Below are 72,089 nucleotides of genomic sequence, written 5' to 3'. Positions count from 1 at the left end.
AGCCTATAACACAAGTAAGTTGTGGGTCTCTCATGTGAGAGGTATTGGGTTTAAGTCTAGTCAAGCTTAACACACAATAATAATTAATATTAAAAAAAATTCTAGGCTTTCACCTATTACCTATATTTAAAAAAAGATTCAATTAGCTAAAAATTGAAGAATTTGAGCTTGAATGCATCCACATTATAAAAGATCACTAAAGAGGAGAAAAAATGTCTTAAGATATTGCTTCTTTGTATACCCATGACTAGAAGGGTGGGCATTAAGAGGATTGAGATTAAAATCTTTTCCCAAAGTAATCCTTGGAATGAGGAGAAAGACCTTCTATTAATGCTTCATATCTACTAGGAGTATTAAATGAAGCCAAGGTTATATTGACAAAAGAATTTATAATGTCTTCCACTTTCTCTAAAATGTCCCTAAGCGGAGGGTATGTGTTAGAAAAGGAATAAACATCAAAATTTCCATGAAGGTATTGTAGACACCTAAAAACCTTTAGAAAATAAAGTATTTTTATTTTCTGAAAAAGTCCTGATGACATCATCATTAATTAATTAATTAATTAATTTTTATGCCATTAAATCCCTTTATCTTAATTAAAAATACTTAATTAAGGAATCCCTCCCAAAAATGTTTAAATCTTATTTAAACATTATTTCCTTATTTATTAATTATTTAATTAATAAATTGACCAAAAAACCCAAAATAAATAAAAAATTTATTTTTTGCCCAAAACTTGGCCAATTTCCTTAAGACCACTAACCTCTTCCAAAATCTTCTAATCCTTCTTTAATTTTAATTAAAGGCTAATCCCATCATTTCCTACCCCTAATCCCAACTCAAAATATTTAATTAAGATTAAATATTAATCCTCATGTTTATTAAAAAAGTTTTAATAAATATCTCCTCAACCCAAACCCTTGAAATAAATAAAACTTTATTTATTTCCTAAAAATCTAATTTATCCTCATCCTAAGAAATTCTAGACTCTTCTAGAAAGTCTTCATCCTCATCCTAGGAAATTCTAGACTATTCTAGAAAGTCTTTATCCTCATCCAAAGTCTAGACTCTTCTAGAAGATGTCTTTAAACCTAATCCTAATCCCCTCCTAACCTTGTCACATTCCCAAAACATGGGTTAAGAATTACTAACCCAAGCCAAAGTTAACAAATATCTCCTCCTTCACCCACCCTCATTAAATGCCATCCACTTGCCTATCCCTAAGCTAATCCTAAACCATCCTAATCCATCCTCTAATCATTTGTAGAAGCCTAAGCAAGCTTAAAACCCTCCTAATCAAGTCCAAGTCGAAATTGCTCTCATCACCCTCAAAATATCTCAACCATAAAACTTTATGAAGCCCACTAGGCCATAAATGACTCTTCCAAGCCCTTTTATTGCTCTTACAAGTCATTATGAGGGTCTTTATGAAGATTTTATCCCTTGAGCCTCCTTTGTTGACTCATCCTTCCCCTTTCCTCCATCCTCTCACCATGTGACATGTGTCACTCCTTGATAGGCTGTAAGGAAGCACAATCCATGTGCTCTCCTCTCATGCAATCTGAGCCCTACATGAGCTTTTTCCCATCCTTGCATCTTAGCCCTCAATCCCTCAAGCCTCTTGCCTATAAATTGGATCCTTCCCCTTTGCAAAATAACACAACCCATGAAGTAAAGTCATAATGCCATTTTGAGAAGCCATTTTACATCAAAACCATACACTCACACCCAAATTCCAACTCCATTTGAAGCCCTTTTTGAAGCATAAGCTTGAGCATACATCCTATCTATTTAGACAAAGCTACTCAACAAGAGAGCTTCTCATTGAGAGAGCCCATTAATGGCTCATATTCTCAATTGAGAGTTCATCTTAGTCTATCTTGAAATTTATGAATTTTGTTTAGTTTGTAGAAGCTTTATTTAAATTTGGTTTCTATTAGCATACTAACATTGCTCATATACATTTTGGCACGCCTGGTGGGACCCCGCATGGGTCATCTTCATTAGCTTTTTTAGTCAAGTTTTGTATGTCATTTGTTGATTTTGGCTAATTTTGCTTGTTTTTGTGATTGGTAGGATTGTATAAATTGGTTTTGTAGGTCCACATGAGCATGAAGAAGACAAAGGAACTCATAGTATATCTCATAGTGTTTGCAGATTTTTCAAGCTTATAGGTGGACAAAGAACTTGGAATTCTTCTTCCTCTTCTTGTCTATATTCTTCTTATTCCATCTACTTTTTCTTCTTCTTCTTGTGGGAGATCTTGGCCATTTTTTTTTAAGGAAGCAAAATCATACACACTTCTTTTTAGTGCTTAAAATAAACCCCCAAATCATACTTAAATCCATTAAAAACTAAAAATTTTTCAAAAAAAAAAAATCTTTTAACAAGTGAAACTAAACCAATCCAATCATTTGCATCCTTGCAACATCAAGGTTTTAGATGCATTCATGCAAAGTTAGGAACACTTCATTTTTGGAAATTTAAAAAGAACTTCAAGTTTCCATTTCAAAAGGTTCAAAATCAACACTAAGTGCACACTAAAATCTAAATCAAACTCAAAGCATCAATCAAGGATAAAATGAACCTCATTTGCAAATATTTTAAAGTTCTTTTAAAAATCTCATGAAAACTAAGAGTCCTAAATGGTTGCCAAAATTGTCCTAAAAAGCTTTGTTATTTGTTCCAAACAAATGTCTTGTTGCAAAATCTTGAATGTTTCTTAGGTTTTTCATGCATCAAAACAATCTAGGAATATCATTTTTGGGGCTTAAAATATGAAAACTATAACACAAAATCTTGAATGAAAACCAAAGTCCAAAGAGTCATTTTCACTTTTGAGTCCAAAACAATCTTGAATGATCTAAGGTTAAAACAAAGCAATTCAAAGTTCTTAAAACAACACACAAAATCTCAATCTTGAATGCTCAAAGGAAAAAACTTGAATGTTTAACCACTTGTCTTTGAATGCATGTTGCTAAAATCACTCTTGAATGCCATGGATTAAAATCAAATTTTCCTTGAATGCATGATTAAAACAAAAAATCCAATCTTGAATGCCAAGGATCAATTAACCATTGCAATATCAAACACTTCATTTGGAGCTTCTAAAAATTGAACAAAACAAATCTCTTTTCCACATGCAATCTAGGTAAAGTTTGATTTTTGGACATTTAAGAAACTTTGTTAAGTTAAAATAGAAATTTGCAAAAATCAATTTGATTAGTTCCTTGGACTCACCTCTTTTCTAATCACCCATCAAATATTAACCATTGGTTGCAATCTCAGCGCCATTTATGGGGATGGGTCTACTTGAAAAAGGTGTTAAATGTTCCACAATCTAACTCACTCACTTGGTCTTTGAATGTTTGCTTTAACTTTATCAAAATTCTTAAATGATCAAAACTCTAGATTAAATCGATCACACTTCAAGTTTGGGCACTAAAATTGAAAGACAACTGACATGGAGAGCCTCTGGGCGTGCGCTTGAAATCGAATCTCACACACTTTTGTTTTGGGCTTAAAACAAACTCACACTCAATCTTGAATGCCTTAAAGAAAATTAATCGATACTTGACGTGGAGGGCCTCTGGGTGCGCGAGTTTGCTTTTGTTGACCCTAACTCTTCTTATTGTTTGCATTCTTTGATCGATTTACTTTTGTTGGCGCTTCAAGTTGGAATTGAACATTGTCTCTTAAACATGAGTGCTTGCAAAGTCTAGATTAGCACACATAAGAGTCAGTTGGTAAAAGAACAAGCGTGTTTTTTAGCCCAAGGTCATCCAAGTCTTCTCTCCCCTTGTTGTATTTCGAGGCCATCTTGGGTGCATAAGATTAGGATCCAAAACCTTGTTTCTTTTTAGGAGGCCTGCTTGGGGATTTCATCACCCCTTGGATGACCTCAATTCCAGCGTTCTGGCAGAGTATAAGAATCGGGAGGTGAATCGAAAGACACCTCCCTTGGGATCAAGATTTTGTCACTCGGGAAAAGCCTCAAGGAACTTTATACCCTTGAGAAGTGAAAGAGGAGAAGTGGGTTACCGCTCCTCTCAGCTGTGTGACATCTTTTTGGTCTCATCTACAGATTTGGGCCTCACGTACCTTGGGTATATCGAGGACTCCTTAGCTAAACCAACTATCAACCTTGTAGACAACCATCTAGGATGTTAATGTGTTTGAGGTGACTGATCAAAACATTTGTAGAACATACACACTCCTTGGCGCAAGTATCACTTTCTAAGAATCAAAAACTTCTATCTGGTTGTTTCTATCTATTGCTTGATCTTTTATTTGTTGAATGAATGTTTTCCAAACTTGGTCAATCCTAGCTTAGGGAATACTTAGCGTAGTCACTGCCTATTCCAGAAGTTGAACGAGTTGAAGCAAAACAACCAAGATCTCTCAAAGCCAAGCAGATTTAGGAATTGATGTCAGAGCAACCCAAACCCAAACAGAAGTTCCACAAAGTTAAACTCAAACCATCTCTAGCATACCAAGAACTTTCAGCCAAGAGAAAAGAAATAACACCAAGCCCACGAATTGCCAAACTCCACAAAGCAGAGGACAAAGCTACCGACGAAGCACTTCAAGAGGCCTGGTTAGAGCACAACATCAAATTTAGCCAACATCCAGGAGTTAATCTTGCTTATGCCTTACCAACTAGGCATGATTTCTATGATTAGACACCCTTGTTTCTCCACATCTTCTTGGATAAGCTTCACTTTAGAGTCATCTTTGTAGAAAAAATAGCCATCTTAGGTTATCCCCTTAAGCATTATTAGCTCATCCATCTCATTTAGAATCAAACCATCTAGCCAACAATCAAAACCTCACATCCAAGCCTTCAAAATTGTTGTCACTTTTGCCAAAAGTTTGCCAGTCCTAAAATCTTCCAAATCCATCAATCTCACCAAGGTTATCCCTTTGACAGAGCTTTTTCTAGGGTAATCTAGCTTTGTCACTTGTTATCCCTCATCACCTTGAGCTAAAGGTTAGGATCCACAAGTGGTAAATCTCATGTTCTTCCTAAAGGATCATTGGTCTATCCTTAAGTTGACACAATCACCAACAAGCTTGCACATAGGAAAGCAGACCTTTCGTGCTTTAGAAACATATCTTTGAAGTTAGAATCTCCAACCCAATCCTCCTTCAGTTTTGTCATATAGCTTTGCCTTAACCTAGGAAATCATTTGCATAGAGAAGCCTTCCCCCTTTTGCATCCATTAGCATTATTGCATCTCATCCCTAGGAGTATTTTTCATGCCACTCGTCACTCGCTTAGCCAAGAAGAAAGAAACAATGGAGCCCTATCATTTGGATCGAACAGCCTCACCCCCCTTGAGAACTCAACCATCCTTCAGCCCAAAGAAAGCTATGCCATCATCTACTGACATTGAAGCTTTCATGAACCAACCAGGAAATGCAGTATTGGTAAATGCCATTATAGACAAGAACAAAGAGACAATCATGGCTAATTTTCGAAGGGACAATGTAGGAACCTTTGACTTTGGAAGACCCCCTCCATTATCAGATCCATCTCACCCATTGTTTGGGCAGCTACCACCACCCATAGGCTCTTATTATCCAAATTATCCTCAATATATGCCAAAAGAAGAGCCTCTAGCCAATCCATATGATCCAACAGACCCAAACATACCATCATCCACCCAAGTTGAAATCTCCATGCTGCAAGCCAACCCAGCCACCACCACTCCATCCTTGGTTCATACCTCTCCTCTCTAAACCCCCTTTACCCAAAACACCTCACCATTCACCCCCTTCACTATTGCTGTTGCTGCTCCCCAACCTAGCCTTGCAAATCCACCCATCTCCCAAATCAGTGCTAGCATCTTTCGCCAACCTCAGCAATATACAACAGGGATGCCACCCATGGGGCCAAGTAATCAACCTTTCATTACCCCCAGCTTGTTCACCACAGCCCAAAGCACAATCCCATCATTTCCATTAGGTCTTGGGAGCTCAATGCCATTAGCCACAAATCTACAAGCTACTACCCTCACTCCACAAAGCTATCAAATCCCACAAGCTACTACCAATTTTCTACCAAGTTCCCAAGTGACCCCAGCTCCTGCCACCACTCTACCAAGCTTCCAAATCCAACCACAAAGCTATCAAACCCCATCAGTTCCATTCCCAAGCTTTCAATTCCCACCACCTCCACCACCAACTAATCCATTACCTCCAATTACCAACTACTTTTCAATGCCACTTCTAGGAGGTAATCCACCACCCCAACCAACCAACAATTATTTGTAGATACCATCCCAAATGGGGGCACAACCCACATATATTGGTCAAACCCCACAAGCCCCCTGATCCTTTTCCCAAGCCTCACAACCATCTTATACTTGACCTCCACAAAGCAATCCATTTATCCCATAGCCAACTTATGTTCCTCAATCCCAACCTCAAATCCCATATCAACAGCAAGCCTCACAGCACATGCAGCAATATGTGCCACCTCCCCCTCAGCAATCTGTCATCCACCATGCAGCTGCCCAAATAATGTACAATCCCTATCAGCAAATCCCTCACAGCCATCCATATTCAGTGGCCCCATCCAAAACATACCTACCTCAAGGCACTCCTACATTGGGGGCACCCCAGCCATCACCTATCAATTCAGAATGGGAGCAAATGAAGATAGCTCTGAAAGCCATCCAAGAAGGGAATGATCCGAAGACATTCAAGTTTGAGAATGTGTGTCCTTACCCATTTGACAGAGCCATTACCATGACACCATTTCCCAAACACTTTGAGGTACCCAAATTTGACAAATTCAGATGAAAAGGAGACCTTGTCACACATATCAAAGAATTTTACATGCACTGCCAGGATGTAGCATACAATGATGTCTTCCTCTTGCACCTTTTTCCCAAAAGCTTGGCTGGACCAGCTCTTGAATGGTTTTATAGAATCCCCTATGGCACAATTAAAAACTTTGCTCAATTATCTGAGGCATTTGTAGCCCAATATGCCCATCTTGTTGAAACAAAGCTATCAATAGTTGACCTTGTCCACACTAAGCAAAAAGGTGGAGAAAGCCTTGCTGAATACTTGTAAAGATGGCAAACCCTTACCACCCGCATATCCTGCACCTTGCCAGAGCGTCATGTGGTGAAAATGTTTATTGATAATGCCCATCCTAGCTTGGCTCACCACATGACCATGAACTGTTTGCAGACCTACAAAGATATCAAAGAGAAAGGAATGATCCTTGAGCAAGGACTCATTAAAGATGGTGTGGTCAAGATTTACAAGGAAGCCAACCAAAATCAATCACATTCCAATGACAAGTCTAGGTATTGGAACAAAAACAAGCACATTGCAACAGATGGCATCACTGACACCAGACATGTGAATATTGTTGGTCCTTCTCAAAACCTGTCCAACCCACCATATCAACCAAACAATCAACAAGCTATCAATTACCAACAGCATAATCACCAAAGCTATCAAAACCACAATCCAAGACCCAACTTTCAAGGGTCTAGCAATCAAGCTAATGCCATCAATGTAGCTGCAGGACAAAAGCCTAGATTCCAACCTACACGTAGAAACTATACACCCCTTGGTGAGCCATTGGATGTCATTTTTGAGAAATTAGTCAAGGAAAACCTCATCAAATTTCCTCCTACCCAGCAAATTGACCCAAGCCAATCCAAAGCTGCATGGTACAAAGATAATGAGTACTGCAAATTTCATAGGGTAAAAGGTCACACTACCCTCAGATGCATGAAACTGAAAGACTATGTGCAGGACCTCATTGATTGGAAGGAAATCACTGTTGGTGCCCAAACCTCTCCCAATGCAGGCTTACCGATCTATCAAAATGCTTATCCTCCACACCACAACCAAAATCCTGGAAAAGCACCTATCCAAACCAACAACAACAACACCAACAACCGTAAGCCAAACCAACAACATGGGAAGAACAATGACCACACTTCATCCTATATAGACTATGGTAGCCTTATAGGTTGTATATCCAAGAAAGAGCCTTCTGTCAATGTTATCAATATCCAAGGACCAAACAATGAGTGTGCAGTCACCACTCAAAGAGCACAATTTAACATCGCAGGCCCACCCGTTCCACCAGCACCATCAGCTCCATCAAAAAGCCAGTACAATATCTTGGAACACCTTGGGAACATGCCAGCCCAAATCTCAATTTTAGACCTTCTTCGCACTAGTCCTGTGTACAAGAACATCCTTGACAGTGCTCTCATAGAATCCCATGTCCCTTCAGATATCAATGCTACTAATTTTTGTAATCTTGTTGGACACCTATCCTCCTCATGTGCCCTATCTTTCAAGCCCACTGACATACCTGTGGTCGAGCCAGATCACACCCTTCCGCTTTGCATAGCCATCATGGTATCCAAATTTTCTGTGAAAAGAGTAATGATAGATAATGGATCAGCCTTGAATATTTGCACCCTAAAATTCATAAAACAAGCTGGGTATACTGAGGCAGATATCATCAGTGAGGTTATCACCATCAAAGCTTATGACAACTTGGAAAGAACCACAGAAGGAACTATTTGAGCTTGAATGCATCCACATTATAAAAGATCACTAAAGAGGAGAAAAAATGTCTTAAGATATTGCTTCTTTGTATACCCATGACTAGAAGGGTGGGCATTAAGAGGATTGAGATTAAAATCTTTTCCCAAAGTAATCCTTGGAATGAGGAGTATGACCTTCTATTAATGCTTCATATCTACTAGGAGTATTAAATGAAGCCAAGGTTATATTGAAAAAAGAATTTATAATGTCTTCCACTTTCTCTAAAATGTCCCTAAGAGGAGGGTATGTGCTAGAAAAGGAATAAACATCAAAATTTCCATGAAGGTATTGTAGACACCTAAAAACCTTTAGAAAATAAAGTATTTTTATTTTCTGAAAAAGTCCTGATGACATCATCATTAATTAATTAATTTTTATGCCATTAAATACCTTTATCTTAATTAAAAATATTTAATTAAGGAATCCCTCCCAAAAATGTTTAAAAATATGAAGTTGTGTGAAAAATATTGAAGACTTTGAGACCTGCTTACAAATAGACAACACAGATGATTGAACAAGTCATTCCCTACACATATAATTTAACAAGAGAGATTTTTTTTGGGAGATTACAAATAACTAAAATGTGGACAAAACAAAGTGGAGAATTTCCTAGAGTGGATATTACCTTCTGTGTACAAAGAGACAAACCTATGTTGACAAGAAGTGCTAGTACAAGTAGAGATTATGCTAGTAGTAGCTGAACAAGAGATGAAAATGAAAAAAAGATAAGTGAAGGACTTTCCATGCTATTGAAAAGATAATATAAAGGTAAAAAAATTCTTGTGTTGGACATGTAAATAATTTGGTCATTATTCCTCAAAATGTCCTAAAAGAGAAAAGAAGTTTAAGAAAAAGCCTTACAAGTCAAGAGTACCTAAGGATTACTTTTTTATGTTAATGATGATGGTGATTTTGATTTCAAAATGGTAGCCTTTTTGAATGATAGTATAATAAGGAAGATTATGAAATTGGATTTTTTGCTATTAAAGAAGAGAGCCCTGAAAAAGATGAAACAAGAAAATAAATAAGAGAAGAAAATCATTAATATCACAAGTTTAAAAAAGAAGTTTGATTGGATTATAGATAGTGGTTGTTCCCATTATATGACATGAGATATAAATAAATTTGTGGGATTCAATAGTTGTGATGGTCGATTAGTTAGAGTTGGAAATAATACAACATCTTACATAAAAGGGGAAGGCTCTATTACACTAGATGAAAAGACTAACACCAATGATGTTTACTTTTTAGATGGTTTGAAACATAATATTTTGAGTGTTGGAAAAATTGTTGATAAGGAATATCAATTTTAGCTTATAGAGAAGACTTGCATTATCAAGGATTAGAATGATGCATTGATTGGTACTAGTATAAGAACAAGAGGCAATGCATTTTGATTGAATCCTACTAAAATGACATGTTTAGTTGCTAAGGTGGATGACAATTTGTTCCGCCATAAGAGATTTTGTCATGTCAATTTTGATAACATTGTGAAGGTTAGTAATAAATTTATAGTTAGATATTTGTCTAAGATTCTGAAACCTACTAACATGATGTGTAAGAAATGTGTGATGGAGAAATAGAAGAAAGTTTATTTTTGAGAAAAATGTATACTGCTTTAATGAAATTGGAGATTGTGCACAAAGACTTAAGTGGAACTACAAAGACTAGAACATTATATGCTGAAAGGTATTTTATGATTCTTGTTGATGATTTCACTAGAATGACATAGGTCACATTTCTTAGAGAAAAATATGAATCTTTTGAGAAATTAAAGATATTTAAGGGTAGAGTTGAGAATGAATCTAGTTTGAAGATCATATGCTTGAGATCTAATAGAGGAGGAGAATTTATTTCAAATGAGTTTAATATTTTTTGTGAAGATAATGGTATAAAGAGACAACTTTCAGCCCCTATAACACCTAATCAAAATGGGATAGCAAAAAGGAGAAACAAATCAGTGATTGAAGCAAAAAAGAAATGGTGTTGGAAAACATTGTATGACATATCTTTTGGAGAGAAGTAGTAAACACAAAAGTATATACTATGAATAGAGTGCAAATCATAAAAGGCACCCCCTATGAGATTTGTTTGGACATTTACCTATTATAAAGTACTTTTGAATCTTTTGAAGAAAATTCTAAATTAAGAGAGATGATGATATTAGAAAGTTTGATTCTAGAAGTGATGAAGGAATTTTTTTTGGACATTCATTGAAAAGAAAAGAATATAAATATTTTAATAAGATATCAATGGATATTGTTGAGAGTGAAAATGTAAGTAAAAAAATTAGAATTTAGGAAATGATACTTGATTATAATTCCGATGAAGAAACTAACCCAAGAACTAACATGTAGAATTTTGAGTAGGAATTGTTTTATGAAACTCAAATTGATTTTCAAACTAAAATACAAAGAGAAGAATCAAGAACATGAATTAGAGTTGAGACAATGAAACCTAACAAGAATGTGGCAAAGAATCACCTTGATGAATATATCATTGAAAGAAAAGACAAAGGAGTTATGACAAGAAACAAGGTACATGATGAACTATGTTTAATTTCTCAAGGTGATCCTAAGAATGGCGATGAAGCTTGTAAAGATGATTATTGGATAAAAGATATGAAAGAAGAATTATATAAGATTAGAAAGAACAAGACTTGGGAATTGGTTCCTAGACCTAAAGATAAGAATGTTATTAGAACTAAATGGGTGTTTAGAAACAAGATGAATGTACAAAGTGAAGTTGTAAGAAACAAAGCAAGATTGGTATGTAAAGGTTATTTACATTGAGAAGGAATTAATTTTGAAGAAAATTTTGCACATATTCCTCTTGGCTAATTTTTCCCTCCCACAAAATGAAGATATTTGAATTTGAACTAAGTAACATTCATACATTTTAAATATTCAAATATATTAGGGCACAAAAATAAATCTTTCAAGACCTTAGGTTATATATTTTCCTAAGTTTTTTGTGTTCTTTAATATTCCTTATGGGGCCATGTTTTATCCACCATTAGATGAATTATAATCAAGTGGTTGTTGCTTTGTCGCTGATGGAAGTTGCACAAAAGATAACCATGGTGAGGTAGCGACATATCAACACATGGTGTGGTAGGGCTAGAGGAAAGCATAAGGTTTCTACATGATGTGAATGGCCTCCTGATCTTATGATAGAAGTTGATCATAAGATTGCAAGGGAAAGTAATGAAGGTTCTGATATCATGATACCAACAGTTCAATGTAACATCATAGCATTGTATGGTCATAGCACCAAGGCAGGATTGTAAGATTATGAAATAGAAAGGATACCTACCTGATGGTACAAAGTGATGGTCATTGAGAGATTTTAAATGTAAATTTTGATGCTTTTGAGGCTACAATAAGGAAAGATAATCACTGTCATGTGGCCATAAATTAATAATAGCCACTAGGGTAATTGCTAAAGTTACAAGATGGTCTATTAACTATGATTATAAGATCATAGGGGTTACAAGGGGTGCTTGCAACCATAAGATAAGACAAGTACCATAAAATCATAAAGGTTGTAATTCCAATTGGTGATGCTACAACCTTATGATCTGGCATAGGATTATGAAGCTAATTCTAGGAGCTATCGATGTTATGATATTCAACTATCATAGCATCGTAGAATTGTATGGTCACAAGTGATGATAAGAAGGGTTGTGATCTTATGATATGTGATAATCGCAAGATTGTAGAGGTTAGCACTTGAAGACTCCATGATGTGGTAAAAAGATAAAAAACCATTGGTCCACATGGCTCATCTTGGTTGCATGACTCAATTGACCTACTAACTTTGCTTATTTGTTGGGCTAACCAAGGGAGAAGTAATGGCTTTCCTACACAATTTGATCTTATTAATCAATCCCAACCACCTAAACTTATGCTCGTGCTAGAAAGATGTGAAAGACATGTTTCTTGTCACTTGGTTATCTTTTTGAGGTAATTTTGTATTAATGGTACCATTTCATGTCAAGATCAGGGTTCTTTCGGTCAAGGTTAATGATTTCCATGACTCTGAAGGCATACCAAATCTGATCTATCACCCAAATTTCATCCAATCATCCTTTGATAATCTTAAATACATGAATGGAATTGTGAAGTAATTAGGAGTTATTCTTGAACTATACAAGAAAGTTTTTTTATTTTCTCAAGGGTTCTCTCTTTTCTAATTTTTAGAGCTCCTTTGTAATTTTGCCTATGCTCAATAGAGATCTTCTCTATTGTATCCATTCTTTGTCAGCCAAGTGTGTGCACACTCCTATGGCCTCACTTGCTAAATGTATTTGACAATTGAAATATCATATGATCATGTTCATACTTGGGTGACTAATTAGATCAAGTGAATCCATCGTATTCATTCTCTGATGGTGTTATCTTTGGCTTATTTATGATATAGAGATTGAAAAGGTGTAGATAATGGTATCCTTTGAGAAATGTATTAAGTTATAGTGCATTCATTGGAAAAGAAGCAAACCCACACTCTATTTGGTGCATCACCCTCTAGGTTAGATTAGGTAGTTTTTCTTATATGCATTCTTTCTCACATTTTCCTCTCAAGAATCAGTTAGGTGCATCTTGATAGTAAAGGAAGTCAACCTTCTCTAGAGACTCATCTCAAGTTGCAAAGTCCCACACTTTTGAGATTATTTCAATGTTACATGAGGTTTTCTAAGAAGTATTCCCTTAGGCCATGGTGTAAGCTTTTATGTCAATAGTTTTTTGGCATGCCTAGTGGGACTCTCATATCAGTAGATTTTAAGTCCACTAGTGTCAAAAGGGAAGAATTTCAAGTTGATGCTGAGAAGATAGTGTTGCTCTTAGTATTCTAGGCTTTCAAAAGTATTTTTCCACATAGTACTTGACAACTCAACATCATTCACATCTAGTTTCCAAACCAAATTTTCTATGATTCATGCCCAAAGATGAAACAAGGGCATCTTCTAGAGGTAATTTCCAATACCAAGAGCTTTCATTTTACAATCCTAGAAGAAAGAAGACTAGATTTTCTCTATCACCAGTTAGGGGTACAGAAAAAATCCATACACTTGCAAGATCTATCTCCACTTCTCCTATTGTTAGATCTCAACCTAGAGTACCATCTGCTCATATTAATAGGTCACTTGCTTACATGGATAGACCTCATGCTTTTGCCACCTTTAATTGTGGAAGTCCCCTATTACTAGCTCAAAGACATAATATTCCAGTGTTAGCTCTTAAAAGTATACCTAATTTCACTAGTGAAACCTCCATCTCTCCTATAAAATACATTCAAGAAGTCTTAAATGTTTGTAACATTCATGGTATATCTGAGGATGATGTTGTAGTTAAGCTTCTAGCCTCATCTTTAAAAGGGAAGGCACTTCAATGGTATAGCAAATTTTCTCATAACTCTATAATAGATTGGGATGGGTTAAGAGTAGCCCTATGCAAGCATTTTGAAGATAAAAATGGTTATCTTTCACTTTTAGATCAATTAACCACTATAAAGAGGGCACCCTATGAATACATGACTGACTTCAACTATAGATTCCAAAAAACATGGGATAGAATACTATCTTTAGTGAAGCCTACCCTGGGTAATGCCTTCTTACATTATCTAAGAGCCTTAGATAGTGATATTGCCACTACAATCCAAACTATGGGAGGGGATACTCTACCACGTGCTTATGAGATTGCCATAAGGGTAGGGAATATTTTGATCTAGGGAGGTAAGATAGCTCCAATACCTCCTATGCCTTTCTTCCTTGATATGCCAAATCATCAAAACAATAATATTCCCTATTCCCACATCTTCCACATCACAACCCCTTCTTCTAGCCCATCAAGCTTCCACATCATCTAGTGAGCTTGTAGAGTTGAAGATCTTAATTCAAGATATTGGACAAAAGTTGCAAATTCAAGATAAGAAGTTAGAGGATAGTTTCTCTATGATTCATAAGGTGAGCAATAAAGTGGTGACTTTGGAGAGACAAAAAGCTCAAGTAAATAAGGCTCCTCAACTACAATATTGAGCCCCTATGAATAGTAGGCCTCCAAACTAGAGTCAAAATTATGTCCCCTATAATCAAAATAGATCTAATGGTCATGATTCTATTGCCAATACAAATAAGGACAAAACCTTGGTTCCCCAAAAATTTTTTTCTCAAGAGCAAGATTTTTGCCCTTCTTGCAACTATGCGTATGCTCGTTGCATTTGCCAAAAGGTAGAATCTTATTTGGCATTGACTACCCAAGAGCCTATGATAGGGAAACCATATAGTAGTAGTCAACCTACTAATGTTTCTTATTTAAAATAGAAAAATGATCATTCTTTTATGAACCATCAACCAGGGGAACATTTTCATGCTAGTCATGATGGTATAACTCACAATACCAGAAGTAAAAGGAGAGTTGTTGAAGATGTTATGCCTCTGTCACCCAATCAAGATTTGACTTCAAATGTTGTTCCTCATGTACCAGCAATGAATGCCCAATCCAATGCTACTCCTCGCAGAATAAGAATATAAGTAGCAAGGACCTTGTTGAACCTTAGGTTACTCAGCCTTTGCCACCTAACTATGCCTCAAGAAATTACAAATTCTCTAAGACCAAACACAAGAACTGAGAGAAATAATCCAAATGTTTGTGAGATGATCATATTCATACCCAGTGATGCTATGAATTTGAAGAGTCCTAGTACCATTTGATGGATCATAAAGAGAAGTGAATTCCTAAAAAATGTGCAAGAAAAGGAAGGAATCTCTAAAAAAAGTTCACTGTGGACATTGTGAGTCCTTTAAGAATATTTAAATTGTCCTTTAATAAGTCTATTTGAAATTGTTCTATTTCTATTTGGTCCTTGTGGATTGGTCTTAAATCATAGATATAAAATCAATAACTACCATGGGGTGGTTGGAGAGATGATGTGTTGACATGACATCTAAACACATGCTCCAGCCACAATGGCATGCTACCATTAACTCTTATACAAATTGAAAAAGACATCAAGTATTAGTAACTACATGCTTGCTAAACAATAAAGACAGGATGATAAATATTATCCTACTGCACAGGCTAAAATGTGGTTTGCAAGAACTAGCATGCCATTTGATTTGAAGATAACTCAAATTAGACAATTTGAAAGTGCTTATAGGCAGTGTTTAAACATCCACAATAGTTTGAATAATACAACCTTTGTATTGGTAGCAATAATGAAGAATATATAAGTACTTGAATTACTTTTCAACATGTGAAGAAAAGTAGTAAGGATAAAGATGCATTAATCAATCTTAAATACAACATGTTGGTACAACAGATGATAGCACGTGAAAACTGCACAATGGATCATTCCTAACTAAATCACATTTTTGACCTTCAATTGCCACAAAGTTTGTCCTTTATATGGCAGGTTATTATATTAGAGATGCATATAGTGTGGAAAGCATTTTTTGTTTGTTTCTCATTCCATTTAATAATTATGTTGTATAATCAAAGTCTTCATTTTGCCATGCTAAGATACATTCAATTTTTTTATCGACAACCAAGGGTGTCAACATCAATATTGGAAAATATTGTTCAAGTATGCTCCTGCCATAAAAAATTTATAGTCTTCCCATTTAAGAGTACATACTAAAGAGAAACTTGCTCTTTGATACTATCTTTATTAGCATTCAAATAATTAAATTTATCAGGAACAACTTCCTTTGTTGCGTGCAATGTCCATATCATGTTATCAATAATAGAAGCTATACTAATTACATTTTCAATTGTCATATTCCTCTAAGAAAATATGGGTCAAGAAGTTGGAAAGGGATCATGTGATAGGGGAGAGTCCATAATAGGTAACAGAGATAATGGATTAATTTTACCAAAATCCTTGAACTCTTCTTAGAAAACACAACCAACCATAATAGAGAGATCATGGCACTAGAAAGGGATGACAAGGCAACATTAGAATGGATAGCTTAAGCATCACATTAAGGTTTGATTCCTAGATTAAAAGTGTTATATATTCAAAATTGACTTACATTTTCCAAGCTTTAATTTTTACTTAATGTGATGTTTAAGGATAGTCGTATTAGAAGGGAATTTTTTTGTCATAGCAAAGACAAATTCAAGATTGAGAAAAAGAGTATTTTGGGAAGTTACATAATTAAAATTTCAAACTTTTAAAACATGTAAAGCCTAAGAATAGATGGTTGAGAAAATAAAGAAAACTCTGGTTGCACTGAGATGTGATATATTTTACATTGCTCATGTATAAGTCCACTATCATTTTTATTCTATTGTTACAAGACTTGGACTTGGTATTAAGTTCATAGGATAGATTTCAACTTAGACTTAGATCTGGCAACAAAACTAGGTACAAATTTAGGAGAGTTGCAATTTGAAAAAAAAACATGGCATTTATAAATGAGAGCAGGAGTGCATGAGGTGCATGATTCAATCTATGCAAGACCTTTTCTAGCCTACATTTATGGGTTTTCATCCGACTTCTTGTCCATGTGACTATTGATCTATGTGACTATCAATTGTCAAGGGCATAGGGGAGGTCAGTAGACCCTCCCAAAAATATTAAATTTTTTATTTTAAATATCATACTCTTGATTATTTTAAAATATTAACAAAAAGAGTGAGTTGGTGAAAGACTGGGAGTGCATAGAGTATGGAAAATATGTGTTGGTTTAAAAGGGGTATACCATCTTATTATTAGTTGATTAAATGAATCATGTTTTGGCTTAGTCAAGTAGTTAATCATTTGCATATTCCTTCACCAAATTTGATTATAAATCTCAACCATTCATCTTCTTATTCCAAAAAAAAATCTATAAATCAATCTCTTCCTTCCACTTAACTTGGTTACAATTTAATAAAAAATGGACAATGAGTGATAGACAAGGACAAATTTCCAATTGACAATATATATATTTTTAAAGTAGCAACCTTTTATGATCCACCATGCAACACTACTAGAAAATTGTAGAAAGATTCCAAAATCTTGTAACCTACCATGAACAAAGACATGGCTACATTAAAGAAGAAGAATGCATGGGATTTGGTACCCTTTTTTTAGAGAATATAAATCTACCAGGGCTTTATTTTTTATAAGGATATACTCACTTGTTGAGACATTACCTCTTTCATCTCCCTTGTTATCTATATTAGAAATGTTTAGAAGCACAAAGATGGTGGTCAAATGAGCAAAAGAGCTGAATATAAGTATAGAATTGAGTGCATTTGTGTATGCCATAACTATTGGAACACACATAACACTTAATAAAATACTACATCCCTACCAACAATACTTTTCAAACACTTTATCTAAGAATCTTATGATCACAAAGTTATCCTAGGTGATCAAGATTGCATGCTTATATTTCAAGAAGTTGGATAGCTTGACTTCTTTCAATTTCATATCTTATCATGTTGTCCTTTACTTCTATCATTTGTGCATTGTGTTTGATGATGTACATTTTCAACATCTCAAATCCCAACCAAATGGGTATGTGAAGAAGAATGCGACCTTGAATCAAAGAACCTAGTAATTTAGCTTAAGAAATATGAAAGTTTATATGTATGCTAAATGCTAGAAATGTAATCATATTATAATTTAAATTTAATGTATATTATGCATATAAACAAGTGAGGCCACAAATGGAGGATCTCATTCTTGACATGAACACAACAACATTGCAAATAGTCTAGACCAATGAGTACAATAACATAGTAGGGGTATGAAGCTTGTGGGCATGCTAGCCTTGTGAGGCCCTCAAGCACATTAAACAACATGTAACTTGGCATGAATACCAACAACATACAGGGACATTACAATTCACCCAACCCAAGGTATGATGCTTCTATAGTTACTAGGATCCAAATCAATCTTGGAGATTTATAATGCCTGCATAGTGGTCATCCTTGTGAAGTGATTAGTGTCTACTACACATGTGGATATAACTATTGATTTGAGCTTCTAAGCTTATATTATTTTCTACCTTCAATACATCTCTTTTTCTTATTGCACAACTTTAATCACTCTCTAACAATAAAAAAGTGACTACCTATAACAACCATATCCTCCTTTGTAATAGTCACATCTTTAGGGAAATTTGTAGTAATAATTAGATACATAGCATTGTACAACATGGTTGTATGTCACATTGATCCACCATAAATGATTGTAGATTCATAAAATATCAAAAGAATGGAAACATTCAAATTATGTGTTTATTAGATAATAAGTTACTACCTTATACCTAAAAAAGCCCAATAGTGAAGTAAATAGTGGGGAAACCTTTCACAACCTACAACTCAAACTACTACATTTAAGGCACATTCACACCCAAAAACAAAATTGTAAGGCTAGTTTGGAAAGGGAAAGACTTGAAATATGTGGTATTTTCTTTGGGTGTGATAATATGTCATTTCCATTTTGTTTGAAAATGGTGGCCATGATTTTGAGCAGGAGCTCTCCAGGAGGGTTCTCAAATAACACTTAGAAGCCATACACGACTCTTAATAACTTTGAAGTATGGATTTATAATAAAGATGGGCTAGTACAAAGATTAGGCCTAATAGAATGTGGATTCAAAGAGAATGTGGTGGGTATGACTAAATACATTCACATTCTATCCAATCAAAGAAATTTGTGTTAGAGATCTGCAAGCTTGACACCCCTACAAGATTACTGCCAGTGTCCATGTATGCTTCAAATATTTGAGGAAGGGACCCCATCCTAGGGGGCATGACATAATAATGCTCATTAATTCTTAGAGGCTCCATTAGATTGACACACTAAGAAAATTATAATATTCATATTGCCTCAGAGTATGGGACCTAATGTAATTTCTATTACAGGAAATGCTAAGCAATTTTGCTACATCAAACTCTAATAACATAGACTTCAATATCTTTCTTGTCTAGGGAGCTCATGAACTTTCTATTACATGCAATCCTAAGAAATTTTGTTCTACCAAACTCTACTGATGCTGACTTCAGATTCTTTCTTGTAAGACTTACTACCAACATTATGTCAACTTTATTTTTTATCAACACAAAGCCATGGAGCAAAAAACTATAATGACTAATATATAAAAGGTTTTTATCTTTAAGATTTTATAATATCCTACCAACCTTTCTCAAAAGAAGGTACTTGATCAGAAGTATCATTTCCATCTAAAATATTTCATGGTTTAATATTTTTGAAGCCTTATTTGGAATTAAGATAAAAATCAATTGTTTTCTAAATCATGGGCCACCCAAAGTCTAAAGCCATATCTTTTGAAGGCACCATACATATTAAGAGAGTGTAAACATTAAACTACTCGAGGGACTTTCAGTTTACTTAGGCTTATACATAGACATTGAAGAATCCTAGTAATAGATTAGATCACATATACAACTTAAAAAGTTTAACTTTTTGAATGACCATAATTTTGATATTTTATTCATTTTCTTGTCTTGCAATCCACACTTTGTCATCCATACCTCAATAGTAAAACTAAGTTGGAACCGATCCAAAAGATGACAGTGAGCACAACTATTTTAAGACTCAGTTAGCATGACTAGAAAAAGGTAGAAGAGATCATAACAGTAGGAATAAGAGGCATGATTGCAAGAAGAGCCACATGAACAAGACAATTGTGTATCTAGCAATCGATCTTGACCTATATAATTTAAATTGTAGATGACTTGAAGGTCTCAAATTCAACAAAAAGAAAACACATACCAATGCAAGATGTATTTTCTAAAGATTTCAATATAGACTCTCATAACATCATATTGGCATATGCCTTGAATTTTCTAAAATCCAAATCAAGATGCCAATGCACTTTCCAACTCGTAGATCTAAAATATGATGAACTTTCCCTCTACATGATGATGAACTCCCTCTCCAGTGCTTGAATATGAAATTGATTCTAGAACTGTTCAAATCAAGATGTCAATCAGGGATAAGAAAAGATGAAGAAATTTGAAAGTGGCACCAATTATCAATGTTTTATTGGATATTTTCCAATTAAATTTATATCAATCAATTCCAATTCAAAATAGAATTAATATCAACATTCAAAATAGAATTGCATTGCTGAAAATTTGATCTATGTTCACACAAATGCTTCCTACCACCTATCTAAGAATATTTAGTGCAAAAGTTGTATGTCAATATAAAAAATGGTTTTCAACATTTTTTGACTAGAAGGATCACACACCTTTTTGAGTTTCATTTCGGAGACACTCAAGGCAGTCCTTAGAATTTGAGGAAGGGGGCTCTGAATATACAAAAAAAACAAATTAAGAGCCATTGAGATTTTTCCAAAATGCTGAATTAAATTATATATCCATCAAAATAAAAATAAATAAATTACAACACCTTACAAAGATTCTAGCTATTGCACAAAAACACACTCTGGAAAGATTTTTTGAAACCTTAATGCCCTGATCCAAGCTTTCTCACTTAAGCCCTATCATTTGCGACATGGGAAGCAAGAATTTCTTATGAGAATCACCAGAACCATTCATATATAATGGCATATGAATTATCCCATTCATCGGCATATACAAGAGTGATATTAGCGAATGACCAGTTCTTCTTGCCATGCTCATGAGCATTTTAACCGTTGATAGGTGCATTACAGTGCTTCCCGCCATGCTCATGGGCATTCTCGCCATTGATAGTTGCATTTTCTCTACTTGAGTTGCATTGCAGATTACTATAGTTGATTTTTCCATGAGAGGAGGGAAAAAATAAATTAAACTCCCACTTATATCACCAAAATAACCATAAAATGTATGCTATATGCTTTATAATTGTTTTATGCCCTTTAATTCCTATCATTTTAAATTTGGGCTAAATTAACCATGAAATAAAAAATAAATAGTTTTTGTTAAAATCACCACAAAGTATTCTTTGGAGAATAATTTGTGACTTTTTTTATTATTATTACTTTATAGTGGTACGAGGCAAGATTGTATATATTTTTAACTATTTCTATAATTACAAATTATCTTTTTATGTTTTTATATTTATATTCCTATCCTTCCACCTTTCAACATTTTCCATTTTTCTCTTGAATTTTGTTCAGCAAAATTAATTTGAAAATAGTTCTAATTCTCTTGTTAAAAAAAATATTTATTATGTCTTAATTTTAATTTCAAATAAGTATAATTTGAATTTTTTATTCAAATCATTTAAACTTTTTATATAAAGGAATTTAAATATGTAAGGAAAAAAAATTAATGTACCAAAAAAAAAAAATATATGTATACATATATATATATATATATATATATATATATATATACATATATATATATGTGTGTGTGTGTATGTATATATATATATGTATATATATATGTATATATATATGTATATATATATATGTATGTATATATATATATGTATGTATATATATATGTATATATATATATGTGTGTGTGTATATATATATGTATATATATGTGTATATATATATATGTATATATATGTGTATATATATGTGTATATATATGTGTATATATATATGTGTATATATATGTGTGTGTGTATATATATATGTGTGTGTGTGTGTGTGTGTGTGTGTGTGTGTGTGTGTATATATAGGGTCTTCTTGATGCACTCTTTGCATAACATTAAAAAAATTAGCTAGAGTACCATTAATGAGAATGAAAAAATAAACATCAGATGGACAAGAAATGGTTTGGTTATACTATTTATTTGAAAAGTCAAATATTTGAAGAACTTGGATAAGAAATAACCACTACACTCTATTGTAAGCCTCTATTTAATAGTTTGGGTGACTAGTTCTAAGTGACTAATTATTTAATAATTTAGTTGGTCATTTATTTAACATTTTTTATTCAGGTAACTAATAATTAGCGACAATCAACCATCTACAAGTTTATTTGATCATTTATTTAGTCACCTGATCTAGTGATTTTACCAAATGATCAAATTACTCACTTATCTAGTCACCTATAGTTGTAAATTGCAAAGAAATAGTGCAATGTGATTAGTTTTAGTGACTTGGCTAAAAAATTTAGTGGCCTGACTAAAACTTTTAGTAGTGTAGTCACATATTTGCCAAAATGTACTAGTGACTTGATTGACATCCAATGGATTGATTTTAAATGTACATCATAAGACTCCTTATATGGGGAGAGGTGATAAGAGACAATGATAAGGACAAGATAAGCTATCACCCACACAAGGTGGAATCACATGTCCCCCAAAGGTGGATCATTCTCCATTATGTAATGAAGTATGTGCAATGATGAGGATGATAATGTGATAAGTGCACTAAATGTGGAATAAGATAACAACTATGACCACCTAGAGTAGGATTCTCCTACACCATGTGTTTAATTAAGGTGCAAACTCCTAAGTGTCTCAATCATAAACTATTATGCAATGCATTATCCTAAGTAAGCTTAAGTGTAATTAGTGAATATTTAATTACACCAACACCCTCCCTTAAGTACAACTTAGGGGAGTGCACTTAAAATCACAATGCAAGATGGGTCCTGGCTACTAGACTATTTTAGGTACCCATGTACAATATGAAATGCAATATATGAAATGTAATCTCTCATAAAGTGGAGAAAGAGAGAAAAACTCATGGGAAAAACCCTCCTCCAAAAAGAGAGATGAGAACAAGATGCATGGATGGATGAAGTACTCAAGAACCTCCAAAAATTGCATACATCATGTATATACAAAGAATGATCCTCCCATGGGAAGGAAATAAGGAGACATGATATCCCACCCATAATGAAGAAGCTCTAATGTAGATGATGAGTACCTGCAAGAAAAATATAATCCAATGCCTACAAGAAACATGTATCCCCTTAGGAAGAGATAAATACATCAAATGACAGAGAAGCCACTCCATGTAAAAAGTGAGGAAGGAAGAAGAAGCTCTCCATGTATGCATCTTTGAAGATTGAATAGGTGTCTCCAAGCTCAAAGATTTTGTCACACCACCAAGTTGACCTATGAGATGTGAAAAACTAAGAGAACATGAAGAGTTGGGAAATCTAGTTTCCAAAGAAGGTGAAGAAGTATCTTTAAGAGAAACTTCCTCAGATGTATTAACCAAATCTACATTATGAGACTCATTTGAAAGAGCATCTAGAAATTCATCCCACACTACAAGATCTGAAGGATAAAGATCATCCTACTGAATAGTAGAGCTCATGTATAAAGAAGTAGGAGGTGGAGGAGTAGGAAGTTCAACACTTGTCTCAAGAACAAAATGATGCAAGTTTCCAGTGTTCTCCTCACATGAATTATTCACCCTTGATAAAGGGTTAGGTACATCATGAATATCATCATCATTATAAAAAAAATGTGCAAAAGAATACAAGTGTGATGTATGATCATCAACTCCCATAGCTATGACATCTCTAGTCTCCATGTCCCTAATATAGACATAATCAAGAGTGAAATCAACAATTTTACCTTATGCACCATGAGTAATTTGGTAAATGGAAAGGAGATTAGTGGTCAAGGATGGTACACAAAGAACATCATTAAATGTACCCTCTCCCATAGGAATAGAACCTTTCCCACAAACCTTCATGTATGTATTATTACCCATCAATATAGGTCAAGAAGTACAAGGCTCAATAGAAGAAAATATATCCATAGAAGACACCATATGATGTGATGCACTTGAATCAAGAAGCCATTTACCTTGCTTAGGATGTGTGGAAGCAATGCGTGCTTGTCCTTTTCCTCTAGATGATGATGTAGATGTAGAAATTGTCTAATATTAAGAAGAAGGAGAAGACACTAATGAGGGCAACTAGATATTATTCTTTTGAAGAATGTGAGTGAGCTCATCAAACTTCTTATGGAAACATTTATGCTCATCATGTGCTAACTTTTTACAATAAGCACATTTATCTCCCTTTCTTCTAGATGTTTCCTCTCTTGAAGAGGACTTGGATTCAATAGTATGTTATGAAGGAGAGTTGTCACCTTTTTCATCCTGTTTAGGATCCTTGTGTTGTTTGTTTCCCTTTCCTTTGGGAGCCTTTGGAGAGGAATCATTTGCAACCAACACTTGATACTTGGAAGGCTTCAATTGACCAATGTGTGCTAACTTTGCTTGTTCCCTTGTGAGCTGAGTTGCAAATTCATCAAGAGAAGGCATTTTGTATGCACTAACTACCAAGAGCATCCATAATAGCATAGAATGTGGAAACATAGATTAAATATTTAGGACCTAGCTTGGAAAGAATAGATAATATCAATTTCTCATCATCTTTAGTAATACCACAATTAGAAGCTTCAATCTAATAGAATTGAACTTAGAGAAAAAGTCTTGAATATTGTCAAAATCAAATGGGCTTAGCCTTATAAGCTCATTCTCCAATTTAAATTTTCTTATTCTATTAGGTTTACCAAAGATTCCTTCCAATGTATTCCAAGCATAATGAGGATGTGTGCAAGATGAAATATGATATAGAAAATCTTTAGAGATGCTAGATATAAGAGAGCCAAGTGCTTTATCCCTTCTATTAAACCATTTCCTTCTTTTTGTAACACTTGTAGCTAGTTCTAGATAATGTCCAAGAATCATTCTAAGCAATACAATACTCATTAACTCATTAGAAACTGCTTGTTTCCATTCATGATAGTTATATGGAGTGAGAAATGAAACTTTTGAAAAATCCATAATGAAATCAAATGATGACTGAAATCAATTGATAACTCATTCAAATTATTGATTCAATCAAGAAAATTGAAATCCAAGTATTCATCAAGTGCAAATATAGCCAAAAAAGACCTATTTCTAAAAGTTATATGTCCACTCTAAATCATTGGAATTTGATTACAGATCTGGCAAGTAGAGGAAAAATCATGCACATTCAAAAAAAGTTGCACCTAAAAATGTTGTCCGATGTGACCAAACAAAGCCTTGAATGTTGCAAAAAATGGGATTTGCAATATTTAGAAAAATTCAGAAATAGAGGTGCAAAATCACCTACACCATTGTGTAGATTGTACAATTCTACCCCGGAACAAATAAAAATTCTTAGAAAAAGAAGGCTATGTGAGGGAGATATCATTGTTTGAAAATTGCTTCTACAATTATTTTTTCTGAATCACCACCGTCGCACCTTTAAAAATCAAATGGCTCTAGATTCACCTCAGATGTCCGATTTGGATGAACAAAATTTGATTTAGGGGTTTTGGACCTCCTCTATATGATGCTAACCTCTAATTTGCACCAACAAGCTACAATTTTTGCCTAAAATAGAAGGTCACAAAATACGACTCCCAAAATCTCCTCTAATTTGTGATGTCCAAATTGCCAATGTTGCACCAACAATAAGTCAACCCAAGATTGCACTTCTTGAGAAGAGGTCTTCACACCATGAGAGCTTTGATACCATGCTAGAGTTTTAGGTGACTCTACAATACCCCAAGATCAAATGATAGACCAAGATAACTTCCACAAGAGATTGGAAAGACTATTGCATGAAGATGCAAGAATGCTATTATTGATAATGGACTTGATTGGCATCTAATGGATTGATTTTAAATGTACATGATAGGCGTCCTTATATAGGAAAGGTGATAAGAGAAAATGATAAGGAGAAGATAAGCTATCACCCACACAAGGTGGAATCACATGTCCACCAAAAGTGGACCATTCTCCATTATGCAATGAAGTATGTGCATTGATGAGGATGATAATGTGATAAGTGCACTGAAGGTGGAATGAGATAACAACTATGACCACCTAGAGTGGAATTATCCTACACCATGTGTTTAACTAAGGTGTAAATTACTAAGTGTCTCAATCAAAAACTACTAGGCAATGCACTATCCTAAGTAAGCTAAGTAAGTGTAATTAGGGAATATTTAATTACACCAACAATGTCAATATCTCGATGTGGGATGCCATTGCTACCATACCATTGAAAAAGGAATTTTTGTAGAAGGAGTTGGAAAACATAGGGGCCAAGGATGAACTACCTAGAGAAGAGAATGCAACAATCTTGGTGCAGCCAATAAAGCAAGGAGAAATAAGTAATAAAATCAAGCCTCCCCCCTTTTATGTTTCCTTGATTGTAGGAGATAAACTAGTCCACAATTGTATGATAGATTCAGGGGCTAGTCATTCTATAATGCCTAAAAGTGTGGTTGATCACCTTGGTATCAAGTATGAGCCCATGATCAGGGATGTCCTTCACTTGGATGGTAGCTTTGTCAATACTATAGGGGTCCTAAGAAATCTAGAGATTGTATTACAAGCTTGTCTTGGTTGCACAATAACCCAAGATATATCAATAGCAAAGGTAGAACCTTATTTTGCTATCTATCTTTCTAGAGACTTCATTGTATAGATAGGGGGTCATATTGCAATATATTGGTCATGTATGTTCTTTAGGACAAGATATGGTGAAAGAAATTCCCTAAGGGTATAACCTTTAGCCCTTAACCATAAGAGACTTATACTCCAAGCCCTATAAACATGAATTATATAGTTAGGGAGGAGGAAGAAGCATACACATTCCATGAGCTTACCACTTCATTAGTAGAGGTTGTTAACTTTCTTTTGGATGAATGGGTTACTACCTATCAATTTGATCTAATACAAGAAGTTGAAGATATAGGTTTTTGAACTTATTGTATATTTGAAGAAGGTGTTCATATCTCTAATACCATGAAAGTAAAAGAAGATACAAGTGGATTGTGGGAGTTGTTCTTTGATGGTTCAAGAAATAAAAATGGTTTAGGGGCTAGTGTTATGTTGATCTCTCTTGAGTTAGAGAAGTATTATTTTTCTTATAGGCTCCAATTCAGTTGTACAAATAATGTAACAAAATATGAAGCCTTGATCCAAGGTCTCCAACTGGCATAAAAGAAAGGTTTTAAACTCTTAAAGGTATATGGGGATAGTGAGTTGATTATAAATCAAGTTAGGAACTAGGGTGTCACAAAGATAAACCTCCTCAAGTTATACAAACATAGAGTATGAGATCTTATTGAAGGATTTCAGGCATTCAATATTCAGAGTGTTCCAAGGGACAATAACAAACATGTTGATAGGCTTGTAGCCATTGGTGCCCACTATGACATACCAGAGCATGTTACTAATGATAAGGAGCAACAAATTAGAATTTTTGTAAGACTTTTTATTCCTAATAATTACACAAATTAGTAGATGTTTGATTTCAATGCGTAAATTGTAAATTTCTTAGAAAATGGGGCAGAACTCTCTGCTAAAAATAAATCCAAACTCCAAAGTCAATATGGGGACCAAATCATGAATTTGAACTCTAAAAAATTACCTAAGGGTCTCATTACCTTGGAGGGGATTTTCAATTTTGATGATCAAGTAAAGAGCAAGGGTTCAAATTTGACTGCAAGTAAGGATGACTACACACCCATCATTGTTGTTGATGGAAAGACTCTCCACTTAGGAAATGTATGCATGGAAGTTTAACAAGAAGTTTTAATGAAGTTATGTCAAGAATTTAATGATTTCATTTCATGGACATATGAATATTTAAAGGGTTTTTACCCAAGCTTATTTCAACATACTATAGCTTTGAACCAAGATAGCAAACTTGTTAGGCAAAAAAAAAGGCTAGTTAATCCTAAGATTGAGCCATTAATACAAAAAGAGTTGTCAAATCTCATAGAGGCTAATATCATTTTTCCTATTAAACATTCCTCATGGGTAGCTAATCTTATCTCTTGTAGGAAGAGTAGTGGAGAAATCAGGCTTTGTGTAGACTTTAGAGACCTTAATAGGGCTTCTCTTAAAGACCATCACCCTCTTTCTTCTATGGAATAGATCCTATCCATGGTTAGTAGTTTAGAAAGATTTTCTTTCTTAGATGGTTTTTCAGGCTATAATCAAGTACTTGTCCAAGAGTTAGATCAACATAAGACAACTTTTGCCACTAAATGGGGTACCTATTCCTATTGTAAGATGTCATTTGGACTAACTAATGCTAGTGCCACATTTCAAAAGGCAATGGAGATGGCTTTCAAAGGTATGCTAGAGAGTTTTGTGTTAGTGTATCTTGATGACATGACTATCTTTTCCAAACATGTAGTATATCACTTTGATCATTTGAGGTAGGCATATGTTAAATACAAAGAATATGACATGTCCTTGAATCCAAAGAAATGTGTGTTTTCCACTAAGCAGGGGAGGCTTCTAGAACACATTGTGTCAAGATATGGGATAAAAAAAGATCCAAAGAGAGTAGAAGTAATTCTTTCTCTCCCACTTCCCACTCATAAGAAGGGGCTGCAAAGTTTCCTTGGTAGGATTAATTTTGTAAGAAGATTTATTCCAAACCTTGTTGCCATGGTCAAACCTCTTACTGCCATGTTAAATTTTTTTTGACCTTCACCTAGACTAAGGAGGGGAAAGATAATTCTGAAGAAATCAAGAAATTAATTACCTCAACCCCCACTCTTCTTAACCCCAAGTTTGACAGAGATTTCATAGTTTACTCATTTGGAGGAGAATCAAGTATATTAGTAGTTTTGACATAGCTAAATGATGAGAATTTGGAATAGCCCATTGCATTTTATAGTGAGGGGATAAATGATTATGAGGAAATATATATTTATGTAGAGAAGTAGGTCCTTTCTATTGTAAGAGCTCTCAAAAAATTTAGGCATCTCTTGTCTCAGAACAAAATCCAACTTTTAGTTTGACTTGCAAGTGTGAAGGACTTCCTCCTAAACAAAGATATTAATGAGAAAATGGCTACATGGATTAATAATGTCATGGAATATGATATTGATATCAAGATCACCAAGCTGATAAGAGGTAAAGCAACTTGTGAGTAGATGGCTTAATCTTTTGAGATACTTGAGGAGACTACCCTCTTGATTCAAGGTGAGCAACTAGTAGAGAACGAGGATCAGTTTGATTGGTCGCATGTCATGACAACCTTTTTTCTAGAAGGAAGGTATCCTCAAGACTTAAACAGAATAAAGTGGAGATAATTTAGGTTAAAATCTATTCCCTATGTCTTGGTGGATGGAATATTATTCAAGAAAGATTTTGATGGAGTCCTATTAAGATGCATCCAGATCAATCATGTAAGTAGGTTGTTGAAAGATTTTCATGATGGTCCTACTAGTGGTCATTTCTCAACTAGAGTTACTGCCATGAAGATAATTAGGGCTGTCAATTACTAGCCAAACCTTGTTTAATGACTGTTATAAGTGGCTAAGGAAATGTGAGATGTGTGCTTTCTTTTCTGGGAAGCAAAGGTTGGTTTCCTTTCCCCTCCATCCCATTTAGGTTGATCAACCTTTTACTCAATGGGATTTTGATTTTATTGGTCCAATAAACCCACCCTCTAGTGATAGTTGAAAGTGAATCCTAAAAGCCATAGATTATTTCATAAGATGGATAGAAGTAGTGGCTATCAAGGATGCAACAAAGGCTTTTGTGGTTGATTTCCTTAGTAGAATTGTAACTAGATTTGGTATCCGTTCCATAGTTATATCTGAAAATGCCAAATCTTTTATTGGAGCTCATATCTAATCTTAGGCTCTAGAACATGAAATATATCTGAGCACCTCCTCAAATTATTATCCCCAAGGTAATGTCTTGGTTGAATCCTCTAACAAGAACCTCATCAGAATCATGAATAGGACAATTGAAGATAATCAAAGATGTTGGCATGCCCAATTAAGGACAACCCTTAAGGCTGACTGGAATTACACCTAAGAGGGCTATTGGATGTTGAAATTATTAGAATAACTGAGAGGGAGGGGGTTGAATTAGTTATCTAAGGTCTGGATGTACAAATAAAACTCTTCATAGCTTAGTGTACCCATATCCATAAAACAATTTCATCATGCATGCATCCATTAGATTACACAATCACTCAAACTTATAGGTTACTGTCAAATCAATTTGCAAAAAATTAAACATGAAATATAATAGATTCAATAACACATTTGAGATAATTATTTAACATAAAAATGCTATTTGGGAAAAACCACCAGTAACATGCTACTCATTCTCACTCTTCTAAAGTGATGCCCTATGAAAGGCCAACCCTACATACACACTATTAAATGTGACCTGGTTAAAGGATTTCAATCACCCTATTAGGAGTGAGCCTTGCTAGAGGAATTTAGATCATTCACTTGGAATGTCACCTAGTTAAAGGATTTACAAATTATTGTTAGGTCAACCTTAATCCAAAGGATTTACCTGAGACTGATACAATTATTAGAGAGTAATAGTAAGGCTTGATCTGATAACAAATTACAAATCCATTTGTAGATTACAAATCTTTGTTTTAGTCCTATATTCTACTTGGATTTCACACACTTCAACTCTAATAGCTTGTTCACCCTTCAAGCATCCATACCCTTAAGCCTTCTTGCTTTTCTTGCAAATGCAAATTCTTCTATTAGGTCACTAAATGAAGCAATGCCCTAGAATCCTTGTCTTCATTAGGTTCTTGCACATGAAAACCTTTGTTTCTGACCAACCATCTCTATAAATAAAGAATTAAGATATTTTTTCATTCATCCTCCATTTTCCAATTTAGGGTTAGGTAAAATTAGGTAGGATTCAATGAATCTATCCCTTATTTCATTTCATTCCCTTCTAGAAACTTCTCCTTCAATCCTCCTTGAATTTTCCTAAAATAGTTTATCATGAATTTTGTGCCACCAACTCATCAGTCTTATCTTGCACATGGGTCACATAATCCAAGAAATTAAATATCTTAACTCAGATTCATCAAATTCTTGATCTTTCTCATAATGTTGATACTCAACATTAACTAGCTTATGATACTTGACACATACTACATTTCTTGATATCCGCTATAAAATCACTCAACATGAACTAAAGTTTATTGTTGCTCGACATCAACTAAACTTTACTTGGCAACATTTGTTTCAGTTGACATACATTGAAATTGACTTGGCTTCAATTGATTTTTTGCATCATTTTCTTGGATCCAACTGATGTTTTGCTTGACTTGTACTAAATTTTCTTGACACCTACTATCCACTTATTCAAGCTTGGAAGACAAACATAGTTTAGCTTGTTCTTCTAAACTTAATCAGTGTAACCAACCTTTGCAACCTTAAGTAGATTCTCAATGCACTATAATATCATTGTCTTAGTTGATTCTTGTACATCATTGTGATCAAATCCTCTTCATCAATCAAACAAGTGATAGTACTTAAATTATATAAGTAGTTGTCTTATCAGCAAATAGTCAGTTTGACATTAGTGACAAAAGAATGATTGAAAAAAATTTATCATATTTGTATCAATCTTTTTTCAACAATCTCCTTCTTTGACATTGATGGCAAACCAAACTAATGGACCAAACTGACTAGATTTAAATAGTAAGACTAAAAAAATACCAAAAAGAAAATAATTCCTTGTATTGAAATCTCTCTCTATCAACAACTTCATCTTCTGAATAGGTTACAAAATTTTGTTCTATTCTGATCAACAAACAATAAAATAATTCCTTGTATTGAAATCTCTCCGTCTATCAACAACTTCATCTTCTGAATAGGTTAAAAAATTTTCTTCTATTCTGATCAACAAACAATCAACTCATCTGCATGAATCGCTCTGAATTTCTTCTTATATCTCCCTCTACATTATCTCCCTCTTACTAGGTAGATGCAATCAATAAGTACACTTTTTCTCTCAAAAGTCATACTTTCTCCCTCATACTAGGTGTTAGGATTTCTCCCTCTTTGATCTCTTAGATTCTATTCTCTATTTAGTTTCCTTGTATATCTCCATCTTTGACAACAATGCCAAAGACTTGTCATCTAAAATATGTAGATACAAATAGTTTTAGTTTCTCCATTGATCACCTTGCTTGTGAGTAATTTGTAAATCCATCTCTTTGATTACTTTAGGAAACTCCTAAAGTAAGATCCACTACATCAATGTATAACATATGTCAATCAACTTATTTGATGCAAGGCACACTTCATGATTCTTAGATAGCCTTGGATAGGGGTATCACCCCTAGTTTACCTCTTAGATACTCATGAGCATTCTTAGGTAATGCTTTTATGAAGATATCAACAATTTCTTCTTTGGTGTTAACAAATTCCATATTCAACTCTTTATCTTGAACTAATTCTCTCAAGCTTAGTCTTTGTATGCATTACAGGATTCTTTGATATATATATATATATATATATATATATATATATATATATATATATATATATATATATATATATATATATATATATATATATATAGCACTTGTATTATCATAATAAAGTATCACAAGTTCAGTGATTCCCTCCTTCAAACCTTTGAGTAGCTTCTTGATCCATATAATGTTTATACAATTTATTGTAGCAGCAACATATTCAACTTTAGTAGTAGATTGAGAAATGAAGTTTTGTTTCTTGCTAGTCCATGTAACTAGCCTTTTTCTTAAGAAAAATGCTCCTCCACTGGTGCTCTTTCTGTCATCAATATTTTTAGCCCAATCATCATCAGTATAGGATCTTAATTCAAATTTCTCATTTTTCTTGTAGTATAGGTCATAATTCTCTATTCCTTTTAGATATCTCATTATTCTCTTTACAACCATCAAATGATTCTCCATGGAATTAGTAGAGAATCTTGCAACTATCCCTATAGATAATGTAATATCAAGTCTACTATGTACTACATATTGTAATTTGCCAATCACAGGCCTATATAATGTTTGATTCACCTCAATTGAATCATCATTCTTTGACAATTTATGTCCTATCACCATAGGTGTACTTACTAGCTTAAAATCCTCTAATCCAAAAGTTTTCAGTATCTCCTTAACATACTTTGACTGAGTGATCTATATACCATATTTCATCTGATGTAGTTGCAAACCCACAAAGAACTTGATCTCTCCAAACATACACATCTCAAATTCTTGCTTCATTTCATTTGCAAAATACATTACATAAAGTATCTTGACCTCCAAATATGATATCATCAGCAAAAATTCAGATAAAAAAATACAGTTTCTTTCTTTGTCTTCAAGTACATATTTCTATTATCATCAATCCTCTCAAATCCAATATTTACAAGATAATTATGAAGTTTCTCATACCATGCTCTTAGTGCTTGCTTCAAACCATATAAAGCTTTGTGTAATCTACATACCATGTTTTTGTTGTTGGCATCAAAAAATCCTTCAAACTATTCTATATGAACTTGTTCCTCCAATATACCATTAAAAAATGTAGACTTAACATCCATTTGATAAACTTTGAAACCTTTGTATGTAGAGTAATCAAGAAAAGTTCTTACTCCTTCCAATCTAGTAATAGGGGAAAATATTTCTCTATATTCAATCCCTTCTTCTTGTGCATATCCTTTACAAACTAATCTTGCCTTATTCCTTGTGACTTCACCATTTTCACGTAGCTTGTTTCTACATATCCACTTGGTGCCAATCACATTTTTGTCTTCTAGTCTAGGAAATCGAGTCCATGTCTTATTTTTCTCAATTTGTTCAATCTCTTCTTCCATGGATTTACTCCAATCCATACCTTCTAAGGCATCTTTCATTGTTTTGGGTTCTTTCATGCTCAACAAACATGTATCATTTCTCAACTTGTTCCTTGTCATTCGTGTAGCATCTTTATCTTCAATGATTTGTGTAGTAGGGTGATATCTCTTAACATACTTAGACAATCTTGGTTCATCTCTAGCTTCTACATTTGGTCTCTCAACTTCTAAATCACTATGTACCTCTTTGTTAGGTAGTTCAACATCTCTTTTATGTATACTAATATCAAAATTAGAATGTGTCTCAACTTCATTCTTTAACTCAACATCTAAATGTAGCTCAGTTCTTGAATGTAACTTGGTTTTTTAATGTAACTTGGCATTCATTATATGTGACTCGAAACTCACTAAAACTTATGTGACTCGACACTCATTGAAACTTGTTTTTGGTTTGCAACTTGATTTACAACCTCTTCTTTACTAGGCATAGCTTCATAAAAGTATACAAATGATTTGTATTCTTCTAGTTCATTCATAGGTTTAGTCTCATATACTTCTATATGTTCATCAAATTTCACATTTGCAATTTCCACAACTTTGTTAGTGTTAGTATTTAAACACTTATAAGCTTTACTTCTTGTGAAATAACCTATAAATATACCTTATTCACTTTTTTCATATAATTTACCATTCCTAAAATCTTTGAGAATGTAACACTTGCTTCTAGATACCTTAAAATATTTTATATTGAGTGAGTATCCATACCATAGTTTGAAAGGTGTTGAATGAGTACCTTTCTTGACCTTTACATGGTTAATGATATAAAAAATTGTACTTACAACTTCTCTCCATTATTTTAAAGCAATATTCTTCTCCATCATGAGTTTCCTAGCACAGTCCATTACAAACCTGTTCCTCCTTTCGACAATTCCATTTTGTGGAGGGGTTCTAGGAGTAGACATTTGTCTTTTTATTCCTTTGTCATTACAAAAAATCTCAAACTCATTTGATGTAAATTCTCCTCCTCTGTCTAATATCAAACATTTCAAACTTTTACCTATTTCCTTTTCAACTCTTGCTAATTACCACTTAAACATTTGAAAAGCATCAGATTTCTATTTTAGAAACATAACTATCATCATTCTAGAATAATAATCAATAAGCAACATAATGTATTTATCTCCTTTGTATCTTTGCACTTCAATTGGTACACACAAGTTAATATAAAAATTCTCTAGTATTCCTTTAGAGGTATGAGTTTTACTTTTAAAACTTGAATTTGTCATCTTGCCTAATTGACATTGTTTGCATATTATATTGTTAGGCTTCTTTAACTTAGGAAAACCTCTAACTTTTCTCATGTTACTGATACTAAGTAGGTTATCAAAATTAACATGACATAACCTCTTGTGACATAGCCACACATCATCAAATTCTACAACTAAACAAGTAGCATCCTCTATATCAAGGTAGAATATATTACTTCTAGCTTGATCACACTTTCCAATTAGCTTTCCACCAGTGTCGTATATCTTAACAATCTCATTTTAAAACTCAACCTTACATCCTAAATTATTGAGTTGTGACACACTCAACAAATTATAGTTAAGTCCCTCAACATAGTAAGCATAGTCTTTTTGTGAGCTTGATGGAACCTATTCCTTTTATCAAACATGGTGCATCATTACCAAATCTTACACTATTTTATAATAATTCAAGGTAATGAACTTACTTTTATCTCTAGTCATGTGATGTGAAAACCCACTGTCAATGATACATCTATCATTCTTGTTCACACAAGACACGAGCACAATTGCTTCATCTTTATTAGATTCATACTTCATTGCAACATACACCACTTCATCATCATGGTCTTCAGATCCATCTTTTGTTTCCTCTTTAGCAATATAGGAAGACTTCTTCCCTTTGTCTTTTTAACCTTTGTTGTCTTCATCTCTTCAACTTTTGTACTTGTTGCCACCTTTGTAGTTCTTCATCTCTAGACATCTAGTAGCAATATGACCAAGCTCATTGCAATTGAAACAAATGATAGGTTTTTTACCTTTAAAATTTAGTGCTTCAAGTTGATCTATATCCTCCTCATCTATATCATAGTCGCTGGATACATATTTTATCTTTTTTTCTTCTTCTTCTCACCTGATTCCTTCAATAAAAACTTAGCTTTGAAAGTAGATTCCATATTTTTAGGTTTATATTATTAAAGTTAGATAGCACAAAAGTAGTGAGCCTACCTATCAAACATTCAAGACTTAGAGTATTCCCTAGTATACATCTCAGTTCTTGTATTGAAGAAACTCTAATAGAATATATAGAAAATAGGGTTCTCAAAACTTTGCTTAGTACTGTATCATCATCTATTGTACCAATAGCTCCTCTTATTATGTTAACAACATCTTTTATCCTTGAGCAATATTGAGCAATATTTTCACCTTCTTGCATTCTCATATCATCAAACTTACCTCTAAGACTCTCAAATTTGTCTCATTCTTGTCACCTCCATAGATAGTGTGTAGAGCATTCCACATTTTCTTTGCACAGTCAAGACTTTTTATATCATCAAACTCAACATAACTTAGGGAAGAAGCAATCTCCAACATAACCCAATTGTGTTCTTTCTTCTTTTTCAAATCTTCAGTAGTTAGGCTCTAGTAGGATCAATATGCTCAACAATAATGGCAGATTGTGCATGATCTCCAAGTCAGCCAAGGTGTAGCTTCATCAAACTTTTCCATGTAGGAAAGTTGTCTCTATTAAGCTTGTGTACTTCTCTTTTTGACATCTTGATCTGTGTGCTTCTAGTACCTTCAAACTAGTCCTCTTAAGTAGATGACTCTGATACCAATTGTTGGAATTATTTAGAATAACTAAGGGGGGGATAAATTAGTTATCCAAGGTCCAAATGTACAAATAAAACTTTTCATAGCTTAGTTAATCCATATCCATAAAACAATTTCATCATGCATGCATCCATTAGATTATGCAATCAATCAAACTTGTAGGTTACGATCAAATCAATTTGCAAAAATGTAAACTAGAAACATAATAGATTCAATAACTCATTTGACACAATAATTTAATGTGGAAACCCAATTTGGGAAAAACCACTAGTAACATGCTATTCATTCTCACTCTTCTAAAGTTATGCCCTATGAAAGGCCAACCCTCTTAAAGGTTACAATGCACACTACTAAATGTGACTTGGTTAAAGGATTTCAATCACCTTGTTAGGAGCCTTATTAGAGTACTTTGGATCATTCACTTGGAATGTCACCTAGTTAAAGGATTTACAAATGACTATTAGTCAACCTTAATCCAAAGGATTTACCCTAGACTAATACAATTATTAGAGAGTAATAGTAAGGCTTGATCTCATAACAAATTACAACTCCATTTGTAGATTAAAAATCTCTATTTTAGTCCTCCATTTTGCTTGGCTTTCACACACTTCAACTTTAATAGTTTATTCACCCTTCAAGCATCCATTTCCTTAAACCTTCTTGCTTTTCTTGCCAATGCAGACTCTTCTCTCAGGTTACCAAATGAAGAAATACCCTAGACTCCTTATTTTCCTTAGGTTCTCGCACATGACAACCTTTTCTTCTAACTAGCCATCTTTATAAATAGAGAATTAAGATTTTTTCCATTCATCCTCCATCATCCAATTTATGGTTAGGATAGATTAGGTAGGATTCAATGAATCTACCCCTTATTTCATTTCATTCCCTTCTAGAAACTTCTCCTTCAATCCTCTTTAAATTTTCCTAAAATGGTTTACCATGAATTCTGTGCCACCAACTCATGAACCTTATCTTCCACATGATTTACATAATCCAAAAAATCAAACTTGTCAGCTTAGATTCATCAAATTCTCAATCTTTCTCATAATTCTGACACTCAACATTAGTTGGCTTATGATGCTCAACACATACAACATTGCTCAACATCCATTATAAAATCACTCGGCATGAACTAAAGTTTACTGGTACTCAACATCAACTAAAATTTACTTGACATCATCTATTTCACTTAGCCTATACTAAAATTGACTTTTCTTAGCTCCAATTGATTTTATCCACTTAGTCAAGCTTGATAGACAAACTTCATTAACTTGTTCTTCTAAACTTAAGTAATGTAACCAAACTTTGCAACCTTAACTAGATTATCAATGCACTATAATATTACTATCTTAGCTGATTCTTGTACTCCTTTTCCATATCATAACTCAACCTTTCCTCTAGGTGCTATTGTTACATCATTTTGATCAAATCCTCTTCATCAATCAAACAAGTGATAGTACTTAAATTATATAAGCAATTATCTTACCAAAAAATATTAGGTTTGACATCAGTGAAAAAATAATGATTGAAACAAATTTATCATACTTGTATCAATCTATTTTCAACATTGGGAACTCTCCATTCATGCTAGTATATGGAAAGGAAGCCAAGCTTCCTAACTCATTAGAGCTCCCCTCTCTTGAGTTAGTTCATTAATTGGAGCTAGAAGAATATGACCCCATGATAATTAGGTGAACTGATTGAGTTAGAGGAAAAGAACAACAAGCTATGTAAACCTTGAAAATACATCAGGAGAAGATGAAACGGTCTTTTGACAAGAAGGCTAAGGCTAGGGTTTTCAAGGAAGGGGATCTTGTTCTCAAGTGTGTTGTAGATAGGGCAAATCTAGGAAGGTACTCAAAATTTGATGCATTATAGAGTGGACACTATGTGATCACTAGTTGCAAACATGCAAATTCCTTTCAATTATCCAAACCCAATGGTGATGTCTTGCCAATCTCAGTCAATGGAATCTATCTCAAGCCTTGCTTCTAAAGAGGATTAGGATTTTTCATGTATATAGTTAGAGTTAGTTTACTTTCAATTCTTTCCTATTTTTCAAGAAGTGTCGAGCACAGGTTGTCTCTTTGTGAGATAGTTGGATTTCAAAATTTTGAAGTCTTGCTAAAGTTATAGAGGATTTTTTCCTGAGTTTTGCAGTTGCATAGAGTAGTTTTGAGGTTCATTGGGCATGTCTTTCTATGATTTTAGGGTTTTGTGGTGGGTAGATCTACATTATTTTTTTGACTTTATAGCCCAATGGATGTGTAGATTACTGGTCCATGCATAACAATTTTGCATCCCTTTGAGTTACCACAATTGTTGGCTTATTTTTCCCTCCTACCAAATTGAGATATTTGAATTTGAACTCAATGACATTCATACATTTTAAATATTCAAATATATTAGGGTACACAAATAGATATTTCAAGACCTTATGTTATATATTTTCCTAAATTTTTCACATTCTTTAATATTCCTTATGGGCCCATGTTTTATCCACCGTCAGATGAATTATAATCAAGCAGTTGTTGCTTTGTCACTAATAGAAGTTGCATGAAAGATACCTATGGTGATGTAGCAATATATCAACATGTGGCATAATAGGGCTAGAGGAAAGCATAATGGTTTGTACATGACATGAATGGCCTCTCGATCTTACCATAGTATTTGATTGTAAGATCATGAGGATAAGTAATGAAGGTTTTGATATCACAATACCAACAATTTAACATAACATCATAGTGTCATATGGTCATAGCACCAAGGGGGGATCATAAGATCATGATCCAAAAATGATACCTACCTAATGTTACAAAGTGATGGTCATTAAGAGATCATAAAGGTAAATTTTGATGCTTTTGAGGCTACGATAAGGAAAGATAACTGCTATCATGTGGCTGTAAATCAATGATAGCCACTAGCGTAACTACCAAAGTTATAGGATGGTCTATTAACCACAATTGTAATATTGTAGGGGTTATAAGGGGTGCTCACAACCATAAGATAAGTCAGGTATTGTGAAATTGTAAGGACTAGAATTCCAACTTGCAATGCTATGACCTTATGATCTATCATAGGTAGTGAAGCTAATTTTGGAAGCTGCCGATGTTATGATATTCAGCTATCATAACATCATAGAAGTTTATGGTCGCAAGTGATGATAAGAAGGGTTGTGATCTTATGATATGTGATGATTGTAAGATCATAGAGGTCAGCACTCAAAGACTCCATGAGGTGGAGAAAAGATACAAAACTATTGGTCTATGTGTTTCATCGTGGTTGCATGACTCAGTTAACTTACTAACTTTGCTAATTTGTTAGGCTAACTAGGGGAGAAGTAATGGCTTCCCTCTGCAACCTAATCTTCTTGATCAATCCCAACCACCCCAAGTTATGGATGTACTAAAAAGATGTGAAATACATGTTGCTTGCCACCTGGTTATCCATTTGATGGAAGTTTGCATTAATGGCACCGTTTCATGTTAGGATCAAGGTTCTTCCATTCAAGATTAATGATTTCCATGACTCTAAAGGTGTACCTGATCCAATCTATCACCTAGATTTCATCCAATCATCCTTTGAAAATCTTAAATGCATGAATGGAATTGTGAAGCAATTAGGAGTTATGCTTGAACTATTAAAGAATTTTTTTTTGTTTTATTAAGGGTTCTTTCTTTTCTAATTTTTAGAGCTCCTGTGTAATTTTGCCTATGTTCAATAGAGATCTTCTTTGATGTATCCATTCTTTTTCAACCAAGTGTGTGCACATTCCTATGGCCTCACTTGCTGAATGTATAAAAATTGAAATATCATATAATCATGTTCATATTTTCTTACTAATTAGATCAAGTGAGTCCATCATATTTCTTCTTTAATGGTGTTATCTTTGGCTTATTTATGATATAGAGATTGAAAAGGTGTAGATAATGGTATCCTTTAAGAAATCTATTAAGTTCTAGTTCATTCATTGGAAAAGAAGTAGACCCACACACTATTTGGTGCATCACCCTATAGATTAGATTAGGTAGTTTTGCTTATATGCATTCCTTCAACCATTTTCCTCTCAAGAATCAATTAGGTACATCTTGATAGTAAAGGAAGCCGGCCTTCTCTGGAGACTCAATCTCAAGTTTCAAAGTCCCACACATTCAAGATTATTTCCATTTTATACGAGGCTATCTAAGAAGTATTCCCTTAGGCTAGGGTGCAAGCTTTTATGTCAATAGTTCCTAGACTAAAGGTAGTAAGAATGTTTTTGGCATATGCAACTAACAAGAAGAGGTATACATTGAACAAATTGATGGTTTTTCTTTGACAAATAAAGATGAAATTTTTTGCAAATTGAAAAAGGCATTGTATGGATTGAAACAAACACCTAGAGCTTGGTATGCAAGATTGGATAAGTATTTGACAAGTTTATGAATTGTGAAAGGTAATGATGATAGTAATTTGTATTTGAGAATGAATGAAAATGTTCAACTGATTGTTGAAGTATTTGTGGATGACATAATTTAGGGAGGTGATGATGAAGCAAGTGAGACATTTTGAGAGGAAATGAAGATAAAATTTGAGATCAATATGATTGGAGAGATGAAATACTTCTTAGGATTGTATATTATATAGAATAATGATGGATTTTTCATATCACAAACAAAGTATCTTAAATAATTACTAAAAGTATTTGGATTGGAGATTTGTAAACCTATTGGAACACCTATTGTAACTTGATGTAAGTTATCTAGCAAAGATAAGTCCCCTACTATTGAATAGAAAAAGTTCAAATATATGATTAGCAAATTGCAATATTTGACACACACTAGACCTGATATAGCTAATGCAGTAGGAATTGTGGAAATATTTTAGGAATATCCTAAAGAGACACATTATATAGTAGTTAAAAGAATTTTAAAATATTTTAAAGGAACACCTAATTATATATTATGGTATGATGGATCACATGAATTCACTTTATGTGCATACGCTAATGCTGATTAGGTAGGAAGTGTAGATGATAGAAAGAACACTAGTGGTGGAGCATTCTTCTTGAGAGGAAGATTAGTTTCTTGGCTACGTAAGAAATAAGATTTCATTTTACATGGTAGAACAAAAGCATAGTATTTAGCAACAACAAAAAATTGTAATCAAATTATTTGAATGAAGAAAATGTTGTAAGACATTGGTATATAGTTCACTAATGAACCTATTATCATACACTATGATAACACAAGTATTGTATTTATGTTAAAGAATCCAGTATTACATTTAAAGACAAAGCATATATCTATTAAGTATCACTTTTTGAGAGAGAAAGTTATAGAGAAAGATATCGAATTAGAATATGTCAACACAAAGGGGTAGATAGAAAATATATTTACAAAACCTTTGGCAAAGGACACATTTGAGTATTTGAGATGTATATTTGGGGTTATGCATCAACCTACTTAAGAGTAGTTGATGCAGAGATTACATTAGTCTAATTGGTAGCACAACATTGTTTCTTTACCTAGAATGGATGCTTGATTATTCCTCCATGGGGAAGTATCTATGTATGAGATGGGTCATTAAGGACTCTTAGTATTGGTATTCTATAGTATCTTTAAACACTGGAGCTTATTGCATATTATTTTGGAAATGACTAAATTTTGAGAATTGACATAATGATACCTTTTCCATTGATGTCAATGGGGGAGAGAGTAGTATCATGAAAAATATCTTAAACATCTTTTGGGGGGGAGATTTATGTACATAAAAAATATTCTTTGAGGGAGAGAAGGGATATGTATAGTATTTGTTGATATTGAATACTAATAAGAGAGACTTTTTGATTGATGAAGAGGATTAATAGAAAGATGTTGATGTATGGGGGATATTAATACCTTCCTTATGCATAATAGTTACTAATGACATATCACATTCATGGGAAACATGAATGGGGGAGAAAAGATAGATAAAACAAAAGTATATTTGGTAATCTTGGAACTTAGATGTTTTTCATCTATGTTGCCATCAATGCCAAAGGAGAGATTATTAGCATGAATTTTGATGGTATTCCCATGGGGGAGTATATTTAAATTTTTGGAGACACTATTTAAAGCTTAAGTATTGCATTAATGACAGAGATTGTCATTGATGTCAACATATTGGTTATTTTATGAAGACTGGTAGAATATTAGAGAGAGATTGGATTAACATGGTTCAAGGATTAAAGATAAGATTATGCACACTTGGGATTATGTTCTAGAGTATGTCTAGATGCCACAGTTAAGAATGTGCAAGAAAATATGAAGACTTGGTAGAGTTATGCATATTTTAGTGAAGGAAACTTTTAGACAATGTTTCTAGAAAGCGAGTACTATTGTTTGGATTTTATCTCCTAAAGATGGAATTTGGTTGAGTGAGATGAGACAAAGGTTAACAAAATGTTGAAGATGAATTGGTCAAGTTAGCATGATCATATCTTCATCGCATGGAAAGTTATGAAGATTATGAGCTAGCACATTAATTGTAATCTTGGTTAAAGTAAATAATGTAATGTAACATATATTGTAATATCTTAAGGTGATTCTATATTATTATTATAAATTGGAAAAGCCTCAAGGATGACTCAATAATTTTTTTTAGGACTTGGTATAAAGGGAAGATGTTTTCCTTGGTTGTAATCATTAGTGAGATCATTTTTGTAAGAATTTGCCTTAGGGAAAAATTCACCAAAGACCAAGGAACTCAAACACAAGCACAACAGTAGACCAAAGAGAGTATGATCAGAATGATGATATATTCATTCAATATTGATTAAAAGTATACTAGGAGTGCTTGTATATAAAGGCCTCTGGAAAGCTTCTAGAATGCATAGAAGTCAACAACATGATAAGTCATACAACCAAGAAAATGTCCACCAGATATGCGTTATCCTCCATTAAGCATGGGAGTAAGTGCGATGATGAGAGGATAAGCCTACAAAGGTGTAGCACACAAAATAATGTTGTTTACAACATGTGCTAAAATGAGAGTGTGAATAACTATGTTTTCTACATGACAACTTAGTTAATGATGCAAACTCCAGTGTTTTGGACACCATGTGTTGAATTAGAGTTTCTTACTCTAGTGTTGTCAACATGACAACTCATGAGAGTACACAAACTTCTAAGTGTCTCACCTAAATAAATAATAAAATAATGCATTAACCTAAGTAAACTTAAGTAAAGTGTAAATAGTAAATACTTATTTACACCAACACCCCCCATTAAGTGCAACTTAGGAGAATGCACTTAAGCTTATGAAAGCTAAGATGAAATGCATGATGGGTCCCAGCTACTAGGCCATGTAAGGTACCCATGTACATAATGAAATGCAATCTATCATAAAGCAGAGAAAGAGGGAAAATCTCATGGAAAAACCCTCCCCCAAAAAGAGAGATGAAAAAACTAGATGCATGGATGGATGGAGTAATCAAGACTCCCCCATTACAACATACATAAATTATATACAATAGAGAAATGTGAGAAGAACACTATCCCAAAAGAGAAAAAGGTCCCCACCACAAGAGAAAAGAAGAAGAGAGACAAGGTAGTCTCCCCTTCCCCCCTCAAATGAAGAGTGTTGATTAGTGATAGTTTCTCTGATGTAGAAGCTAATCCAAGATTGCTGAATAGTGTTCCCCCCCTTTGGAAGAAATAATACCATAGGTACCAATGAGATGCTTCCACTATGTATGGAAAGAATCTTGATGATCATTGATGTCTTAGAAACTTATTCAACTATCCCTATGAAGGATGAATGTAGAACCTATCTCAAACAATCTACTATTTCCTCAACTGATAAAGAGACCTCCTCCTATTTCTATACATAAGCATCCACAATCACATCAACCTATGAAGATTGATCATATAGAGAATGGACATGAGGGTCAAAGTGAGCCCTCACAACAATTGAAGAAGGATCTTCTCCATCAAAAGGAAGATGTATATCATCATGTTGGCATTAAGTTATTATTTCCATTAGCGATATCACTTATCTATATCAGTGTAGCCATCAAACTTAGCACATAGTTTCCTACACTCACTAAGCATTCTAGTGTTAACCAAGCTTCAAAGTGTTTAGTAGTTTACACCGAGTAGAATAGTGGCTACCGAGTGAATACAGGAAATGTGAAGACTAGTAGTGTCTACTAAGCTTCATAGTGTCTACCAAGTAGTAAGTTTGTGTCATGGAAATTCAGTGTAAATTGAGCATTGGAAGAAGTAGTGTTTACCAAGTGAAGCAAGGTAAACTCAGTGTGTAGTATCTATCGAGTGGCACTACATCTATTGAGTCACTAGTGGTCATCGAGTTCAGAACTACGTCAAGTGATCAGTATGGACTAAGCCTTCACTACTACTGAGTGCATAACAATTCCATGTAATGTAGTGGACATCGAGTATCAGAAGGTCACCAAGTCAATTTAGTGAACCTGAGTTATTTACTATTGGGTCGACTTTGTAATGTGTTGTTCACTTGTATCTTGGTTGACCTTGCAATTTTGTAAATTAGAAAGGTATATATCTAAGATGCATTGTAAGATATCATTTTATTTGAAGTACTATGAAGTATTTTTGAGAAGTGCATGCAAAGGATTATCATCAACAATTTAAGGAATGCAGCAAGGTCAATATAGGAGCAAAAAAGTCATATCTATCACATACGGTGATCAGTGCATAAAGGTTCTTATCAAAAATTAGTTGTAAGTAGATCCACTGCTTCATCCTAATAGGTGAATCAATTTCTAAATCCTTTAACAAGGTAGACTTAATAGTCTTTGTATAAATTTCTTAATCAAGTGCATACTTCATTATATGTTTGTAAATCCTCTAACAAGGTGGATTTAGTAGTCCTTTGTGCTCCTAATATAGTAGATCACTAGAAGTGGTCAATGTAAGCCTTAACAAGCCAAATTTGTGCTACAGTAGTGAAGTTTTGTGGTTACCATCCCCACCTCAGTTTTACTTTCTATTTGGAAGGTTTCTGGGTCACCAAAACATTGTGTTCTTTTTTGTGATGAATGTTTTATCTTTTAGTACTAATGTATGCAGTAGTATAGATGGATTTGTAGTGAATTTAAAGAAAAGTTTTGAAGTTACTAATTCACCCCTCCCCTCTTAGTAACTTATCAAATATTGAATATTTCAAACAATTGGTATCAAAGCATTGTGGTTCTTAGGATAAAGTTTAATAGCTTGAGCAAAGATCTAAGGGAATAGTTGTGTGGAGGAAAGACACCCCTATTCTTTATCAGATAAACAAATTTATTGAATAAATGGGTGAAAATTTTGAAAGGGTGTTAGATAAATATTTTGTGGTGTTCAAGGAGAAAATGAACAACAGATTCCAAATCCCACCTAAGCTTGTAGAAGACTACAAGGATGATATATGTTTCATGGTGGACTGTGATAGAGTGTACATTCAAGCAATCATACCAAGGGTGGCATGGGTAAATCCATTTCCTTATGAAATTAACATTGATGAAGCTAGAGACATCATTGAGGCATTAGTAAATGAGCTCGAAAATCCTAATCTTCCTACATTTGGCACATATGAGGAAGCCAAGAAGAGGATAGAGATTAGTATTAAGATTCCTCAAGCTCTCAGCAGAGGCAAGAAGAGAGTTGCTAAATTAAAGACAATTGAAGGTCCTCTAATGCTTATCGAGGGCAAGGGCAAGAATGAAGAGGAGGAATATGAAGAAGAAGAGGAAGATTTAGAGAAAGAGAAACCAACAAGGAAGAAAGGTAAAGTGTTTATCACCAAACCTCAGAAGAAAATAACTGCAGTGTTCACCAGGAGAACTTGGAAAGGTAAAAGTGAACTGGTATTTATCCACCCTATACCTACATTTGAGGAAAGAATGAAATGACTAAGAGTTGGAGTAGGAATTTGCAACTTCAAAGTTCTCAAATATGAGACTTGGACTCTAACTGAGCAAAAAGAGATTGAGGACTTAGTTATGGAAAAGATGGGTATTTGGAAATACTCCCTTGTATAAATGCAACCTCAAATCCATGCAGATCTTTTTGCTAAAATCAAAGTAAGATGGGAGAGCATGGTGCAAAATGTAAAGGACATCTTTGAAAAATAGCTAAGATAGTTGGTACCAAATTAGACTAATGCAGAAGTGAAGAAGGCAATAAAAGAGCATGAAGATAGAATGATTCTAAAGCTTAACACATGCTTCATATTAATGAATAATATAGAATCAGTGGTTGAGCATGCCTTAGACATTTGGAGAGATATATATCATCTCAACAAGCCATCAGAAGAAACTATTGAAATTAAAGATGATGACAATAGTGAAAATGATGACAATACTAATTCAATCATAGTTACAGTAGGAGAATTGCATGTTCTAATGGAGGACAAGGAAGAAGAAGAAAAGGAGGAAGAAGCAACAAAGGAAGAAAAGGATGAAGATGATTCGATCAGAATAGCAGCCGAAGCAATTGCATCTCTTCCTCACACTCCACCAAACACTGTCACATCTATGGAGACAACTTCTACTAGTGAGATTGTGAGCACAACAGTAACATCAATTGCTCAATCTTTACTAGCCACCTCCCAGCTCCAAGTATCTACAATGGAAGTGTCAAGCACTTCATCTACTGAGCTGACTGTTACTTCTTTAGCTATCAAGTTAGCTCCCTCTACTCTTGCATCATCAATAAGTGTAATAGTGAGTTCTACAATTTTGTCTTCATCAATTCCAGTTAGCTCTATAGTTTTTTTTTCATCAGCATTATCTGTATCCACTTCAATTCTAGTTAGTTTAGATATTTCTATGGTATTCTACCAAGTGTGGCACCATTTTTGGGAAGTGTTTCAATTTTTATTCAGTTAGTACTCCTATTGGTATTCAATCCTTAAGTCCTATCCCATTTTTCACTTCTAGCCCTTCTATCTCCACTATTGTGTTTGTTCCAAAGGTCAAACTAGTAATCACATAAGTAAAACAAAGGCAACCATTGAAACTTCTAATCACTGGAAAGGAAATTGAAAAAGACATTGACTTAGACACAGAGGTAGAAATACCTAAGATTGACTTTGACACTACTACTATTGAAGAGATGAGGTTAGCAAGTCAATTCATAGAGAAGAGAGTTAGGCATAAGTAGTTAAGGTCTAAAAGGGATGAGGAGTATAGAATAATTGAGAATGCCAAGAATATAATTACAAAAGCTATAGGTGTTGAAGTGGATTCCACTAAACACATTTTGATTCAGTTAGAAGAGGCTATATAGAAATATAATGAGGACTCTTTCAAACAAGAGAAACTAATTGAAAAGGCTGAAAGGAAGTTTGATGACAAGGTACTAGAGCATATTGCTTAGCAAATTGCAATCAAACAAGTTGAGTTGTCAACATTTTTGGGTAATTTTGAAAATTACTTTAATAGTGTAGCATCACTTTTTGCCAAACTTTGTGATGTCTCCAATTTTACTAAAGAAATAAAGGAGAAGATAAATAAGATTGACGTTGATATGAAATTAAGTGCATCAAAGTTGTAGACTGACCCCTCCTCCAGCTCCTCTCATCACACCAAGGTGAAATATCTGGCAGACATGTAGGCAAAACTTCTAAGAGAAGAAGAAAGAATAAGAGAAAACTTGATTGATATTCAAAACATGGTCTTGCCAATAATGGATACAATGCAGAAATATATTGCTCATTGTAAAACATTGGTCTAGGATTAGAACTTCTTAGTGGCTGATCATATGATCAAATTATCAGTAGAAGTTCAGATTGCCCTCTCCACCTACCAAATTTTGCAAGAGAATTGGGATAACTCATTCACTCTCATTCTCAAGGTACATCAAGAATTTCTATCTCATTTTGGTGTAACTATATAAATAGTATATGTAGCCCTTTGGCATTACTATCAAAAAGGGGGAGAGATATCAATATAAGAAGAAAGGGGGAAACACTGTGTTTAAGAAGAGATATTAGTATAAGTGAAAGGGGGAGATAGAACTCAATAGAGTTAGCATGTATATGTGTATAGATATGTACATAAGTATCTTTGTTTATACATTATGTGTCATCAAGGAGATACATGTAGGAATGTATATGCAACAACTTTACAAGATCAATTTTGAAAAACCAAAATTTAGTGTGTTAGATTACGTACATATGTTTTGGCTCATAAGCATTTTGTCACTAATGCCAAAGGGGGAGATTGTTGGCATTAAGTTATTATTTCCATTAGTGAGATCACTTATCTATATCAGTGTAGCTACTGAGCTCAACACTTAGTTTCCTACAATAACCAAGAATTCTAGTGTTAACCAATCTTCAAAGTGTTTAGTAGTTTACACCAAGCAAAATAGTGGCTACTGAGTGAATATAGGAAATGTGAAGACCAATAGTATCTACCAAGCTTCATAGTGTCTACCAAGTAGTAAGTTTGTGTCATGGAAATTTAGTGTAAACCGAGCGTTGGAAGAAGTAGTGTTTACCAAGTGAAGCAAGGTAAACTCAATGTGCAGTATCTACCGAGTGACACTACATGTACTGAGTCCCCAGTGGTCACCGAGTTTAGAACTACATCAAGTGATCAGTATGGACTGAGCCTTCACTACTACCAAGTGCATGATGATGCTATGTAATGTAGTGGATGTCGAGTATCAGAAGGTCACCGAGTCAATCCAATGAACTTGAGTTATTTACTATTGGGTCAACTTTGTAATGTGTTGTTAACTTGTATTTTGGTTGACCTTGAAATTTTGTAAATTGGAAAGGTATACATGTAAGTTGCATTGTAAGATATCATTGTATTTGAAGTACTATGAAGTATTTTTGAGAAGTGCATGCAAAGGATTATTAGTAGCAGTTTAAGGAATGCAACAAGGTCAATACAGGAGCAGAAAAGTCATATCTATCACATAAGGTGATCAGTGCATAAAGGATCTTATCAGTAATCAGTTGTAAGTAGATCCACTACTTCATCCTAATAGGTGAATCAATTTCTAAATGCTTTAACAAGGTAGACTTAATAGTCTTTGTATAAATCTCTTAACCGAGTGCATACTTCATTGCATGTTTGTAAATTCTCTAACAAGGTGGACCTAGAAGTCCTTTGTGCTCCTAATAGGGTAGATCACTAGAAGTGGTCAATGTAAGCCTTAACATGCCAACTTTGTGTTGCAATAGTGAAGTTTTGTGGGTACCATCCCCACCCCAATTTTACTTTCTATTTGGAAGGTTTCTAGGTCACCAAAACATTGTGCTCTTTTGTGTGATGAATGTTTTATCTTTTAGTACTAATGTATGCAGTAGTATAGATGGATTTGTGGTGAATTTAAAGAAAAGTTTTGCAGGTAATAATTCACCCTTCCCCTCTCAGTAACTTATATAATCTTGAATATTTCCAACACAGTAATGATGTCTTCAAAATCTGCTATGTATGATTCCATGAACAAACTTGAAATGTTTTCCAATAAGTCATCCTCTGTTGCTGGAGTTGGAAGAAAAGGTGTACCCTACTTTGTTGGACCTATTAGAACCCCACATGTCTAAATCTATTGAAGCACTATCATTGGTGTCACTATCAATTTCCACAGTATATGATGTGTGAAGAGGATTAGAGGATAAGTTGGGTAAACTTTCCTCAAACTGAACATCCTTCTCCATAAAGATCTCATGTGTCTTAAGATCTATAAGTTTGTATGCCTTAACACCATCTTCATATCCAATGAAGGTACAAGGCCTAAGTGGTGGTGCCTTACATCCCCTAGAAGATATGATTGCCCATGCTGGACAACTGAAGACTTTGAAGTGTGTCACAATTGGTTTTCTACTACACCATGCCTCAAAAGGAGTCTTGCCATGTAAGGTAGGATGAGGAGACCTATTAAGTATGTGATTCACACTACAGATCACTTTGACTTCAAGTGATGGATCTAGAGACTTGGCTTGTATCATGCAACTTTCCATTGACTTAAGAGTTTGAATCCTCAGTGCTGCAACATCTATCTTATTTGGACTGAATGCTGGTGGATTCTAAAGATAAATTCCCTCAAGTTTGCAAAAGTCTTTAAGTGTTTTGTTCACATATCTACTTTCATTGTCCATCCCTAGAACTTTGATTTCTTTCCTTGATTTCTATTCAACATGAGTCCTGAAGGCTAGAAACTTATCCAACATTTCATTCTTGTGATGAAGAAAGTAGACCTAAGTGTAACTTGAAAAGTCATCAATGAAAGTAAGTATATAGCGACCCTAGCTAATTGATGTCACTGCAAAAGGACCTACTAGTACCATGCAAGCCAACTAAAGAACAAATGGTGCTCTTGAAGACTTCCTTTTATGTAACTTCTCCTCTGGATGCATATCCATTGAACATGTAGAACAATCACCTTAGGAAAAGTTGATTGTAGGTAGACCTTTGACCATTTTGTTTGAGCAAAGTTGCTAAAGATAGCAGAAGGCAAGATGACCAAAATGCTCATGCCATAATTAGTTTTGTGAATTGGATTGAGGTAAAAAAGGCTTGTGAAGGAGAATTGGGAAAAAAGTGGGAGAAATAATACAATCTTGTGTCATGATAAACTTTCCCCACTGCAACCTCTGAGTCATCTTTTAGACTACACACCTTTACTGAGTCAAGAAGGAACTCAACTTTATGACCATCTCCAAGGTGAGTGATTTGGTAAATTGAGAGGAGATTAGAACTTAGGTTTGGAACATAGAGAACATCTTTGAACTCTCCATTTTCCATTTCCACATTTCCTTTTCCTTTAACTTCCATTTTTGTATCATCTCCCACAAAGATGTGTAGTACCTTAGACTGCTTCAATGAAGAAAAATCTCCTTTTGAAGAACTCATATGATATGAGGCACCTAAATCAAGAATCCATTCCATTAAAGAATTCAAATTTTCCATGAGTTCTTTCCCTTTTCCCTTTGAATTTGATGAAGAGGATCCTTTCTCCTTGTAGGCATTAGGTAGTGGAATATTATGTTTCTTTATGATAGTCGGCAACTCATCAATATTTTTATGATAAAATTCATGTTCTTCATGACTGAATTTCTTGTAATAGGCACACTTTTTCTTGTCCTTGTTATTGTCTCCCTTCTTATTTGAATTTGAGGAAGACTTGCCTTGTTGATTTGATTGTGGTGTTGTCTTTTTTGTATCCTCTGATTTGTTATTCTTTCACTTCTTATTCTTGCCCTTTCCTTTATTTCAAGATTGACCAGTTGAATTTTGAGAACCCTCATTATTTTCCACCAATCCCTTATACTTAGGTGAATTGAGAATCCACATTGATTTCAACTTATTTTTTTCTTTATCTAATAGTTTAACGTAATTATCAAAAGAGACTTTCTGATAGGTAGACCCTAATGTAGTCTTTGAGGTGTTACAAGTAGAAATAAATGTGGAGTACTTAGATGGTAGCTTATTATGTATGAGATAGATTAACCTGTCATCTTTAATAGGACTCCCATAATCATCTAGTTTCATTCACCTTTATGATAAAATCCTGTATGGAATCAAATGTCTTTGGATCTAGGGAGATAAACTCATCTTCAATTTTGAAAGCATCTTCCTTAGACACTTTACCATATAGGTTTTGGAGGGTATCCCAAGCTTCCTTGGATGTACAAGACTTTTGAATCTGATATATGATCTTGTCTTCAACCCCCAAACAAATATCACCTAGGGTTTTTCTATCCATTGTTTGCCAATCAGTGATTTCACTAGCAAATACTTGATCACCTGTTGGTTTAGGAAGGGTACCATCTACATATTGAGAAACTCCTTTATGCATTAAATGATACCACATTTTAATGGACCATGTAGCATAATTATGTGGAGTTAATTTTGGAATTAAAAATTTCCCATGATGCATAAAATGAAAGAGAAACTATAGAAAAAGAGGAACACAACACCAAGAACACCCCCCCCTTTTCACTAAATCAAGAAACCCCCCCCCCCCCCCCCCAAAAAAAAAGAGAGATGCTTTTGGCACTTTATATGTAGTGTAATTACAATGGTCACTTGCCAATTTTGACCTTAGTGACTTTTAATTTTTCTATTTACAACCTCTTTATGGAGTTCAAAACTAAAACATTACAATGTATCTTAGATATACAACAATTCTGAGGATATATCAAAGTATTACAATGCAAAAAAGAACCTAATTGTAAAAGTGACACTTTTTTGGACACAACCCTATAATTTGATTGTAGATCTAGAAAGTAGACAAAAAATAATGCACTTTCAAAATATATGGAACCTATTTTCCTATTCAGATGAGCTTGTACGGAGTATTTGAAGTTGCAAAATGTAGGATTAGACAAGTACAGTCACCAAAAGATGTAATTTCTAACAAATCCATGCACCAAAACTAGAAAAGATCTACACCACTGAAAATTATAGAAAATTCTACCCAAAAAATAAATAAAAAATTACACTTGATTTGGAGTCCAGATGATTGAGATATGGCCTCCCAAAGTCAGATTGTAAAATAAAAAATCAATCTGAAGAGGGGTTGAATTAGAAAAAGACAGGGTTAAATTTGATAGTCATACGACCATCATAGTAGTTCAAATTTTCCCCTAGATGAAAATTAGATGACCATGAAATTTAGGCTTGTGAATTGATCACATTAGTATGCCCAGGCCCTGTAATGATGTCAATGCTGACATTAGCATGTATGGAATCGTATGAATGGGTATGATGGATGACGTTGCATAGTACAAAATCTACTAACTAGATGTATGATAGGTGACATGTATATGCTTATGATCTATTGTACAATTTTGCTATGTGTATGTGCTGACTGGGAGGACAACTGGCAGGTCTGTGGTGAGTCACTGATGACTGGATAGGCAGGTATGCCACATGTTGCGCAGGGGGTGAATATAATAATGGCTCATGGCTGAGTCTCAATAGGCCATGTATCATTGTGACTGGTGATGCTGGAGATCATGTTTATAAATACAATGATGGACGACCAATGAAAAAGACTTTTGGCGATGCTAGATTTTGTGGGTTTAATCCCACATTGGTGGTGGGATCAAATTCACTGCCATTTAAAAAGAACACTAACATATATCAAAATAAATTCATAGTTGCCAGCTTGTGTTGCCCAGTCCAATGGAAAATTATGCCACCAGTGAGGATGTTTTGTCTAACCAGTGTTGATTTAAAGTTGTCCAAATTTTGATTTATGTGTCGCTAAAAAATAAAGAATATGCCTGCCGAATGGAATATGCCATTGATAAAATAAGATATTCCTCCTTGTAGGGCTAGGGTTTCATTGCCCAGTTTTGCAAAAAAAAATTCTTTGCTAGCCCGACTAGGTGAATCTTTTTTTCAAAAATAGAAATTTGAAAAATAATGCAGAGAATTAATTAAATTTAGATCTGAACAATTAATTAGTAGATCAAATAAGATACCATACCCAAATTACAAATTAGTGCCTTCGGGTGTCAGTGTTCAAAAAAATTTGCCTCATGATCGACTTTAGCACAACATAAGTGAATTTATAGATGATTTTCACCAAAATGACATTCCAGACGTAATGGTGAGGTAGGATTTGGCTCTAGATGCTCCCAACTTTTGTAGATTCTCCAAATTTGGGTCAAGGTGTTGAAGTAACAATGGTCTCAAATGGATATGTGTAGAGAATCTCCTCGAGCTCTGATACCATGTAAGAATTTGCCTTAGGGAAGAATTCACCTAAGACCAAGGAACTCAAATAAAAACACAATAGTAGACCAAAGAAAGTATAATCCAAATGATGATATATTCATTTAATATTGATTGAAAGTACACCAGGAGTGCTTGTATATAAAGGCCTTTGGAAAGCTTCTAGAATGCATAGAAGTTTGTGTCATGATAAGTTATACAACTAGGCACATGTCCATTAGATATGGATTATCCTCCATTAAGCACAAGAGTAAGTGCGATGATGAGAGGATAAGCCTACAAAGGTGTAGCACACAAATGTTGTAGACAACATGTGCTAAAATAGGAGTGCAAATAATTGTGTTGTCTGCATGACAACTTAGTTAACGATGCAAACTCTAGTGTTGTAGACACCATGTGTTGAATTAGAATTGCTTACTCTAGTGTTGTCAACATGACAACTCATGAGGGTATGCAAACTCCTAAGTGTCTCACCTAAATAAATAATAAAATAATGCATTAGCCTAAGTAAACTTAAGTAAAGTGTAAATAGTAAATACTTATTTACACCAACAATTTTGTATGGTATGAGGTCATATCTTTGCAATATTTATTGTATGAACTTGGTATGCAAAGTTGTGAAGATCAACACATAGTTTGGTGCAATTTAGGCATGATGAACTGAAAAGAAATTGTATTTGGCAAGACAAGTTGTTGGTTAGATAGTTGTTATTTCACATTGTATTATTAAGAAGGAATAATAAATAGGCTATTTTATTAGTGGGTTCAATAGTCTTCCATTCAACTCTCAAGAAGGTTGGGACAACTCTTAATAGGGTTGGAATCTTTTAAAAATGACTCATTTTTACTAATTGTATCTGATTGACTCATAAAAAAGTCTATTCTTTTATTGGAAATTATAGTTGGAATATTTTTTATGTTGTCATTGATGTCAAACCTTCCTGATAAGAAATTTTCTAACAGTGTAGAGTGCCATATCAATCTAATTGATTAAGAGGATTTGAAAAGAAAGACAACTAGATGAATTAGTGAAGTTGTTGAGTGAAGAGAAGTAAGTATGGTAGAACTAAAAAGGGAACTTTATTTATTGGTATTTGACATGATAATGTATAGTTTGATAATTATATGAAGTGAAGAAGAAAGATGAGTTGAAGTGTAGAAGAGAGATGAGTTAAAAAAGTCAAAATACTAAGCATTGTCAAGTAACAATTTACTAGGTCAATGATGAAAGTTGTTGAAAACAGATTGATACAAATATGATTATGTGTTCATTCATTGTTTTGTCACTGATGTCAAACCTACTACTTTTTGGTAAGACAATTGCTTACATGATTTTAGTACTATCATTTGTTTGATTGATGAAGATGATTTAATCAAATGAGGTGACAATAAAACCTAGAGGAAAGGTTGAGTTATGATATGGAAAAGGAGTACAAGAATTAGCTAAGATTGTGATATTATAGTACATTGATAATCTATTTAAGGTTACAAAGTTTGGTTACACTAATTAAGTCTAGAAGAACAAGTTAAATAAAGTTTGTCTATCAAGCTTGACCAAGTGGACAATAGGTGCTGAGAAAAGTTAGTACAAACCAAACAGAAAATTAGTTGGAGCTAAGGCAATCTACTTGTGGTTGCTAAGGATGGTTACACTAATTAAGTTCAAAAGGAAAAGTTAAATGAAGTTTGTTTTCCAAGCTTAACATTCTGCACAATAGGTATCGAGAAAAGTTAGTGTTAGCTATATACAAAATCAGTTGGAGCTGAGAAAAGTCAATTTTAGTTTGAGTTGAGTGAAATAGTGTAAGCCAAGTAAAATTTAGTTGATGCTGAGAATCATTAAACTTTAGTTCATGTTGAGTGATTTGTTAGTGGATGCTAAGCAACATAGTATGTGCTGAGCATTAGAAGCTAGTTAATGTTGAGTGTTAGCATTATGAGAAAGATCAAGAATTCATTGAATCTAAGCCAACAAGTTTGATTTCTTGGATTGTGTGAACCATGTGGAAGATAAGCTTGATTTGAGGAAAATTTAAATAGAATTGAAGGAGAATTTTCTAGAAGGGGATGAAATGAAATGAAGGGTAGATTTTTTGAATCCTACCTAATCTAACCTAACCCTAAAATGGATGATGGAGGATGAACAAAAAAAGATCTTAATTTTCTATTTATAGAGATGTTTGGTCAGAAGCAAAGGTTGTCAAAAGTGAGAACCTAAGGAAGACAAGGAGTCCAGGGTATTGCTTCATTTAGTGACTACATTGGCAATCAAAGCAAGAAGGGTTAAGGGTATGGATACTTTAAGGGTGAACAAGCTATTAGTGTTGAAGTGTGTGAAGGAAAAGCATAATGGAGGACTAAAACAAAGATTTGTAATCTGCAAGTGTGTTGTAAGTTGTTATTAGATCAAGCCTTACTATTACTTTCTAATAATTGTACCAGTCTAGGATAAATCCTTTGGATTAAGGTTGACGTAATAGTCATTTGTAAATCATTTAATAGGGTGACATTTCAAGTGAATGATTTAAAGTCCTCCAACAAGGCTCACTGCTAACAAGGTGATTGAAATCCATTAACCAGGTCACATTTAATAATGTGCACTATAATATTTAATAGTGTTGGCCTTTCACAGGGTATTACTTTAGAAGAATGAGAATGAGTAGCATGTTACTAATGGTTTTTTCCAAATTGGGTTTTTCCATGTTAAATCATTGTTTCAAGTGTGTTATTGAATTTGTTATGTTTCATGTTTACAATTTTGTAAAGTTGATTTGACAATAACCTACAAGTTTAAGTGATTGCATAATCTAATGGATGCATGCATGATGAAAATGTATTATGCATATAGATTCACTAAGTTGTGAAAATTTTTCTAGATAGACCTTGGATAACTAATTCACCCCCCTTTTAGTTATTTTAAAGAATTCCAATAGTTGGTATTAGAGTCATATGCTTAAGATGACTAGTTTGAAGGTACTAGAAGCAAAAAGATCAAGATGTCAAAAAGAGAGGCACCCAAGCTTAATAGAGACAACTTTCCTACATGACAAAGTTTCATGAAGTTACACCTAGGAGCTCTTGTAGATTATGCACAATCTACCATTGATATTGAGCATGTTAATCCTACTAGAGTCTTAATTGTTGAAGATCTAAAAAAGAAGAAAGAACACAACCAAAGAATGTTGGAGATTGCCTCTGCCCTAAGTTATGTCAAGTTTTATGATATCAAGGGTTGTGATAGTGCAAATAAAATGTGGGATGCACTAGACACTATCTCTATAGGTGACAAAAATGTTCTAAGAGCCAAAGCCGAAAGTCTTAGAGGTAAGTTTGATGATATGAGAATGCAAGAAGGTGAGAATATTGCTCAATATTTCTCTAGGATAAAAGATGTTGTTAATGCAATAAGAGGAGCTATTGGTAAAATAGATGATGATACTGTACTAAGAAATTTTTTGAGAACATTGTTGCTCATCTATGCTATTAGAGTTTTTGTAATACAAGAATTGAGATGTATGCAAGGGAATGATCTAACTCTTGAAGGTCTAGTAGGTAGGATCACTACTTCTAAGCTATCTAATTTTGATAATTAAAAATCTAAAAATGTTGAATCTGCTTTCAAAGATAAGCTATCATTGAAGGAACCTAATGAGAAGAAGAAGAAAATGGTAAAATATGTGTCCAGTGATAGTGATATAGATGAGGAAGATGTAGATCAACTTGAAGCACTATTGGTAAGGAGATTTCATAGAGGTAAAGGAAAGTTCAAAGGAAAGTCACCTATCATGTGTTTCAATTGCAATGAGGTTAGTTATATTACTACTAGATGTCCAAAGAAGAAGAATTACTAAGGTGGTGACAAGTACAAAAGTAGAAGATATGAAGAAACCAAAGATTATAAAGATAGAGGCACGAAGTCTTGCTACATTGCTGAAGAGGAAATAAAAGATGGATCTAATGATCATGATGAAGTGGTGTATGTTGCAATAAAGGATGAATCTAATGAGGATCCAGAAACTGCAGTAGTGTCTTATGTGGACAAGAATGAAAGATAGATCATTGACAATGGGTGTTGACATCATATGACTAGAGATAAAAGTAAGTTCATTACCTTGAATTATTATGATGGAAATAGTGTAAGGTTTGGTAATGATGCCCCATATCTAATAAAAGGAAAAGGTTCTATCAAACTCACAAAAAATATTTATATGAAAATGCTTACTATGTTGAAGGACTTAACTATAATTTGTTAACTGTGTCACAACTAAACAATTTAGGTTGTAAGGTTGAGTTTGAAAACAAGATTGCTAAGATATATGATATTGATGGAAAAAATAATTGGAAAAGGTGATCAAACTAGAGGTAATCTATTCTACCTTGATATAGAAGATGCTACTTATTTAATTATTGAATTTGATGATGTGTGGCTATGACAAAAGTGGTTATGTCATGTTAATTTTAATAACTTGGTTAGTATTAATAACATGAAAAGAGTTAGAGGTTTGCCTAAGTTGAAGAAGCCTAACAATATAATTTGCAAACAATGTTTGTTAGGAAAAATGAAAAAGTCAAGTTTTAGGAGTAAGACTCATACCTCTAAAGGAATACTAGAGATTGTTCATATTAACTTGTGTGAACCAATTAAAGTGAAAAGGTACAAAGGAGATAAGTACATTATGCTACATGTTGATGATTATTCTAGAATAATGACATTTATATTTCTAAAAAAGAAATTTGATGATTTCCAAATGTTTAAGTTGTTCTTAGGAAAAGTTGAGAAGGAAAAAGACAAAAGTCTAAATTGTTAGAGATCTAAAAAAGGGGGAGAATTTACATCAAATGAGTTTGAGATGTTTTGTAAGGATAGAGGAACCAAAAGACATACATATGCTCCTAGGACCTCTCCACACAATGGAATTGTTGAAAGGAGGAACATGTCTATAATGAACTTTGCTAGGACACTCAGTATGGACAAAAATGTTGCTTTGAAATACTAGACAGAAGTTGTAAGTTAAAAAATGAAGTTGAGGCACATTCTGATTCTAAGATTAGTGTACATGAAAAAAACTACTTGACAAAGATGTACATAGTGATTCAAAAGTTGAGAGACCAAGACAAGAAACTAAAGTAGAACCAAGATTATAAAAATATTTCAAGAGACATCACCCTACTATATAAATTATTGGAGATAAAAATGCTAGACCAATGACATAGAAAAAATTGAGAAATGATACATTTTTTCTAAGCATGAAAGAGCCTAAAATAATGAAAGATGCCTTAGAGGATGTGGATTGGAGTAAAGCCATGGAAGAAGAGATTAAAAAAATTGAGAAAAATAAAACATGGAGTCTAGTTGCTAGACCAGAAGATAAAAATGTGATTGGTACCAAGTGGGTATATAGAAACAAGTTAGATGAAAATGGTGAAGTCATAAGGAAAAAGGCAATATTAGTTTGTAAAGTATATGCACAAGAAGAATGGATTGACTATGGAGAAAAATTTGCCTCTGTTGCAAGATTGGAAGGAGTAAGAACTCTACTTGCTTACTCTGCATACAAAGGTTTCAAAGTTTACTAAATGGATGTTAAATTTGCATTTGTTAATGGCATATTAGAGGAAGAAGCTTATATAGAACAACCAAAAGGATTTGTTGATGCTAGAAACAAGAACATGGTATATAAATTACACAAAGCTTTATATGGTTTGAAGCAAGCACCAAGAGCATGGTATGAGAGGATTCATAATTATCTTGTGAAGATTGGATAGGACTAATGATAACAATAATCTATACTTGAAGGTAGAGAAAGGAAAAGGTATTTTGTTATTTGAAATTTTTGTTGATGATATCATATTTGGAGGTCAAGATACTTTATGTAAGACTTTTGCAAATGAAATGAAGAAAGAATTGGAGATGTCTCTGTTTGGAGAGAATTAGATGAAATATGGTATATACATCATTCAATAAATGTTAAGGAAATATTGAAAACTTTTGGCTTGGAGGATTCCAAGCTAGTAAGTACACCTATAGTGACAGGACATAAATTTTCAAAGAATTTTGATTCGGTTGAGCTGAGTAAAACATTATACATGTCTATGATTGACAAATTAAAATATGTAGTACACAATAGACCTATTATTGCATTATCCATTGGGATAGTTGCAAGATTCTCTGCTAATCCTAGGGAGAATCATTTGATGATAGTTAAGAAAATAATGAGATATCTAAAAGAAATAGAAGATTATGGTCTATACTATAAGAAAAATAAAAAAATTGAATTAAGAGCCTAAAATGATGTTGATTGGGTTGGAAATATCGATGACAAAAAGAGCACTAGTGGAGGATCATTTTTCTTAGGCAAAAAGCTGGTTACATGGACTAGCAAGAACCAAAAATGTATTTCTCAATCTACTGCTGAAGTTAAATATGTTGTCTCTATAGTAAATTTACAAAAATTATAAGGATCAAACAACTACTCAAAGGTATGGAGGAAATCATTTTATTCTGATAATACAAGTGCTATAAATATATCAAAGAAACTTGTGATGCATGCAAAGACTAAGCACATTGCAACCAAGTATCATCACTTAAGAGAATTAGTTCAAGATAAATAGGTGAAGATGAAATATCTTAATACAAAAGAGAAAATAGTTGATATCTTCACAAAAAATTTACCTAAGGATTCTCATGAGTAACTAAGAGGTAAACTAGGGGTGATACCCCTATCATAGGCTATTTAAGAAGCATTAGGAGTGCCCTACATTAAACAAGATTGATTGACATATATTACACACTAATGTAGTGGATCTTACTTTAGGAGTGGCCTAAAGTAATCAAAGAGATGGAGTTACAAATTAGTCAGAAGCTAGGTGACCAAGGGAGAAACTGAGAAAGTTCATATCTGCATGTTAATGATGATAAGTCTTTGGCATTTTTGTTAAAGAGGGAGATAGTTTAAGGAAGATATTCCTAAGGGAGATGAGGGAGAAATCCTATCCTCCTAACTATTGAAATCCAAAAAGAGAGACATAAATGGAGATAGAAGATATAGATAGAAGACACATAGAATATTTACTCAAAGGGAGAAAGTATACCTATTGATTATATTTACCTAGTAAGAGGGAGTTAATGTAAAAGGAGATATAAGAAGTGATCAAGAGGAAGTCATAAGGATGAGTAAATTGATTGTCTATTGATTAGAACATGATTTTGCAACCTATTTAGAAGATGAATGTTGTTGATAGAGGGAGATATTTCAATACAAAGAATTATAAATCTTTTTGGGTATTTTGTTGGTTGAATTGATTAAGTTTTGTTAGTTTGGTTTGCCATCAATACCAAAGAGGGAGATTTTTTAAAATAGATTGATACAACTATGAATATGTGTTTCATTCATTATTTTATCACTAAGGTCAAACCTACTACTTGCTGGTAAGACAATTGCTTACATAGTTTGAGTAATATCATTTGTTTGATTGATGAAGAGGATTTGATCAAATGAGGTAAGAATAGCACCTAAAGGAAAGGTTGAGTTATGATATGGAAAAAGAGTACAAGGATTAGTTAAGATAATGATATTATATTGCATTAATAATCTACTTTAGGTTGCAAAGGATGGTTACACTAATTCAGTCCAGAAGAATAAGTTGAACAAAGTTTGTCTTCCAAGGTTAACATTATGCACAATAGGTGCCGAGAAAAGTTAGAATAAGGCCAAGTAGAAAACTAGTTGGAACCAAGAAAAGTCAATTTCAGTGTAAGCCAAGTAAAATTTAGTTGATGTAAAGCACTATTAAACTTTAGTTTGTGCCAAGTGATTTGTTAGTGGATGCCAAGAAATGTTGTATGTGCCAAGTATCAGAAGCCAGTTGATGTAGAGTGTCAACAATATGAGAAAGCTCAAGAATTCAATGAATATGAGCTAACAAGTTTATTTTCTTGGATTGTGTGAACCATGTGGAAGATAATTTTGATGAGCTGGTGGCACAAAATTCAAGGTAAACCATTTTGAGGCAAATTCAAAGAGAATTAAAGGAAAAGTTTCTAGAAGGGGATGAAATGAAAAGAAGCATAGATTTGTTGAATCCTACCTAATCTAACCTAACCCTAAAATGGACGATGGAGGATGAACAACAAAAGATCTTAATTTTCTATTTATAGAGATGTCTGGTCAAAAGAAAAGGTTGTCAAGAGTGAGAATCTAAGGAAGACAAGGAGTCTAGGGTATTGCTTCATTCAGTGACCTAAGAGAAATGTCTGCATTGGCAAACAAAGAAAGAAGGCTTAATGGTATGGATGCTTGAAGGGTGAACAATCTATCAGTGTTGAAGTGTGTAAAATCCAAGTAAAATGGAGGACTAAAACAAAGATTTTTAATTTGCAAGTATGTTGTAAGTTGTTATCAAATCAAGCCTTACTGTTACTTTCTAATCATTGTACTAGTCTAGGGTAAATCCTTTGGATTAAGGTTGACCTAATAGTCATTTCTAAATCCTTTATTCAGGTGAAATTCCAAGTGAATGGTCTAAAGTCCTCTAACAAGGTTCACTCCTAATAGGGTGATTGAAATCCTTTAACTAGGTCACATTTAATAGTGTACATTGTAACCTTTAATAGGGTTGGCCTTTCATAGGGCATCACTTTAGAAGAGTGAGAATGAGTGGCATGTTACTAGTGGTTTTCCAAAATTGGGTTTCCATGTTAAATCATTGTGTAAATTGTGTTATTGAATATATTTTGTTTCATGTTTACATTTTAGCAAATTTGATTTGATAGTAACTAAAAAGTTTACATGATTGCATACTCTAATAGATTCATGCATGATGAAAATGTCTTATGGATATGGGTTCACTAAGTTGTGAAAAGTTTTAATTGTACATTTGGACCTCGGATAACTTATTCACCCCCCCTCTCATTTGTTCTAAATATTCCAATAGAAGTGGAACCAAAAGATTAAGGAAATTAAGCAATATGTGAGCATAATAGTATTAGTCAAGTGATTGTGACCAAGCAAGATGAAGGAAATTGAAGAAGAAATGGTGAAGGCTGAGCAAGCTAGTGTAAGTTGAGCGAAGACAAAACAATAGAGACCAAGCTACTCAGTGATGACTGAGTGGTAGAAAATTAATGTTTTGTGAACGAATCAAAATTTAAGGTCGATATAGTTGAATTTTTAGATTAGTCAAAATGTGTAAAAGATAAGGATTGATGAGCTAGTGTATTTAATGCATGAATTGAGTTTGATAAGAGATCTAAGGAGAAGACTTAAAGAGAAATTTCCAAAAGTTTCAAGAGAAGAAGAAGGAAAAAATGATGGACAAATTCATTGAATATGATGAAACCCTAAGATCTACATTTATGTTTAAGTGGAAAAAGATCAAAGCTATGTATTTAAGGAGGTACAAGAGATGTATTATGTTGGTTTTTGGACTGGAAACTTTGTGAGAACAAGTGGAAGAACAATGTTGCAGAGGAAAAGTGAGAAGTTGATATAAGAGAAATTTCCTGAGGTGTTTCCAAGTAGATTAGAGATGAAGGATGTGATGAAGACCATGTATTTAACCAGTAATGAGTTGAATGGAGATCTAAACAATCAAAGTGAGTTGTATTTTTTTCAGATCAATCTAGATGTTACTTTCTAACCTTTATGGTAGTAAAATCCTTTAATCAAGGTGACATTCTAAGTGGATGTTTTGGAGACCTCTAATAAGGCCACTCCTAACTGGGTGATTAAATCCTTTAATAGGTTCACACCTAACTATATGTTTTGTAATCTTTAACAAGGTTGGCTCTTGACTGAGCTCACTTTAGAAGAGTGAAAAGTGGTAGCATGTTGCTTGGTAGTTTTTATCAAATTGGGTTTTATAGGATTTGTGTGAATGTTTTTTTCATGTTTCATGTTATTTACTATTATAAGTTTCTAATATTCAACTAACACTAAAATATAGAGTTGAATGTTGTTAAAATGAATAAGTTGAATTACTGATAATTTGGTATATTGACCAAGTGAAATTATGAGTTTGAATAAGTTGTTTGAAGTTGTTAAAAGTTGAATTGGTACATTTGGAACTAAGGATAATTGATTCACTCCCACCCCCACCTCTTAGTTATTCTTATCATTCTAACAGTTGGTATGAGAGATTTGGTGCTTGTAAAGAAAGTTTGAAGAGACTTAATCTAAAGATCAAGATGTACAAGAGAGAGGTACCCAAGTTGAAAAAAGAGAACTTTCCTTCCCTACATGGCAACATTTGATGAGATTTCATTTATCTAGAGTTGGAGATTCTACCTATACTACCTGGATAATGAATGCATTGAAGTACCTAGGCCCATGACAATTGAGAAAATAAAGGAGAAGCAAGAGCACAATCAAATTATGATAGATCTAGCATCTTCCCTAAGTTATGTTGAGTTTGATGATGTGAAGAATTTTACTATTGCAAAGAAAATATGAGATAATCTAGCCCACAAATCCATGGAGGCCACAAAAATGTATTCAGGGCTAAAGCTAAAAGTTTGAGAGGCTAGTTTGATGACATGAGAGTAAAAGACATAGAATTTGTTGCTTAGTATCATGGTCAAATCAAAAAAGTGGTGAATGAAATTAGAGGTGCTAGAGGAGACATAACTAAAGATATTACAATCAACAAGGTATTGAGAGCTTTACTTCTTTTATATTCTATTAGATTTTTTGTAATACAAGAATTGAGATGTACACTTGACAATGATTTGACCTTGGATAGTTTGGATGGTAGACTCATTGCATTTGAATTGTCAAACTTTGATAACTATACACCTACTAGTGTTGAATATGCTTTCAAGTCTCAACTAATTCTTGATGATTCTAATAGGAGAAAAAGGTCAAATAGTAAGCTTGTGAATAGTGAGAGTGAATCAAATGATGACCTAGATGATTTAGAAGCATTATTGGCAAGAAGGATACCAAGAGGAAAAGGCAAATAAAAATGTAAACTTCCTATAATAGGTTTTACATGTAACAAAGTTGGTCATATTGTTACAAGATTTTTTGAAAAAAATGATAAGGAGGAAAGGAAAGACATCAAATACTAAGGAAGGAAAGACAACATAAACAATTGAGGTAACAAAGACTACACATAAAAAGTAAGAAATCATGTTTCATTGCTGAAAAAGATGGTTCTAAAAGTGATTCTAATGAATATGATGAAGAGGTTGTTTATGATGCAATGAAAGATGAATCTATTGACGATGATAAGATTGAGGAAAGTTCTTTAATCTCACACATGAGTAGGAATGATAAATGGATAATTGATAGTGGCTTCTCACATCATATGACTGGTGATACAAGTAAGTTCAAAAATCTAGAACACTATAATAGAAGATGTCTTAAGTTTGAAAATGATGCACCATGTTATGTGAAAGGTAAAGGATCAATTATATTGAATTATAAGATCATATGTGACATTGTATACTGAATTGATGGGATGGAATATAATAAGTTGAGTGTAGAATAGTTGAACAACTTAGGCTAACAAGTTGAATTTCAAAACAAGAAAGTAAAGATCTATGATGCTACCGGTGAACTAATTGGAAGTGGAGAGAAAACAAGAGGTAACTTGTTCCACCTAGACCTATTTGACAATACATGTCTATTTGCACAATTTGAAGATGTTTGGTTATGGCATATTAAGAGGTTGTGTCATGTGAACTTTGACAATTTGGTATGTATTAGTAAAATGAAAAGAGTAATAGGATTATCAAGATTGGGAAAACTTGATAAGGTGATGTGTAAACAATGTAAAATAGAAAAAAATGACAAAGTATAGTTTCAAGAGAAAGACCTATTCTTCTGATGATGTCTTGGAATTGGTTCATACTAATTTATGTCATCCTATTGGAGTGAAAAACTATTATGGTGATAAGTACTTTATCATATTTTTTGATAATTTCTCTTGAATGATGAGTGTGATCTTCCTTAAAAAAAAAATCTAATACTTTTCAAATGTTTAAGTGGTATTTGGCTAAAGTTGGAAAGGAAATAAATAAAAGTCTGAAATGCTTGAGATTAGATAAAGTAGGTGAATTCCTATAAGATGAATTCAATATACTCTACAATGATAAAGGAATAAAGAGACAAATGTCTGCACCAAGGACTCCACCACAAAATGGGATGATTGAAAGAAGAAATATATCAATCATGGATTGTGTAAGAACATTGATAATAGAAAGAATATTTCACAAAAATATTAGAGAGAAGTTGTAAGTACTATTGTCTATACACTAAACAGAGTTCAAGTTAATAAAGGTACAAATAAAACCCTTAATTGAACTATGGTATGGCTATCCACCTAATTTTAGTTATTTAAAAATATTTTGAAGCAAGTGTTACATATTGAAAGATTAAAGAAAAAGAGAATTTGATGCAAAGAGAGATGAAGCTATATTCTTAGGATATTTAACTAAAAGAAAGGTTTACAAGTGTTTGAATTCTACTACTAACAAAATTGTGGAAATTATAAATGTTAGAGTTGATAAATTTGCAGAAAAGAATGAAGAAGAATGCAAGAAAGAACTTGAAGATTACAAAAACCTTGTTTATATTTATGAAGGAGAACCAAGTACCAAACCTAGACCTGAGAAAGAGACCATCGAGCATCAGTTGATAGTTACTGTTAAGTCTCAACACAAAATCTCTACCAAGCATTACCATACTATCGAACATCAGGCTGTAGAGGCCAAGTCTTAAATAAAAGAGACTGGACGTTAGATAGAAGAAGATGAGTTACAATAGAAACACCTGAAGAAGATGTGCAAGCTAAACCAAGTGAGATACAACAAGAAGAAAGAAGATCTAAACATCTCTTAGAAAAATATGTAAGAATGAATCATACACCTAGATAGATCATTGGAGATGAAGATTAAGGAGTCATGGCAAGAAGCAAGTTGAATAATGATACATGTTTACTATGTGAGTTTGTACCCAAAATTATCAAAGAAGCATTGGAGAATGAATATTAGGTTAAAGAAATGAATGAGGAGATTGATCAAATTGAGAAGAACAAGGCATGGAAATTGGTACCAAGGCCAAATGAACGCAATGTGATTGGAACCAAGTGGGTATTTAGAAGCAAGTTGAATGAGAAAGGTGAAGTCACAAGAAATAAATAAAGATTAGTTTGCAAGGGATATGAAAAAGAGGAAGGAGTTAAATATGGAGAGATATTTTCCCCAGTTGCAAGGTTGGAAGCATTAAGAACATTACTTGCATATGCTTCTTGCAAAGGATTCAAGGTATATCAAATGGATGTCAAATCTACATTTTTGAATGTAATCTTGGAAGAAGAATTATACATTGATCAACTTGAAGGATTTTTTGAACCTAGCAAGAAGAACATGGTATAAACTATGTAAAGAATTATATGGATCAAAACAAGCTCCTAAAGCATGGTATGAAAGCTTACATGCATATTTGGTGAGAACTGATTTTGGAAGAACTAATGACAATAGTAATATATACTTGGAAAGTGAACATGAGGATAGGATATTGTTGGCTAAAATATTTTTTGATGATATCATATTTGGAGGACAAGCCTTGATGTGCAAATCATTTTCTAATGAGATGAAGAAGGAATTTGGGATGTTAATGTTTAGAGAGATAAAATTCTTCGTTGGTTTGCAAGTATATTAGATGAAGAGAGGCATATATATTACACAATCAAAGCATGTCGAGGAGATACTAAAAACCTTTGGAATGGAAGATTCAAGACTAGTTGGAACACCTATGGTCACTGCACATAAACTTTCTATTGAAGTTTATGAAAGATCAACCCCACAACTCCCAAGAATCACTTGTCATAGAAAGAGAGAAGCAAAAGCTATGGAGGCCAAAATTCCTAGATCCATAGATGAGACATTCTTGATAAGAAAAAAGAGAAATTGCTATAATCTAAAGTGAATGAATAAATTACAAAGAGATCAATTCTTATAAAAAGGAGATCAAAACCCTAATAGGTCAAACCTAGGTTGCATGATAATAATTATTAAAAGAATTAATTATTATAAGCCCAAAGTTTCTTAGCTTAAGTAAATTAGAGATAATAATTGAATTAATAATTAAATTAATATAATTTAATTAATAAGAAAATACTTTATTACTCTAATGCTTTAAAAGAATGATGATTTTTCTGAAATAAATTAGACATCATATGGGTCAATGATTGACAAATTGCAATATGTTGTTCATAGTAGACCTGACATTGTATTAACTATTGGTGTTGTTGTAATATTTTCTATTAATCCTAAGGAGAGTCACATGATGGTTGTGAAAAGGATATTGAGACATCTGAAAAGAATATAAGACTATGGTTTATGCTATAAAAAGAGTGACAATTTTGAACTAAAATGTTTCATAGATGTTGCTTGGGCTAGAAAGGTTGATGATAGAAAGAGTACAAGTAGAGGTTCTTTCTTTCTAGGTAAAAGGTTAATTTCATGGACAAGTAAGAAGAAAAATTGTATTTCTCAATCCACAATAGGGTTGAATATGTTGCTGCAATAACTAATTGTTCAAACATAATGTGGATTAAGAAATTTTGAAAGGTGTGAAGGAAGAGATTATTGAACCTGTAGTGATATATTATGATAATGCAAGTGCTATAAACATATCCAAGAATCTTGTGATGCACAAAAATATAAAGAAAATTGTAATCAAGTACCACCTACTTAAGAGAATTCTTGCAAGATAAAAAAGTGAGACTAAAATATGTGAATACAAAGGAACAAATAACTAATATATTCACTATGGAACCACCTAAGGATGCATATGTGTATCAAAGAGGCAAACTAAGGAAAATTATCCTATCAAAAGAAAACTAAGAAGAGATGCAACATTGCATCAATTGTTATGATTAGAATATCTTAAAAATTGATGCAAAGGGCCACACTTTAGGAACTACCTAAAGGTGTGGAAAATATGTGGAAAATAGGATAGAAGCATTAGTAGATTAAGATGCAAGTGGGCACATGATGTCACAGTCATGAACCAATATGACAAAGGGAGATTTTGTGCTAAGTAGAAGGAGATGCATACATGATGTATGTTTCTTTGGCATTGTTCAAAAAGAGGGAGAAGTATTTCAATTTACGAACCAATATTAGTTACAAAAGAGGGAGAGAATGAATTCCAAGTTATCATTAGAGATATGTCAAAGAGGGAGCCAATATAGTTGGTGTCAGAATGAATAATATAAGAGGAAGAAATGTACAAATCATATTAGAGATTTCATGGATGAGAATAAAAATGAAACTAAGGACAGTAATGAAGATCACAAAGGGAGATGATAGAGTTAAAATCCAGAGAACACTTTTTCCATTGCATGGTAACTAAAGGCATTGTCATCAATGCTAAAGATGGAGATTTTTTGGAAACTACAATTAATTTTTTAAAAATGTTGTCATTGATGTCAAACCTTGCTAGTAAGACATTTTATAATAGTGTAGAGTGCCATATCAATTTGATTAATGAAGAGGGTTTGAAAAGAAAGATAATTAGATGAACTAGTGAAGTTGTTCAATGAAGAGAAGTAAGTGTGATAGAACTGCAAAGGGAACTTGATTAGTTGGTGTTTGAATAGATAATATGTTGTTTGATCATTATATGAAGTGAACAAGAAATATGATTTGAAGTGTAGAAGAGAGACAAGTTAAGAAATTCAAAATGCTAAGCATTGTCAAGTACTAGTTTACTAGGTTAATGAAGAAGTTGAAGTAGAAGATTAAGGATCTTAAGTTATGCCCAAGAATAATAGTTTTAGCTGAGTGATAGTAGCAACTAAGTGAAATGAAGGAAGCTAAAGAAGTGACCAAGCATAGTGAAGGTCAGGTGAGCCAGTGTAAGCTGATCAAAGATAGAACATTAGAGACTAAGCTATCTAGTGATGACCGAGTGTCAACAAGTTAATAGTTTATGAAAGAATCAAGATTTGAGGCTGACATAGTTGAATTATTGGATCAGTCAAAATGCATAAAAGATAAGAATTGATGAGTTGTTATATTTAATTCATGAATTGAGTTTGTCAAGTGATATAAACAAAGGATTTAAAGAGAACTTTTTAGAAGTTTTTAGAGAAGAAGGACAAAACAATGGTTAAATTCATTGAATCTGATCAAACCCTAAGATCTAAAATTATGTTTAAGTGGAAAAAGATCAAAGCTACCCATTTAAGGAGGTACAAGAGATGTATTATGTTTTTTGTTGGAATAGAAATTTGTGAGAACAAGTGGAAGAATAAAGTTGCAAAGAAAAAGTGAGAAGTTGTTGTAAGAGTGATTGCTTGAAGTATTGCCAATTAGATCAGAGATGAAGGATTTGATGAAGACCAATAAATTAACTAGGAATGAGCCTAATGGAGATTTGAATAATAAAAGTGAGTTTTATTTTATCTGATCAACCTAGTTGTTACTTTCTAGCCATTGTAGCAGCAAATCCTTTAATCAAGGTTGACCTAACATTTATATTGTAAATCCTTTAATCAAGGTGACATTCTAAGTGGATATTTTGAAGACCTCTAACAAGGCCACTCCTAACATGGTGATTAAATCCTTATAGGGTCAGACCTAACAATGTGTTTTTTAATGTTTAAGAGGGTTTCCTCTTAACCAAGCTTTCTTAGAAGAGTGAAAAGTGGTAGCATGTTACTTGACGATTTTTCCCAAAATGTGTTTCTGCATTAAATCTTGGTGTCATCTTTATGTGAATATTATTTTGATATTTTTTATGGTATTTATTTTCATGAGTTTATGATATTTGGTTAACACTAAAATAGAGTGTTGGATGTTGAAATAAATAAGTTGAATTATTGATAATTTGGTATATTGACCAAGTGGATTTATGAGTTAAAATAAGTTGTTTAAAGTTGCTAAAGTTGAATTGGTACATATGGACTTGAGGATTACTCATTCACCCACCCCCCTCTTAGTTATTCTAATTATTGCAGCACCTCTTACAAGGAACTTTTATATTAGTACATCATTTTGTGTACCATCCCCACTGTGGTTTTCCCCCTAATCAAGGCTTTCCCTATTTAACAAGTTTGATGTTATCATGTATGGTTATCTTTATGATGTAGGGGACTCCCCTTAATACCATAAACTCATAATAAAAACAAAGAAACAACAAAAAATACGAAAACAAAATATGAAATTCTTATTATTGCCGCAAATGTGGAATTACAAAATTCTCAATTACAATATGCTAACCCAAATGAGAACCTTCATTACAGTATCTACAAGACAGTATTGCGAGCTATCACCCAGAGTTGCTCTAGAGAATCTTTGGGCCTTTCTTAAATAGGTAGATTTATGCCACTTGGGAAGGTTCTAGATGCTTAAACTTAATATCTAGGGCTGACAGACCCTAACAATACACATAGAGTTGGCCAAATACATCTTTGACAAATTATTTTAGAAATTTTGGTA

This window comes from Cupressus sempervirens, chromosome 10 (assembly GCF_028749045.1).
Source record: "Cupressus sempervirens isolate cs-2001-9-10 chromosome 10, ASM2874904v1, whole genome shotgun sequence".
Taxonomy (NCBI): Eukaryota; Viridiplantae; Streptophyta; class Pinopsida; order Cupressales; family Cupressaceae; genus Cupressus; species Cupressus sempervirens.
This window is presented reverse-complemented; position numbering follows the sequence as displayed.